Here is a 72,089-nt window from a genome sequence, read left to right as displayed (position 1 = left end):
CTTTTGTTCCCAGTAAAAATAACATTTTCCATGGTGTGGAGTAAGATATAGAAGAATATAGTCAAACATAAACTTTCTATATAGTGTATAGATGTTGGAAGCTGAATCCTACCCGGCTCCCTAGATGAGCAGTGCAGAGAGCTGGACCATCTGACATATGTGAGGACTTACTGTCCTTGTAGAGCAGGGTACCTCCTTCTACATCTGCACAATATACCTCCAATGATGGGATTACCTGCAGATATTCTCACTACAATCTGCATGATATCGATACTATCTGTGAATGGTCGAAATGATAGCACACACATTCTGCATTTCATTTAACCAAATTCAGGCTCCCCATTTTGAGGTCAGGGGTTCTATCAGTGAGCTGTGCCCTTGAGGCCTAGCTCTGATGCAAGGTATGGCACCTAGTCTCAGCAACCTACAGAAACCTCAGAACCCACAAGCAATCTTGGAATAGGAGGTGGTCTGCTAATAGGGTTGTCTTGTTTAGAAAACCTATTTTGAAATTCTGCAGTTAGGGAATTCTGAAAAAAATTGTGTTCCTCTTCTATTTGTAGAAAGTAGCTACAAAGAACTTATCTCAGTTTGGAGGGCTCAACGTATTTATCCATTACACTGATAGTACAATGATTTAAAGGGATTATCCCACAAATTTAAAAAAGTATAAGAAAGTAATGCAGCTCTCCAATATATTTTTCAGCATTTTGGCTTCTTTACTCACCTCTCTGCAACTGTTGTCTCTTCACTTTCTGTGGGCGGCAGCAGATGTACACATGTGACCATCAATCAGCTACATCTCCCAGGAGTGCATTGCATTCAGTTCTTGCTAACCCCTTGTTCTCCTGCATAGAATGTATTCCCTCACATACAGCTCCAGTGAGTCCTCTAATACAGTGTTTCCCAACCAGTGTGCCTCCAGCTGTTACAAAAGTACAACTCCCAGCATGCCCGCACAGCCAAATGCTGTCCGGGCATGCTGGGAGTTGTAGTTTTGCAACAGTTGGAGGCACACTGGTTGGGAAACACTGCTCTAATAAACAGCGCTCCAGCTGTTGTGAAACTACAACTCCCAACTTGCTGAACTGTTCTCTATACTCCCATAGAAGTGAACGAAGCATGCTGGGATCTGTAACTGGACAACAGCTGGAGTAATGGTGGTTGACCCCTGAACTACAGTATACAATACCCTTCCCCCACACAAGCACACAAACAATTACTACACCACTGTCTAGGGAGATTTAAATATATATTTTCTATGAATTCAGGAATGGGGAAGGGAGCAGAGAAGCAAGTTTGTCCACCTATGAATGCAAGAGAAGGTCGACCAGAATTACAGCCATAGGAGAAACATCAGGGGGCACTACCAGAGAGGAAAATGTAATATATGGACAAAAGTATTGAGACACCTACACATTACAACTCCAGAAGTTTTTATGAGTTTTGTGCAGAGGAGCATTTGAGTGGTCAAGCACTGATGTTGCGTGAAAGGGGTTTAAGGTCACTGCTCTGTGCGGGCAGCTTCCACACCAAAGTCACCCAACCATGCCTTTATGGACCTTGCTTTGTGCCCTGGAGCACAGTCATACTGGAAAAGAAAAAAGTGTTTCCTAAACTGTTCCCACAACTTTGGAAGCATACATTTTCCCAAAAATCGATAAAAGGTAGTCAGACGCACAGGGTTTTTGAACCACCAAACGGGGTGCCCGCAGTCGAGTAGTAGCACCCCACTACTCAAATATGTAAAAAAATATATATATAAAAAGGACTGGGCACACCTCAGAATATTGGGCCACTACGTTTAATGGGGTAAAGTACAATAGTAAGACAAACTTAAAATCACATACGTTTAATAAATATTCCCTCTTGTACAGTAATCACTAATGGACAAAAACACCAATAAAGGAAACAAGTAATCAGCTGACAAGTTATAATGTTAGGCGTAAAATAAATAATAAATTAATATATAGCAGCGTGATCCTCTAAAAATAATGAAAGCCGGGTGTAGCAGCAATATTAGCGGTGAAAGCAGCAAAACAGATTCAGGTTCGTAACACAGTCCTATTTAGCAGCAGCAGGTGAGGCGCAAAGTCTGTCTCCCCTGTATATCGCACACTATCTTGGAACAGCAACACTCGATCAGATACGGGGCACAGTGAAACCCGAACCGATGTGCAGCGGCGTCCCGCTAAAGGTAAGTAGGTAAGTTTGTACTAGTCACACCGACCTCAGTGTCGGAACGGTCTTACCCGAAAACTACTACGCCTTTTGTCCAGCCTCCTCTTCACTGTGCCAGCCCTGGGAAGTGAGTGAGAAGTGCAGTGTGCCCCTGAGGAGCCATTGCAGAGGATGGGAGTGGTAGTTTACCTGATGAGGAGTTGTCATGGTGTACTCCCTCAGGCCATTGCTCCCTGAGGATCTGTGCAGTGAAAAGGTGGTTGAAAGAATCAGACCAGAAGTAAAAGAATAAAAGTCTCCCTTTACTTAGTGCAAAATATATATTGTGGTACAGCCAGCAGTATTAAGTACAAAGTGCAGTTTCTGGCACTAGATGAAGAGGTATGGTGGCTGGTTGTGTGGCAATTAAAGGGAACTAGCAGGTACTTGTGGATATAGGAGTCCACTGTGATAGTCAGGCTTGAAGTTAGTGTGGCCTGGTGGTTATTCTAGGTGATGGGTGTCTGACCTGTCTTATCTCACGTATCCGCAGTGCTTGAAAAGCTGTGGTTTTGCTAATTGCTCTGCTGTCTAGCACACTGAAGATTGTTGGATTCTGGAAGCAGTATTCTTGATTCTGGTAATCTCCTGGAAGGATAGTTCATTGGAATAGGAGATCTGGAATGTACTTCCTATCTCCTCTCTGTCTGGACTCCAACTCCCCCTCATGGCAAGAAGTAGGACCAGCCAACTCCTACCAAGAGGGGAGAAACATGGTGGTTAGCCCTGTTTCTGCAAACCATTGCCAAACATACTTCTGCTGGACTGATCGGTATAACATGTACAAAACATATAAAACAATTGCAGAGACCTGCAGGTCTGGGATACTGCAGAAGGACCCAGCCAATGTGAGTACTCTGACAACCTCTACCATCTACTCTATACCACTACCAGTCCCTTCCTCCTCTCTGCACTCCCCCTGGGTTGCTAAAGGACTTCTCCCATGCTGCACCCATTCAGTAAAACTTCCTGCCCTGGACCATCAGACTGGCTCATTACATTCTAAGTTTATGCATGCCTTTGAAACTCATTTCTTCCAGGAGACCTGTGTCACATAACCACAGTCCATTGCCCGTACACAACGTGATCTGGTGACAGATATCTCTCCATGATATGTCCTCAACCAGCTTCCCTTGTGCCGTCTCTCTACACTTTACATCCATGTTGGCTCAGATACTGGCTGGTGAAAGGTCCTTACAGATATACAGTGTGTATGTGTGTATATATATATATTTCATCTATTTCATTTTATGTTTCCGTGTGTCGCAAAAAGATATCAACCGTTTCCCCCATAACAGTGACCTCTACAGTACCTGCCCCTTTAACAATGACCTCCACAGTGCCTGCCCCTTTAACAGTGACCTCCATAGTGGCCGCCCTTTTAACCTTGACCTCCACAGTGCCTGCCCCTTTAACAGTGACCTCCACAGTGCCCACCCCTTTAACAGTGACCTCCACAGTGGCCGCCCCTTTAACATTGACCTCCACAGTGGCCGCCCCTTTAACATTGACCTCCACAGTGCCCGCCTCTTTAATAGTGACCTGCACAGTACCTGCCCCTTTAGCAGTGATCTCCACAGTGCCCGCCCCTTTAAAATTGACCACCCCTTTAACAGTGATGTTCATAGTGGCTGCCCCTTTTACAGTGACCTTCACAGTGCCCGCCCCTTTAGTAGTGACCTCCACAGTGCCCGCCCCTTTAACAGTGACCTCCACAGTGCCCGCCCCTATAGCAGTGACCCCTACAATGGCCGCCCCTTTAACAGTGACCTCCACAGTGCCCGCCCCTTTAACAGTGACCTCCACAGTGTCCGCCCCTTTAACAGTGATCTCCACAGTGTCCGCTTCTTTAACAGTGACCTCAACAGTGTCTGACCCTTTAACAGTGCCCACCCCTTTAACAGTTACCTCCACAGTACCTGCCCATTTAACAGTGACCTCCACAGTGCCCGCCACTTTAACATTGACCACCCCTTTTACAGTGGCGGGTGATCGGAACAAGGTGCCTGCTCAAATCATTGAGCAGGCACCTCGGCTAAATTTGCGGGGGGGTCTCGTGACCCCCCTCTCCCGTGTCGGCGATCGCCGCAAACCGCAGGTCAATTCAGACCTGCGATTTGCGGCTTTTACCTGGTGCGGCAGTGGTGCCATCAGATCCCAATGGGGCTGTGGGGGGGACTCGATGGCATGGAAGGCAGCGCGATGCCTTCCTGAGGCATCTGCGCTGCCTTCCGGTGAAGAGCCTGTGAAATCCAGCCCCCTGGATCTCACAGGCCCCGGAAGCTGTATGAGTCAGGCTACTTTCACACTAGCGTTCATAGGTCCGTTCGTGAGCTCCGTTTGAAGGAGCTCACGAGCGGACCCGAACGCTTCCGTCCAGCCCTGATGCAGTCTGAATGGAGCGGATCCGCTCAGACTGCATCAGTCTGGCGGCGTTCAGCCTCCGCTCCGCTCGCCTCCGCACGGACAGGCGGACAGCTGAACGCTGCTTGCAGCGTTCAGCTGTCCGCCTGGCCGTGCGGAGGCGAGCGGATCCGTTCAGACTTACAATGTAAGTCAATGGGAACGGATCCGCTTGAAGATGTCACCATATGGCTCAATCTTCAAGCGGATCCGTCCCCCATTGACTTTACATTGAAAGTCTGAACGGATCCGCTCAGGCTACTTTCACACTTAGAATTTTTTCTAAGTTATTAATGCAGACGGATCCGTACTGAACGGAGCCTCCGTCTGCATTAATATGATCGGATCCGTTCAGAACGGATTTGATCGAACGCTAGTGTGAAAGTAGCCTAATACACACAGTATTACTCATACAGCCAATGCATTCCAATACAGAAGTATTGGAATGCATTGTAAAGGAATATACCCCCAAAAGTTCAAGTACCAAAGTGGGACAAAAAATAAAGTGAAAAAAAAAAGTTGAAAAAATAAAATTTAAATTTTCAAGTAAAAATAAACAAAAACGTCATTTTCCCCAAATAAAGTTAAAAAAATTGGTAAAAATTGGTAAAAAATAGGGGGAGGGGGGGGGAGTATACATATTCGGTATCGCCGCGTCCGTATCGACCGGCTCTATAAACATATCACATGACCTAACCCCTCAGATGAACACCGTAAAAAATAAAAACTGTGCTAAATAAACAATTTTTTTGTCACCTTACATCACAAAAAGTATTTATTCATATTTGAGACATAACCTGGGTAAGGTTTATCAAATAGTTTATTTACAGATGCCTATGCAGGCGTTGAACCTATCTTGTCCCAGGTGAAAATGTAATACTTCACTTTTATTATTATTTGGGTTAAAATACGTGCTTTATACCTTTATTTAATTTTACTTAATGAACCAAATAATAGAAAAAGATTAAAAATACAGTAAACACTCCACTGCGTGGTCAAATGATGCTCAGTGAGTCAGGAGGGAGAGCACGTGCACTATCTCTCACCCCTGTCACTTATAGGCAGTTAGCTGCCTTCATGTTGCTTGCAGTGACACCTTCATCTAGGCTAAGTTGTGGGAGCTGAACTCACTCTTCCCACTTCTAATACAGCACATGGATGATACCATATGTTAGCTGACCTCTGTCTATCCCTTTGGTGGTGCACACTGCGTACATAACATTCACGGTTTGAATACCGTATCACACTGCTAAACTACTCTAGCTTTGATAAGTAGGCCGGCCGGACTACTGCTAACTAACAGTGGAGTGGATTGCTGATTTAAAAGCTAAATCTGCCCCCCAACATGTTTCACCAGATAACTGGCTTCTTCAGGGGATTTTGGCAGCAAATCTTACATAAATAAACTTAAACTTACATAAATAAATAAAAAGTATACCTATTAGGTATCACCGCATCCGTGACAACCTGGTCTATAAAAATATCACATGATCTAACCTGTCAGATAAATGTTGTAAATAACAAAAAATAAAAACGGTGCCAAAACAGCTATTTCTTGTTATCTTGCCTCAAAAAAAGTGTAATATAGAGCAACTAAAAATCATATGTACCCTAAACTAGTACCAACAATACTGCCACCTTATCCCGTAGTTTCTAAAATGGGGCCACTTTTTTGATGTTTATACTCTAGGGGTGCATCAGGGAGGCTTCAAATGGGACATGGTGTCAAAAAAAAATGTCCAGCAAAACCTGCCTTCCAAAAACCGTATGGCATTCCTTTCCCTCTGCGCCCTGCCGTGTGCCCGTACAGCGGTTTACGACCACATATGGGGTGTTTCTGTAAACTACAGAATCAGGGCCATAAATATTGAGTTTGGTTTGGCTGTTTAACCCTTGTTTTGTAACCAGAAAAAAATTATTAAAATGGAAAATCTGCCAAAAAAGTGAAATTTTGAAATTGTATCTCTATTTTCCATTAATTCTTGTGGAACACCTAAAGAGTTAACAACGTTTTTAAAATCAGTTTTGAATACCTTGAGGGGTGTAGCTTCTTAGATGGGGTCACTTTTATGGAGTTTATACTCTAGGGGTGCATCAGGGGGGCTTCAAATGGGACATGGTGTCAAAAAAAACAGTCCAGCAAAACCTGCCTTCCAAAAACCGTATAGCATTCCTTTCCTTCTGCGCCCTGCCGTGTGCCCGTACAGCGGTTTACGACCACATATGGGGTATTTCTGTAAACTACAGAATCAGGGCCATAAATATTGAGTTTGATTTGGCTGTTAACCCTTGCTTTGTAACTGGAAAAAAATCATTAAAATGGAAAATCTGGCAAAAAAGTTAAATTTTGAAATTTCTATTTTCCATTAATTCTTGTGGAACACCTAAAGGGTTAACAAAGTTTGTAAAATCAGTTTTGAATACCTTGAGGGGTGTAGTTTATAGAATGGGCTCTTTTTAGGGTGGTTTCTATTATGTAAGCCTCGCAAAGTGACTTCAGACCTGAACTGAAAATTGGGTTTTTCTACGCCTTGTAACATCCACAAAAAATTGCATTCCCAAAATGATCCAAACATGAAGTAGACATATGAAGTAGACATATGGGGAATGTAAAGTAATACTACTACACAGTGCTTGCCCCTTTAACAGTGACCTCCACAGTGCCTGCCCCTTTAACAATGTCCACCCCTTTAACAGTGACCTCCACAGTGTCCGCTTCTTTAACAGTGGCCTCAACAGTGCCTGCCCCTTTAACAGTGCCCACCCCTTTAACAGTGACCTCAACAGTGTCCGCCCCTTTAACAGTTACCTCCACAGTACCTGCCCATTTAACAGTGACCTCCACAATGCCCGCCCCTTTAACAGTGACCTCCACAGTGCCCGCCCCTTTAACAGTGACCACATCTTTAATAGTGACCTGCACAGTGCCAACCCCTTTAACAATGACCTCATCTTTAACAATGACCTGCACAGTGCCAACCCCTTTAACAATGACCTTCACAGTGCCCGCCCCTTTAACAGTGCCCGCCGCTTTAACAGTGATCTCAACAGTGCCCACCCCTTTAACAGTGACCTCCACATTGACCGCCCCTTTAACAGTAATTGCCCCTTTAACAGTGACCTTAACAGTGCTCGCCCTTTGAACAGTGACCTCCACAGTGGCCGCCCCTTTAACATTGACTTCCACAGTGCCCTGCCCCTTTAACAGTGACCTCCACAGTGCCTGCGCCTTTAACAGTGACCTCCACAGTGCCCGCCCCTTTAACAGTTAAACGTGAAGGTATAGAAGCAGCACCTTATGGTCTCAAGATAATGCGTTGATCAATGCAGCAGCCTAGCCGTAGGCCCTTGATCCATCAGGCCTTGGAATACATATGTAGAAAGGAAGATGGCTCCGGCAGCATGTAGCAATATCAAAAACTTCTTTATTCGTACCTCCAGACACAAATGGCAACGTTTCGACTGTTCACCAGTCTTTATCAAGCCTAATGACAACAGTGTTGGTAGGCATATAAATACCCCCCCACATTAAAAGACACGCCCCACATTATATCAACATAGCCAATTATTGTAATGGAATGAATCTATGCAAGTTGCTACTTACTGGAGCCGGCATGGCCTCCCTCCTCGTCATGTGCGCCACAGCGTGTTGTCACCTCCACTGCGCAGTCGCGGCTCGCCGGCTTCACATGCCGGAAGTGTCATCAGTCACCATGACTACGGCCGGCACTGACGTCTCCGGCCAATGGGCAGCCAGAAGCACACACTGTCGTCATCGTCTGCGCGACTCTCACGTGACATCCCATATGGTGCGCACAACCGTGCGTCAATCTCATAGGTCACATGGATGGCGCAGCCAATGGAGACACAGTGCAAACACCGGAGCCATGGTAACCGCGACGCCGTGACCAGCGCAACTTAACCTAAAGCGATGTGCATAATCCATATGATAACATGTACCCAATCAATGCACATAGGTGGCTGGATTGATATTGCCAGATCAAGATCACAATAGTGATCGCCACATTCTCACTAGACGATGCACATATCAAACAGAGGTGGAGACCATGTCCAGCACAGTATACCGCAACCATGCAAAATCGTTATGTATAATACATTTTCCAAAATAACACCCATCAGATGCAATAAAAGGCATTATATCATACAAATATAACAATCTCTATGTTAGGGATGTGTTAACACATATAAAAATTAATTATAAAAAATTAATAATGATGTCCCTATACTGAAGAGGACCATCCAGCGACCCACATCAGTCGATGGATGTAACGTTAAACTCCAAGTTTAACCCATAAGGTTGAAGGGATCTGAGGGTATGGATCCACTTGAGCTCCTTTTTCCTCAGAATCGCCTTCCTGTCACCACCCCTTCTCAGATACCCAACGCTGTCAATTACTCGAAATCTTAGTTGATTAATAGCATGTTTACAATCGATAAAGTGTTTGGCAACCGGTTTGTCAATGGCTCCTGTTCTGATAGTGCTCTTATGCCTATTAATTCTTTCCCTCAGTTCCATTGTGGTTTCACCCACATATATTAGGCTACATGGACACTGTATCATGTAAACCACGTCTGTGGATTTGCATGTGAAGTGTCCCTTAATCTTAAACCGTTTACCACTATAAGGATGAGTAAAACCATCACCTCTCATGATGCAACTGCAGTTGCAGCAGGAGAGGCAAGGGAAATTACCATTCTTGAGTGGTGCCAGTCTTTTCTGTTTGTCTAAATCCTTACCCCCTATGTCCGCTTTGACCAATCTGTCGCGTAGATTACGGGTCCGTTTGTATGCCATCATTGGGGGGATAGAGAACTCCTTAACTGTGGGCAGTCCTTTCTGAAGGATCTGTCAATCCTGACGTAGGATGGCAGCAATATTGCGGCTGTCACCCCCAAAGATGGACACAAAAGGGATACGGGCAGATTCTTGTTTCTGTGGTTTCCTCACCAATGTAGACCCACGTTTCATGGATGTAATCCTGTGTTTGGTACGGTTGATCAATTGTTTGGGGTAGCCTCTCTTTGAAAATTTCATACACATCTCATCTATTCTGTAGTCAAACTGGGTGTCATCGGATACGATACGACGTACCCTGAGTAGTTGACTCCACGGAAGAGAGTTCACCATGGTCTGAGGGTGATTGCTATCGTACATTAGTAGGGTATTCCTATCTGTAGGTTTCTGGAATAGATCAGTGCCGATCCTTCCATTGTGCACCTGAACCCGGACATCAAGGAACCGCAGCTCACGGGCAGAGTGCATCACGGTGAACTGCAGGTCCCGGACCCCAGAGTTCAGGTGCACATGGAAATCCTCCAGTTCAGGTATAGTGCCTGTCCAAATCAGGAAAATGTCGTCGATGTAGCGCCACCAGCACAGAACTCTCTCAAAAAATGTGGAGCGATACACTAGCCGATCCTCGACCTCCGCCATGAAGATGTTAGCGTAGGTGGGGGCCACAGTGCCCGCCCCTTTAACAGTGACCTCCACAGTGCCTGCCCCTTTAACAGTCCCTGCCCCTTTAACAGTGACCTCCACAGTGTCCGCCCCTTTAACAGTGACCTCCACAGTGTCAGCCCCTTTAACAGTGACCTCCACAGTGCCCACCCCTTTAACAGTAACCTTCATAGTGGCCGCGCCTTTAACAGTGAACTCCACAGCGCCTATCCGTTTAATAGTGGCCCCTGCCCCCCATGCATGTAGCAGTATAGTTGTGCAGTCATACGTCATATGACTGAATATTTAAGGACCTGCGAACTGCTTAAACCTGTGATCAGTTGTTATGGCAACCTGGAGTAGGACCTGCGAGCTTCTATTGGCTAATAAGGGACATGTGACCGTGTAAATGGCAGTTCGGATTTAAGTGAAAGGCTTGCTGGCTTCTATTGGCTAATGCAGGTCAGTTTTTGGGAATATCTCAGGAACGGTACGTCCTAGAGAGCTAAAACCTTCCCGGACACCTGATGTACCTGTGTGCCAAATTTAGTGAAGATCTGTCCAGTCGTTTGGTCACGCATAAAGAACGTCTAAACAGACAGACCAACTCATTTTTATATATATAAGAGATTATAAGAAGGACCCTGCTTCGCACAGGTATATTTCATGTATTTCATTTTATGTTTCCGTGTGTCGTAAAAAGATATCAACAGTTTCCCCATAACAGTGACCTCTACAGTATCCGCCCCTTTAACATTGGCCTCCACAGTGCCCGCCCCTTTCACAATGACCTCCACAGTGCCCGCCCCTTTAACAGTGACCTCCACAGTGCCCACCCCTATAACAGTGACCACCCCTTTAGCATTGACCACCCCTTTAACAGTGACCTTCATAGTGGCTGCCCCTTTAACTGTGACCTTCACAGTGCCCGCCCCTTTAACAGTGACTTCCACAGTGCCTGCCCCTTTAAAAGTAACTTTCACAATGACCGCCCCTTTAACAGTGATTTTTACAGTCGCTGCCCCTTTAACAGTGACTTTCACAGTGACCATCCCTTTAACAGTGACTTTCACAGTTACCGCCTCTTTAACAGTGACTTTCACAGTGACTGCCCCTTTTAACATTGGCCGCCCCTTTAACAGTGACTTTCACAGTGACCATCCCTTTAACAGTGACTTTCACAGTGACTGCCTCTTTTAACATTGGCCGCCCCTTTAACAGTGACTTTTACAGTAACCACCCCTTTAACAGTGACTTTCACAGTGCCCGCCCCTTTAACAGGGACCTTCATAGCGCCCACCCCTTTAATAACAGTGACCTCCTCAGTGCCCACCCCTTTAACCTCCTCCCGACCGCTGTACGCACCGATGCGTCCTGGAGGTGGTTGATTTATTCCTCCTGGACGCATCGGCGCGTCATCTCGCGAGATTACGTCACAGCCGGCCCGCGCATGCGCATCGCGGGCCGGCATTTCACAGCAGAGTATTTCGTCAGCAGCCTGCCGGCCACGATCATTGGCTGGCAGGCTGCTGATTTTTAAAAAATCCAATCAGCAGCCATTTAACCCCACATATTAGTAAATATGATGGGGTTATATGGCTGCTGTGCTCCTCTGCTCCTTCTTTTGGTCGGTTGGTTCCAGCAGAGGAGCACACATCACTGTGAGTACCCACTATACCACACTTAGCCCCCAGATCACCCCAATTAACCCTTTGATCACCCCTTTGATCGCTCCTGTCAATCACTAGTGAAAGGAAAAAAGTGATCAGTGTAAACTGTCACTTTTTTTTTCCACTGTTATTGACTGTTAGGTTTTAGTATAGTTTAGGCCCCTTGGTTAGGTAGTTTAGCGATCGGTTAGCGCCCAGCCCACCGCACCGCAGTCCGTTATTCGCTGATTAGCGTATCGCTAATCAGCATTTGTACTTTTATAGTATTTGGAAGTGATCAAAACTGATCACGGTCAGATCTATAATTGTACTAGTGTCACTTTAGTTCTCCCTCCACCCAAAACGCAGTGTTTGCCCGATCCGGCCTGATCGCCCACGCCCGCCCCACCGCCTTGACAAAAAAATATTTTTTTTTGGATCGCTGCACATTCACTTTACACGCACTGCGGCGATAAAAAAAATCAGTTTTGATATTTTTTTAGCAACCGCAGCGGCCTCCGGTACTTCGCTAGCCTCCCATTTGTAAGACAGGCTTGCTTTTTTTTTCTTGGGTAGTCTCAGGGAATACCCCTAAATTTAGTTGCCCACATGTCTAACAGGGGGTATTCCTCTGAAGAGGCCTACAGGCTTCTGACCCAGTCGGATGAGGAGTGGGAACCCTCATCTGATGAATCCAGCGGGTCAGAATACGAACCTGTAGAAAGCAGTGGCTCTCTGACCCAAAGTTCGGACGAGGAGGCTGAGGTCCCTGATAGCAGCAGGCGTACCCGGCCCCGTGTCGCTAGACCGCAGGTTGCGCAGGATCCGCTTCAAGAGCAGCAGAGTGGGGCTGGTGCTGTCGGATTACGTGGTGAGGCATACACCAGCAGCCCAGCCCTTCCTGGACCTAGTACCAGCACTGCCGTAGAACATGGTGAAGTAGCGAGCACCAGAAGGGCAGTTGAAGCTGGTACGGTGGCACGTGCAGTAGTGACCCCGTCGCAGCCACCGCAAAGACGTGCCCGTAGAGCCCCTAGAGTCCCTGAGGTGCTGGCAAACCCTGATTGGCAGTCCCCAACTTCAGCCGCACCTGTAGTTTTCCCTTTCACCGCCCAGTCTGGAGTTCGGGTTGAGACAGCTCAGATCGGTTCGGCCCTGGGATTTTTTGAGCTGTTCTTGACTGCGGAGCTCTTAGACTTAGTTGTGGCAGAGACAAACCGGTATGCCACACAATTTATCACCGCTAACCCGGGAACCTTTTATGCCCAGCCTTTCCGGTGGAAACCAGTCCAAGTTTCCGAACTTAAAACTTTTCTGGGCCTCCTCCTCAACATGGGCCTGACAAAAAAGCATGAATTGCGGTCATATTGGTCCACGAACCCGATTCATCACATGCCCATGTTCTCTGCTGCTATGTCCAGGACACGATTTGAGACCATCCTGCGTTTCCTGCACTTTAGTGACAATACCACCTCCCGTCCCAGAGGCCACCCAGCTTTTGACCGGCTCCACAAAATTCGGCCCCTCATAGACCATTTCAACCTGAAATTTGCAGATTTGTATACCCCAGAGCAAAACATCTGCGTAGACGAGTCCCTGATACATTTTACCGGGCGCCTTGGCTTCAAACAATACATCCCAAGCAAGCGCGCCCGGTATGGGGTCAAATTGTATAAGCTCTGTGAAAGGGCCACAGGCTATACCCACAAATTTCGGATCTATGAGGGAAAAGATCAGACCCTGGAGCCGGTCGGTTGCCCTGACTACCTGGGGAGCAGTGGGAAGACAGTTTGGGACTTGGTGTCACCCTTATTCGGCAAGGGGTACCATCTTTATGTGGACAATTTCTACACAAGTGTGGCCCTCTTTAGGCATTTGTTTCTAGAACGGATTGGCGCCTGTGGTACCGCGCGAACTAGTCGCGCGGGCTTCCCCCAACGGCTCGTTAGCACCCGTCTTGCAAGGGGGCAGAGGGCCGCACTGTGTAACGAAGAACTGCTCGCGGTGAAATGGAGAGACAAGCGTGACGTTTACATGCTCTCCTCCATTCACGCAGACACGACAATACAAATTGAGCGAGCAACCCGTGTCATTGAAAAGCCCCTCTCAGTCCACGACTATAACCTTCACATGGGAGGGGTGGACTTCAATGACCAGATGTTGTCTCCGTATTTAGTTTCCCGCAGAACCAGACGCTGGTATAAGAAGGTGTCTGTATATTTGATTCAATTGGCTCTGTACAATAGTTTTGTTCTCTACAGTAAGGCTGGGAGAACTGGATCCTTCCTCAAATTTCAGGAAGAGATCATCGCGAACCTCCTGTATCCAGGAGGTTCCGTGGCCCCATTCACCAGTGTAGTTAGCCGTCTACACGAGCGACATTTCCCCAGTGTCGTTGCTGGTACCTCAAACCGACCGCCACCCCGAAAAAAATGTCGTGTCTGTAGCAGGAGTGGAATAAGGCGTGACACCCGCTATTTCTGTCCTGACTGTCCTGACCACCCTGCCCTATGCTTAGGGGAGTGTTTCCGAAAGTACCACACACAGGTACACCTAGCATAGGGATCATCTCACCAGGATAGGCACACAGGGCTATTAGGGCCCATTCACTCACAGCTGCTGCAAACGTCTCCTTTCACATGGGACAAAGTGCATAACGCACTTCGCCACATCTTTGGGCGATTTGCGCTTTGCACATTGACCCATGGGGAAGGAGAGGTTTGTTCTATAAAGGTAAAAAAAAACAAAAAAAACACCAGTAAGCAAACACGTTAATGTTTAGTTCAAAAAGTTAAAGTTTACATGTTCTGTTCCAAAGTTAATAAAATTATTGCGTTGTGGCCTGGTTTTTTCTTTTTTTTTCTTTTTGTTTTTTTACCTTCCAGGTGGACCAACCGATCTACTAGCTGCAGCACTGATGTGCATTCTGACAGAAGCATTGCGCTGCTGTCAGATTACACGCAAGTCGGTGTATGCGGCGCTGCAAGACGGGATTTTCTCCTCTGCAGTGACAGATACGTTTGCCAAGGCATACGAGCTGAGGAGGAGGCGGCGTTCCTATGCTTTGGCAAACACTTTGTATATATATATATATAAAAAAATAATCCCGGCAATGATTTATTCATCCACATCGATTGATGCGAATGGAGAAATCTGGTTTGCCAGGGCATACGAGCTAAGTGGGTATGGATGTAGGGCGGAGCTCCTATGTCCTGGCAGACGCCTTTCCCCTCCATTTTTTTTTTTTTGGCAGAGATTTTTTCATCCACATTGATCGATGCGAATGAAGAAATCTGTGCCGTTCATTGTTTCTTTCAGCCCAGAGGCTGAACGGAAAAAAAAATCTCATTACCTGTATGCTCAATATAAGGAGAATAGCAGAAACTCCTAATGCTGGCCATACATGTAATGATTGCGGAGACCCTCAAATGCCAGGGCAGTACAAACACCCCACAACTGACCCCATTTTGGAAAGAAGACACCCCAAGGTATTTGCTGAGGGGCATATTGAGTCCATGAAAGATTGAAATTTTTGTCCTAAGTTAGCGGAAAGTGAGACTTTGTGAGAAAAAACAAAAAAAAATCAATTTCCGCTAACTTATGCGAAAAAAAAAAAATTTCTATGAACTTGCCAGGCCCCTCATTGGATACCTTGGGGTGTCTTCTTTCCAAAGTGGGGTCACATGTGGGGTATTTATACTGCCCTGGCTTATTAGGGGCCCTAAAGCGTGAGAAGAAGTCTGGGATCCAAATGTCTAAAAATGCCCTCCTAAAAGGAATTTGGGCACCTTTGCGCATCTAGGCTGCAAAAAAGTGTGACACATCTGGTATCGCCGTACTCAGGAGAAGTTGGGGAATGTGTTTTGGGGTGTCATTTTACATATACCCATGCTGGGTGAGAGAAATATCTTGGTCAAATGCCAACTTTGTATAAAAAAATGGGAAAAGTTGTCTTTTGCCAACATATTTCTCTCACCCAGCATGGGTATATGTAAAATGGCACCCCAAAACACATTCCCCAACTTCTCCTGAGTACGGTGATACCAGATGTGTGACACTTTTTTGATGCCAAGGTGGGCAAAGGGGCACATATTCCAAAGTGCACCTTTCGGATTTTGCAGGCCATTTTTTACACATTTTGATTGCAAAGTACTTCTCACACATATGGGCCCCTAAATTGCCAGGGCAGTATAACTACGCCACAAGTGACCCCATTTTGGAAAGAAGACACCCCAAGGTATTCCGTGAGGGGCATGGCGAGTTCCTAGAATTTTTTATTTTTTGTCGCAAGTTAGTGCAATATGAGACTTTGTAAGAAAAAATAAAATAAAATAAATCATCATCATTTCCCGCCAACTTGTGACAAAAAAAAAAAAATTCTAGGAACTCGCAGTGCCCCTCACGGAATACCTTGGGGTGTCTTCTTTCCAAAATGGGGTCACTTGTGGCGTAGTTATACTGCCCTGGCAATTTAGGGGCCCATATGTGTGAGAAGTACCTTGCAATCAAAATGTGTAAAAAATGGCCTGCGAAACCCGAAAGGTGCACTTTGGAATATGTGCCCCTTTGCCCACCTTGGCAGCAAAAAAGTGTGACACATCTGGTATCGCCGTACTCAGGAGAAGTTGGGGAATGTGTTTTGGGGTGTCATTTTACATATACCCATGCTGGGTGAGAAAAATATCTTGGTCAAATGCCAACTTTGTATAAAAAAATGGGAAAAGTTGTCGTTTGCCAAGATATTTCTCTCACCCAGCATGGGTATATGTAAAATGACACCCCAAAACACATTCCCCAACTTCTCCTGAGTACGGCGATACCAGATGTGTGACACTTTTTTGCTGCCAAGGTGGGCAAAGGGGCACATATTCCAAAGTGCACCTTTCGGATTTCACCGGTCATTTTTTTACACATTTTGATTGCAAAGTTCTTCTCACACATTTGGGCCCCTAAATTGCCAGGGCAGTATAACTACCCCACAAGTGACCCCATTTTGGAAATAAGACACCCCAAGGTATTCCGTGAGGGGCATGGTGAGTTCCTAGAATTTTTTATTTTTTGTCGCAAGTTAGTGCAATATGAGACTTTGTAAGAAAAAAAAAAAAATCATCATCATTTTCCGCTAACTTGTGACAAAAAATAAAAAGTTCTATGAACTCACTATGCCCATGAGCGAATACCTTAGGGTGTCTACTTTCCGAAATGCGGTCATTTGTGGGTTTTTTCTACTGTTTGGGCATTGTAGAACCTCAGGAAACATGACAGGTGCTCAGAAAGTCAGAGCTGTTTAAAAAAGCGGAAATTCACATTTTTGTACCATAGTTTGTAAACGCTATAACTTTTACCCAAACCATTTTTTTTTTTTTTGCCCAAACATTTTTTTTTTTATCAAAGACATGTAGAACTATAAATTTAGCGAAAAATGTATATATGGATGTCGTTTCTTTTTTGCAAAATTTTACAGCTGAAAGTGAAAAATGTCATTTTTTTGCAAAAAAATCGTTACATTTCGATTAATAACAAAAAAAGTAAAAATGTCAGCAGCAATAAAATACCACCAAATGAAAGCTCCATTAGTGAGAAGAAAAGGAGGTAAAATTCATTTGGGTGGTAAGTTGCATGACCGAGCGATAAACAGTGAAAGTAGTGTAGTGCCGAAGTGTAAAAAGTGCTCTGGTCATGAAGGGGGTTTCAGCTAGCGGGGCTGAAGTGGTTAATAACAGTGACCTCCACAGTGCCCGCCCCTTTAGAAACAGTGACCTCCACAGTGCCTGCCTCTTTAAGCAGTATAGAAAAATGGCTGGGTTGTTATGGAATCCTGGAGTAAAACTGTGTTTATGGCAGTTGGGATTTGAAGAGAAAGACTTGGAGGCTTGTATTGTCTAATGTGGGTAATTTTTTGTGAATATCTCAGGAACGGTATGTCCTAGAGAGCTGAGCCCGGTGTAAAACCTTCCTGGACACCTGATGTACTTGTGTGCCAAATTTGGTGAAGATCGGTCCAGTCGTTTGGTCGCGCATAAAGAACGTCTAGACAGACAGACAGAAATTCATTTTTATATATATACTAGCAGAAGGACCCGGCTTCGCATGGGTATATTTCATCTATTTAATTTTATGTTGCCGTGTGTCGTAAAAAGATATCGACAGTTTCCCCCATAACAGTGACCTCTACAGTACCCGCCCCTTTAACATTGACCTCCACAGTGCCCGCCCCTTTAACAATGACCTTTACAGTGCCCGCCCCTTTAACAGTGCCTGCCAATTTAGCATTGACCACCCCTTTAACAGTGACCTTCACAGTGCCCGCCCCGTTAACGGAGACCTCCACAATGCCCGCCCCTTTAAAATTTACTTTCACAGTGACCACCCCTTTAACAGTGACTTTCACAGTGACTGCACCTTTAACAGTGACTTTCACAGTGACCGCCCCTTTAACAGTGACTTTCACAGTGACCGCCCCTTTAACAGTGACTTTCACTGTGACCGCCCCTTTAACAGTGACTTTCACTGTGACCGCCCCTTTAACAGTGACTTTCACTGTGACCGCCCCTTTAACAGTGACTTTCACTGTGACCGCCCCTTTAACCGTGACTTTCACAGTGACCGCCCCTTTAACCGTGACTTTCACAGTGACCACCCCTTTAAGCAGTAAAGAAATATGGCTGGGTTGTTATGGAAACCTGGAGTAAAACTGTGTTTATGGTAGTTGGGATTTGAAGAGAAAATCTTGCAAGCTTGTATTTGGGGGGGGGGGGGGTCATTTTTTGGCAATATCTCATGAACGGTACATCCTAGAGAGCTGAGACACAGTCTAAAACCTTCCTGGACACCTGATATACCTGTGTGCCAAATTTGGCGAAGATCGGTCCAGTCGTTTGGTCGCGCATAAAGAACTTCTAGACAGACAGACAGAAATTCATTTTTATATATATATAAGAGATAAGACTAGCAGAAGGACCCGGCATCGCACGGGTATATTTAATCTATTTCATTTAATGTTTCCGTGTTTAACAATGACTTCCACAGTGCCCACCTCTCTAACACTGACCACATCTTTTACCTGAACAGTGCCTGCCCCTTTAACAGTGACTTCCACAGTGCCCACCCCTTTAACAGTGAACTCCACAGTGCCTGCCCCTTTAATATTGACCTTTAACAGTGACCTTCATAGTGGCCACCCCTTTAACAGTGACTTCCACAGTGCCTGCCCCTTCAACAGTGACCTCCGCAGTGCCTGCCCCTTTAACAGTGAACTCCACAGCGCCTATTCGTTTAATAGTTGCCCCTGCCCCCCATGCATGTAGCAGTGTAGTTGTGCCGTCATACGTCATATGACTGAATATTTAAGGACCTCTGAACTGCTAAAACCTGTGATCAGTTGTTATGGCAACTTGGAGTTGGACTTGCGAGCTTCTATTGGCTAATAAGGGACATGTGACCGTGTAAATGGCAGTTCGGATTTAAGTGAAAGGCTTGCTGGCTTCTATTGGCTAATGCAGGTCAGTTTTGGGGAATATTTCAGAAATGGTACAGTCTAAAACCTTCCCAGACACCTGAAGTACCTGTGTGCCAAATTTGGTGAAGATCGGTCCAGTCGTTTGGTCGCGCATAAAGAACGTCCAGACAGAAACTTATTTTTATATATATGAGATATATATATCTACACACACACAGTATTCATACTCTTTGAACTTTTCAATATTTTTTCACATTACATCCATAAACTTAAATGTATTTTTTTTGGATTTATGTGATAGACCAACACAAAGGAGAAAGTATGTGTGAAGTGAAAAGAAAATGATATATGGTTTTAGTAAATATAGTCCACCTCTGTGTAATTTATTCTCAGTATAACTACAGCTGTTCTGTGAAGGCCACATAGGTTTGTTAGAGAACATTAGTGATCAAAAAGCATCATGAAAACCAAGAACACACCAGACAGGTCATGGATAAAGTTGTAGAGAAGTGTAAAGCAGGGTTAGGTTATAAATTTTTTTATCCCAAGCCCTGAACATCTCACGGAGCACTGTTCAATGCATCATTTGAAAATGGAAGAAGTATGACACAACTGCAAACCTACAGAGACATGGCCGTCCACCTAAACTGACATCCCAGGCAAGGAGACCACTAATTAGAGGAGCGGCCAAGAGGCCTATCGTCACTCTGGAGGAGCTGCAGAGATCCACAGCTCAGAGGGGAGAATCTGTCCACAGGACAACTATTAATCATGTATTCCATTTTGAAAGCAAGCCATAAGAAGTCCAGTTTGCAGTTTGTCCCAAGCCATGTAGGGGACACAGCAAACATGTGGAAGAAGGTGCTCTAATCAGATCAGATCAAAGTTGAACTTTTTGGCCTAAATGCAGAGCGCTCTATGTGGCGGAAAACTAACACTGCACATCACCCTGAATACACTATCTCCAATGTGAAACATGGTGGTGGCAGCATCATGCTGCGGGGATGCTTTTCAGCAGGGACAGGAAAGCTGGTCAGAGTTGATGGGAAGATGGATGGAGCTAAATACAGGGCAATCCTAGTGGACGAGGTAGAGGGTGCAAGACTTGAGACTGGGGCAGAGAGGTTCACCTTCCAGCAGTCCAACTCTAAACATACAGCCAGAGCTACAATGGAATAGTTTAGATCAAAGCATATGCATGTGTTAGCATGGCCCAGTCACAGTCCAGACCTGAATCCTATTGAGAATCTGTGGCAAGACTTGAAAATTGCTGTTCTCCATCCAATCTGGGCAAACATTTCAGCCTCTAGATGTGCAAAGCTGGTAGAGACATACCCCAAAAAGACTTGCAGCTGTAATTACAGCGAAAGGGGGTCCTACGAAGTATTGACTTGGAGGGGCTGAATACAAATGCACGCCACGCTTTGCAGATTTTTATTTATTACAAATTTTGAAAATCCTGTATCATTTTCTTTTCGCTTTACACATACTGTACTTGCTACTTTGTGTTGGTCTGTCATATAAAATCTCAATAAAATACATGTAAGCTTGTGGGTGTAACGTGAAAAAATGTGGAAAAGTTCAATTGGTATGAATACTTTTTCAAGGCACTGTACCTAAAGAATTATTAGGAACACCATACAAAGACCCCCTTTTGCCTTCAGAACTGCCTTAATTCTACGTGGCATTGATTCAACAAGGTGCTGATAGCATTCTTTAGAAATGTTGGCCCATATTGATAGGATAGCATCTTGCAGTTGATGGAGATTTGAGGGATGCACATCCAGGGCATAAAGCTCCCGTTCCACCACATCCCAAAGATGCTCTATTGGGTTGAGATCTGGTGACTGTGGGGGCCATTTTAGTACAGTAAACTCATTGTCATGTCCAAGAAACCAATTTGAAATGATTCGGCTTTGTGACATGGTGCATTATCCTGCTGGAAGTAGCCATCAGAGGATGGGTACATGGTGGTCATGAAGGGATGGACATGGTCAGAAACAATGCTCAGGTAGCCCGTGGCATTTAAACAATGGCCAATTGGCACTAAGGGGCCTAAAGTGTGCCCAGAAAACATCCCCCACACCATTACACCACCACCACCAGCCTGCACAGTGGTAACAAGGCATGATGGATACATGTTCTCATTCTGTTTACACTAAATTCGGACTCTGCCATTTGAATGTCTCAACAGAAATTGAGACTCATCAGACCAGGCAACATTTTTCCAGTCCTCAACAGTCCAATTTTGGTGAGCTCGTGCAGATTGTAGCCTCTTTTTCCTATTTGTAGTGGAGATGAGTGGTACCCGGTGGCGTCTTCTGCTGTTGTAGCCCATCCGCCTCAAGGTTGTGCGTGTTGTGGCTTCACAAATGCTTTGCTGCATACCTCGGTTGTAACGAGTGGTTATTTCAGTCAACGTTGCTCTTCTATCAGCTTGAATCAGTCGGCCCATTCTCCTCTGACCTCTAGCATCAACAAGGCATTTTCGCCCACAGGACTGCCGCATACTGGATGTTTTTCCCTTTTCACACCATTCTTTGTAAACCCTAGAAATCGTTGTGCGTGTGGGGGGCCTGTATACTGTGTGGGGCTGTATACTGTGGGGGGGGGCCTGTATACTGTGTGGTGGGCTGTATACTGTGTGGTGGGCTGTATACTGTGTGGGGCCTGTATAGTGTGTGGGGCCTGTATACTGGGGGGGCGCTGTATAGTGTGTGGGGCCTGTATACTGGGGGGGCGCTGTATAGTGTGTGGGGGGCCTGTATAGTGTGTTGGGGGCCTGTATAGTGTGGGGGCCTGTATACTGTGGGTGCTGTATATTGTGGAGTGCTATACTGCTGTACTGTATACTGTGGGTGATGTATAGTGTGGAGTGCTATACTGTATAGTGTGGGGGGCTGTATAGTGTGGGGTGCTGTATCATGTATAGTTTGGGGTGCTGTATACGGTGAGGTGCTATACTGCTCTACTGTATACTGTTGTATACTGTGGGGTGCTATATACTGTGGGCTACTATACTATATACTGTGGGGTACTGTATAGTGTGGGGTGCTATACTGCATACTGTGGGTTTCTATATACTATAGGGTGCTATACTGCATACTGTGGGTTGCTATATACCAGGGATCAGCAACCTTTGGCACTCCAGCTGTGGTGAAACTACAATTCCCAGCATGCTCCATTCATTTCTATGTGAGTTCTTACAAAAGGAGAGTAAGTATGCATGCTGGGAGTTGTAGTTTCACAACATCTGGAGTGCCGGAGGTTGCCTACCCCTGCTATATACTATAGGGTGCTATACTGCATACTGCGGGGTGCTGGGGTGCACTGTTTTATACTTACCTGCTCCCGGCGCGCCGTCCACTTCCTGGACAGATCTGCGGAGGCAAACGGATCTGTCCAGACTTACAATGGAAGTCAATGGGGACGGATCCGTTTGAAGTTGACACAATATGGCTCAATTTTCAAACGGATCCGTCCCCCATTGACTTTCAATGTAAAGTCTGGACGGATCCGTCTGACTAACTTTCACACTTGGAATTTTTTCTAAACTATAATGCAGACGGATCCGTTCTGAATGGATCCCATCGTCTGCATTATAGGAGCTGATCCGTCTGCAGACACCAGACCGATCCGCTCTGAACGCAAGTGTGAAAGTAGCCTTTACTTGTACATTACACTGCAGAGTGGAAAATACGTGCATAATATGTACCATGGGGGTCATTTATTATGTGACGTACTTTTTGGCATACTTTTGTTGCAGATTTGGTCGCAAAGGGGAATCGCGGCAAAATCTGCGACTTTTCCCCACCACACCATTTTTCCAAGGGAGCTAAGATCTATCCACCTCAGCCCCCCTAGCTTAAACCTTCTTAATGACCTGACCACTTTTTACACTTCTGCACTTTCACGGTTTATTGCTCGGTCATACAACTTACCACCCAAATTAATTTTACCTCCTTTTCTTCTCACTAATAGAGCTTTCATTTGGTGGTATTTCATTGCTGCTGACATTTTTACTTTTTTTGATATTAATCAAAATTGACCAAAATTTTTGCAAAAAAATAAATAAAACTCCATTTCTATATACCTTTCTATATACCCTAAATTTTTCTCTAAATTTATTGTTCTACATGTCTTTGATTTAAAAAAAAAATGCAATAAATGTATATTTATTGGTTTGGGTATCAGTTATAGCGTTTACAAACTATGGTGAAAAAAAATTAATTTAGGCACTTTGACTTTCTGAGCACCTGTCATGGTTCCTGAGGTTCTACAATGCCCAGACAGTAGAAACACCCCACAAATGACCCCATTTCAGAAAGTAGACACCCTAAGGTATTTGCTGATGGGCATAGTGAGTTCATGGAAGTTTTTATTTTTTGTCACAAGTTAGCGGAAATTGATTATTATTTTTTTTTCTTACAAAGTCTCATATTCCACTAACTTGTGACAAAAAATAAAATTTTACATGAACTCGCCATGCCCCTCACGGAATACCTTGGGGTGTCTTCTTTCCAAAATGGGGTCACATGTGGGGTATTTATAATGCCCTGGCATTTTAGGGGCCCTAAAGCATGAGAAGAAGTCTGGAATCCAAATGTCTAAAAATGCCCTCCTAAAAGGTACTCATTGGAATTTGGGCCCCTTTGCGCATCTAGGCTGCAAAAAAGTGTCACACATGTGGTATCGCCGTACTCAGGAGAAGTAGGGCAATGTGTTTTGGGGTGTATTTTTACATATACCCATACTGTGTGTGAGAAATATCTCTGTAAATTAGCAAAAAAAAATTATACAAAGTTGTCAATTTACTGAGATATTTCTCTCACCCAGCATGGGTATATGTAAAATGACACCCCAAAACACATTGCCCTACTTCTCCTGAGTACGGCAATACCACATGTGTGACACTTTTTTGCAGCCAAGATGCGCAAAGAGGCCCAAATTCCAATGAGTACCTTTAGGATTTCACAGGGCATTTTTACGCATTTGGATTCCGTGAGGGGTATGGTGAGTTCATGTAAGATTTTATTTTTTGTAACAAGTTAGTGGAATATGAGACTTTGTAAGAAAAAATAAAAATAAAAAAAATCTATTTCCGCTAACTTGTGGCAAAAAAAAATCTTCTATGCACTCGCCATGCCCCTCAAAAGTGATCTTTATAGCGCCGCAGCTATTTTACGGTGTTTTTGCAGTGATAAAAAAAAAATTATTTCTGTCACTGCGGTGGGGCGGACTGAACGCAAGTGTGCGCACAAGATCAGGCCTGATCGGGCGAACACTGCGTTTTTTGTAGCGCCTATAAAACATGTCCTATTCTTGTCCGCAATTGCGGACAAGAAAAAGCATTTTCTATATAGTTTTGGCAATGTGCGGATCCGCAAAATGCAGAAAGCACATTGCCGGTGTCCGTGTTTTGCGGATCCGCAAAACACATATGGACGTCTGAATGGAGCCTTACAGGGGGGTGATCAGGGAGTCTATATGGGGTGATCAGGGGTTATTAAGGGGTTAATAAATGACGGGGGGTGTAGTGTAGTGTGGTGATTGGAGCTTCTTACAGAGCTGCCTGTGTCCTCTGGTGGTCAATCCAAGCAAAAGGGACCACCAGAGGACCAGGTAGCAGGTATATTAGACGCTGTTAACAAAACAGCGTCTAATATACTTTTTTAAGGTTAAAAAAATCGCATGTACAGCCAGCCAGCGAATGATCACTGCTGGCAGGCTGTAGATTAACTTCTCAGCCGCGCGTCGCTGTGAACATGCACGCGTTCACGTGGAATCTCGGCTCTCGCCGGATGACGCGCCGATGCGTCCATGAGGAATAACCCGGGGGACATTTTCTAGTCTCGGATAACCCCTTTAATGTCAAGAAATCAAGATGAAATCAGTGAAACAAAAAACATCCAGTCATTTACCTGTGACGATTACGATCCGACATTTTTCTGTCACATTGTATCTGCTACAAGTGTTATAAAGCCCCCCTCTGTAATCATATGGCCGGGGGATGGCTGTGCAGGTAATGGTTCAGCATTTGGGTCGTTCCTGTGACTTGTGAGTGACACTTGTAAATGAATGACGCCTTGAGGAGAAGTGATAGGGGGAGGCGTGGAGGATAGGAGATTCAGTCTGGGAGGATGGGAGAAGTGAGAGAGACTGCCAGTGGGCAGCGTGCAAGGAGAGTGTGCAAGGAGACATGAAGGGCTGGACATCACAAATGTGAGAGGAAAGTAACAGAGAGAGTGTGACACAAGGAGGAGAAAGGGAGGAGTAGAGGAAGGACTGCACTTCTCTCATTGGATCTGCCGGGCTCTTTCTTGGCTAACAGTTACTGCTCTCTGTTCTCCAATATCAAACTGTTCAGACCCAGCAAGAAGCTCAACGACCCTCCAGACCATTGTACTGCACCACCTCACAGTCAGCACCATTTACTTCCACAGGGAGCTGCGACTGACTACTCCATTTATTGGGATTCATCAAAAACTTTTACAAACTTTTCCTAGATTTTTGTTTGTATAGGAGGTAGGAAGACCATGTCACCAAAGGGTGGCGTTTGGCCCTTGCTTCTGCTGTGGGTCACACCTGGGCTTCTTTCTCGAGAACCTCAACCAAGTGAGTATGACTACGTAGGATTCCAGCCAGAAATGGTTCGTCACTACCAAACTGGAAGGTTTTATTCCCGAACGCCTCAGTGCGTGGACATTCCCCAGGATTTAGCACTGTGCCATGGAGTGGGGTACCACAAGATGGTACTGCCCAACCTTCTCGACCATGAGACCATGGTAGAGGTGAAGTACCAAGCCAGCAGCTGGGTTCCTCTGTTGAGCAAGAACTGCCACCCGGGCACACAGATCTTCCTGTGCTCCCTCTTTGCCCCGGTCTGCCTGGAGCAGCCTCTCTACCCATGCCGCTGGTTATGTGAAGAGGTCAGAGATGCTTGTGAGCCGGTCATGCAGTACTTTGGCTTCCCCTGGCCAGATATGCTTCGCTGTGATCAGTACCCACGGGAGGACGTTTGCATTGCCTCACCAAATGCCACCCAAGCCCCACGTCCACGAAGTAAGTATCACAAACTATGTCAAAGTCGTTGCCTTTACTTTCATACTTATCCCTTGTACCCTTATTGTTTCACCACACTCTGATCTAAAAATGTAGCAGAGCTGAATGTGTCGATTAACTCTTTGTAAGTTTAATTCACTACATTGTGATACAGATAAGGTTGTAGACTTCAGTGCAGGGCGCCGATCGCCCACTGGAAAAATTGCATTGATATTAATCTAGTGGATATGGGTAGCTCTACGCTATGTATAAATCCCGCCGTACCTCATTTTACTATATAAATGAGGAATTTAGGACTACCTGTTCACAGGCGACGGACTGGGCACTTCCATTCCAATACATATTAGGCGCTATATGACATTTCACTCGCTAGTCTGTAGTAATAAACTCATAAATAGTGTTGAGAGAACTTGTGTTCTCATGTTTGGCATACAAGCTTCGTGTTATCGAAGAATTCCGTTATGGACCATGGTCCGTGGTAGCGGAATCCATAACGGAATTCTTAGATAACCCGAACCTTGTACGCCAAACATGAAAACACAAGTTCTCTCAACACTAGTCATGAATCAAGAAAAATGGTTGTTGCTGAAAGGAGTCATAAAACGCACCATTTTTTAGTGCAAAATACTGGTTATATTATATATGTGCAACCACCCTGAGAAGACAAGTTTGTCTAACATGCCAAGCAAGGTCCGGCAAATGAATCGCCCCATGGGTCCCAATTCAAGCATAGCGTTTTTAGAATGATGATACTTAGGTATGTAGTGTATATTCACATGCTGCAGATTTATTGCAGAAACTTCTACATCTGTCCCATTCATGTAAGTGGGGTTTGCAGGGATCCACGCACATGTTCCTTCCAGATGTATAGAAGGAATTTTCTGCTCGGAGAAATGTCTGCAGCACGTGCGAATATACCTTTGCAGATCATGTGTATTTTTATGAAGTTAGAGAATATCTTAAATGTGACAGGTTTGTGCATTTATCCCCCCCCCCCACACACACATAGATTTCTGTAGCGGAAAAAACATAGGACCCCATAAAATAAAGAAAAAGTTTGGCAAAAAACAGATGCAATACATTGTTGCGTTAGAATGTCCCTACAATCACAGTAGGGACTGCATGTTCTCAGCTGCACCATTATCAGTGTAAGGCCTCTTTCACATTACCGTATGGCTTTTTCAGTGTTTTGCGGTCCATTTTTAACGGATCCGTTGTTCCGTTTTTTGTTTCCGTTTCGGTTCTGTTTTTCCGTATGGCATATACAGTAATTACATAGAACAAATTGGGCTGGGCATAATATTTTCAATAGATAGTTCCGCAAACGGATACGGAAGACATACAGATGCATTTCCGTATGCATTCAGTTTTTTTTGCGGAGCCATTGACTTTAATGGAGCCACGGAACGTGATTAGCGGCCAAATATAGGACATGTTCTATCTTTGCACGGAACGGAGATACGAAAAAAACACGGAAACGGAATGCATACAGAGTACATTCAGTTTTTTTTGCGGACCCATTGAAATGAATGGTTCCATATATACGGAACGCAAAAAATGGCCCGCAAAACAAACGGTAGTGTGAAAGAGGCCTAAGGGTGGCCTCAGATTTAGTGCGGAAAAACCACAGGCAAATCTCGTGTACACCTGCTGTGCAGATTTTGACTCTGCAGCATGGCAATTGTTGCGTTTTTCTCGTGCAGATTTCCACCTTTCCACTGGAAGGGTGAGGATAGGTTCATACATTTTTTTATAAAAAATCTGCGCCAAAAACGTACGCAGAACTTCCCTATTTCTTTTAATGGGAGATCTGCCTGTTAATCCATGCGGCAGTTTAGGAAACCGCACCATGGAAAAAAAGAACTGTCCTGTCCATTCTTGACCCGGATTCCATGCAAAAATCTGCGTCCAGAATTCCACTGAAAATGGCCAGGAGTGAACATCTCTGCTGAAACTGCACTTAAAAAACTGCACTTAAAAAAACACGTCAGGAAAAAAACTGCTTGGAAAAACCTGGTGTGGATTCCGCGGCAGGTTTTTTTCAGTGCTGAAAATACCCTGTGTGAACCTAGCCTGAGATCCGGGGAAAATCGGTTTCAAAACAATGCATAAAAAAAGCACCAAAAATACCCTTTAATTAACAGCTTTACTGACGTTTACCCTCTCGCATGATGAGGCAGTGGTATAGGTTTTACTGACAATTGTCTCCTGTTATGCGGGAATGTGCCGTCCTTGTTACTAGCAGTAGCATACAGATGGCAATATGGCCGTTCACTGACAGTAGGATCCCTTTGTGCTGACGCTTGGGATTCTCCTGCCCGGCTTTCATCTCATTGGGGGCTATTTACCAACGAAGTGCAAATGTGCACCGACCCAGCCATTTATTTCATTGCCTAACCTGCACTCATGAACGCTGATTGTTTCAACGGCTCTTTGTCACTTATGCCCCACTGCCCCCTCATTCAACATACTTGCGATTCTCTGTGCTGTTCATAGACACAGAGGGGGTCAACGTCAGGTACGCCACCACAACTAGCAAAATGGAATGTATACAAAGAGCATAATAATGGATGTTAGCACCATACTGAAAGAGATGCATGAAAACCTGTCCCAGATCAGCATAAATCGCCCCTGTGGTTCATACCCTCTGGGTATCTAGTGCCAAGGCATAGGATGCAGACAAATGCATTTCTGCAGAGGTCCTGTGTTCATCATGACCATACATGCAGTCCTTGCCTGCCATATGCCCTCCAAAAATACAGCCAGTTATTACTCACTTATCACCTAAATTGACAAGATAATGGAGGCCTGTCTAATCTGACAAAATACACGTGTGCCCAACTTGGCTGTAGGGTAAACGCTCATTATTGGTGACCTTTTAACTGGTATCACCAACACACTCTTGAAGTGACCTTGATTGGCAAAGTCCAGGGAAACACACAGGTCTGTGACTGTCAGCTCTCAAGTCTAACATGGACTAATAAACACTAATATGGGACTATTTACAGTTTCATATATTCAATATAGATTTTAGTGATCAAACAAAAGCACTAAATATGGTGTTAGATACATGTTTGGGGTCATGTCAAGGATGGCTAAAGATGGCCATAGAAGTTTTTTGCCTATACATAAAGTAAATGTGGACAGTCCTTACCATTTTACCAACCAGTAGTTCATCCACACTGATTGGATTGACTGGTGGAAACCAGTTGATCAGAACATTTATGGGGCAGGATTTTAGGATCTGTCATTGCTGAAAGGCCCAGGGATCAGAATTATTGCGGAACCTTGAAGCAAGTGTTTAATTCCCCCGCAGCACTATTACAAGGGGAATTAAGGCATTGTACAGTTCTTCCTATAATCAATGGGTTGTAGCTACTGTACTCTCTGCTCTGTGTAAGGGCTCGATACTCAGGGCAGTGATCTGGAAAGAGCTGTTCATCTCCTCATACAGATTCATGGTTTGGCAGCACATTCTCGTTTAGGGCTCATGCACACGAACGTATATTTTTTTTTTCTGTGTCCCTTCAGTTTTTTTTGGCCTGTAATCATTCACTTCAATGGGTCCAAAAAAAACAAACTGAAATGACTCTGTGTGCATTCTGTTTTCGTATGTCTGCATGGCCGTTCTGCAAAAAAGATGGAACATGTCCTATTCTTGTCCGTTTTGCGGACAAGGATAGGCATTGTTACAATAGATCCGGAAAAAAAACGGATGCAATAAGGATGTCACTTGTATAGAAACGATCCGTCCCATTGAAATGAATAAGACGACTTGGGTGTATTTACACCTGCTCACCGCTGCAGAGGCGACGGCGAGAAGGTAAACAGTGAATAGGAGGCAGCGATGGCACGGCGCGTGCCTCCTCTTCAAACAGCTGATCGGCGGGGGTGTCGGGTGTCGGACCCCCGCCGATCTGATATTGATGACCTATCCTGACGATAGGTCATCAATATTAAAAGCCCGGAGAACCCCTTTAATACAGAATGTAAAGTACAATGTCAATTGAGGGTAAAAAAGCCGGGATCCTCTTCTTTGTATTTCTTAAAAGGGTCTGCAAAAGGACCTTCACTGACCTATCTTCATTCAGCAGGACCTGCGCGGACGTCACCGCGCTCACCACATGGTGATGCAATGACGTCAGCGAAGGTCCTTTTGCAGGTCCTTCAAGAAGAACAAAGAAGAGGATCCCGGCTGCGCGATCAAGTGGATGAGGTGAGTAATGTTTTTATTATTTTTTAATCCTTAATTGACATTGGACTATGCATTCTGTATTAAAGAATACTATTATTTTCCCTTATAACCATGTTATAATAGAAAAGAATAAAATCTACAGAACCCCAAACCGGACATCAGTGAAGAAGTCCAGGTTCGGGTCTGGGTACCACATTCAGTTTTTTCTCGCACGTGTGCAAAAAGCATTGCACTTGCACGGAAAAAACTTAACAATGAAGCGCAATTGCGAAACTGACTGAAATTGCGTGTCTACTCTCGCGGGTTTCTCGCAATGCACCCTGAACGCATCCAGCCCTCAGCCGCGACGCCCGTGTGAAAGAGGCCTTATAGTTCCCACATGCTTCAACCGAATCCCCAAATACCACTATACTCCACAAAAAAAATACTCAGTGTTTTTAGTTTGCTCCCAGGGTTCCTATTCACACTTTAGATTATTGACGGCACAACCTTTCATTGGGGCCAGCTATTTGTATGGGTGGCAAGGGCTCCTGATTCTCAGATGATGTCGGCAGGGCCGGTGCAAGGATTTTTGCCAACACAAGCGAAGCTACATTTTGGCGCCCCCCCCAACGCTTCTCCTCTCTGTGGTCCTGGTATCTTCTCTCTGCTTCAGACAATGGCTGGTTTAAGGACCATATTTTTTGCCCTCTAAGACACACCTAGGTTTTAGAGGAGGATAATAAGAAAATAAAAATTTCCATTACACTTCAGGTCAGACCAGCAATCAGACCCCCAATGTTAATCAGACCTCAGATCAGAACCCCATGTCAGACATCATCCCCCAGCCATCAGCCCCCAATGTCAGCCATCAGACCCCCATGTCACATTTCTCCCCCTCCATGTCACATTTTTCCGCCCTCCCCCAGGGTGCGCCCTAAGGCGGCCGCTTGGTCTGCCTTATGGTAGCACCGGCCCTAGATGTCGGGACAAAGAAGGAAAGTTAATTTTCAATGCCTTGTCCTTTACTTCTGCTGGAAGATAAGCTGCCATCCAATGTGTCTGGCAGCATTTGTCCCCTCTTGGGCTCTTGCCATTGAAAATGCATGCTTGGCCAAACCAAGCATGCGTGTGTATGGGGGAGTAAGGAGACCTAGCGGTCGGCTGAACGAGAGTTCAACTGACAGCACCTTTGGGAGCTCCAAGGAAATGGAGGCCCGGTAAATCTGAGTATATATCAGACATTCACAATGGAGATGGGGCCTACTACATTCCATAAAACGCAGAAGTATGCAACACCTAGAAGAAGGCCAAGGGTCTGTCTGCAGAGCTCCCCCCTCTCCTGTGCAAACACATCTTATCTCTATAAGCCCAGCAGGATAAACATTTACATTTAAATGGGAAGGGGAGGGAAGTGTTAGTGCAGAGGTGAGAAGAAGTCCTGACCACATCACAGCTCATATCCTCACTGCTTATACTAACTACTTAGTGGGCTCATTAAGGAGGGGTTATTTTATCACTACCCAACCCACTCTGAGTGACCTTCTCTACTATACTTTGAAACTCCAAATTTAATACAGATAAGAGCCAAGTGGCCAGCCTGTCTGTTTTCTTTCCCTGGCACTCCCTCAGTGACCCTTGGCTTTTTCATACTTTAGGAAATGTGTCTGACCTTCAGTAGTCAGGCTCTAATAAATGTACTCACATGTAATGTTTGTCAAATTGGATAGCACTCGCCCTAGCTTACGGTCTTGCCATGTGTTTCACCCAGCCGAGTAAAGGTTGAAAAAGACGTGAGACTATGTTCAGATCTGCATTCTGGGCTCCTTCAGAGGTGCTGTCACATTTGACTGCAAATATAGAGCCTGTCTTGCCATAAAAGCAATAGAAACCTTTGGTGGAACTCCAACTAACTCCATTATATGTCGAGGCTTCTTCAGTCAGTTGATTGGATAGGATACCATTGAACAGATATAGTCCATCAATATTATAGTCCTGGAAAACGTGTTTAAAATAGGCTGCACTTGGGTGTCACGCTTCAGTGTGGGAGTGAAACACCACACTGAGCATAAGAGGGAAGGGGGGGAACAGGGAATCAGGCCTGAGAACTAGGGAAGGAAGATGGACACCTCCTAGTAAAACCCTAACCAAAATCCTGACTGACAACCAGTGACCCCAGAGGTAGGTGTGTTCATACACAGGAATACCTAGAGTCCTATCTAGCTCTATAGGACCCTGGTACTAATGGCAGGGATGAGACCACCTGTTCCTCCAAAAGGAAGAACGAACAAGAGTCTCCTTCAGGCCTAATACAAACAATAGGGAAATTCCACACACAGAACCCAAACAAAATATAAAAGGGAAAGGAAAAACTTAACTTCAAAGGAGCAATGGAAGCACCAGGAACTCCACCGAGATCCACACACCAGCTATCCACAACTGAAACTTATGCTATAAACCGCACAGCATTGTGGGAAAAGCAACAATAAATAAGGAAGGTTAAATGACCACATTAGCAACACCTGGAGGCAAGGCGTGTGGCCATTACTATAAACAACACAGACGCCTATTGATCCACAAGGAAAACATGTCAGATCAAACCACGTGTTCCCAGTCTCACCGATCTCCTGCCATCTGTTGCGGGAACGTCCGTGACATTGGGTTAAATCAAGCTCTATTCACATTTGTATTTTTTTAGGGTCTTAAGGTCTAAGTAGTCTGTTGTTGGCCAAACCCACCTTTTTTTTGGTGGGACCAGCCGACATTGTAATGTGTATGGGGAGTTTCCGATTTTTCTCCAACAGATAATGTTTAGGGAGAGAAGGATCACACAAGTTGACTTTCCAAGTCCGATCCTTTTGTTCTACTGGGAGATAAGCCGCTAACAGAAGTATCTGGCAGCAGATTTGACCTCACTCCCCATTGAAAACACATAAATGCTTGGCCAAATTAAGCATATGTGTGTATGGTGGAGTCGGTAGACATAGTGGTCAACAGCTTTTAAAGGTGTATAGGCACCTTTAGAGCTAATGCCTTGTTACAATTAGTATCATCGCTTCCTCGGGCAACGGCTTATCTAATGTCTGATTAATTGTTGGCTTCTACCAACTTACATCTAGTGTGTATGGACAACTGTAGTCCCTTGAAGACATTCTCAAGAAAAATGTGCCTTGAATTAGGTGTTCTTCTAAAAGCAGGGCTGCCAATGTGCTGACAAAAGCTTCGTACCAGTCACTCCATTTTCATGCCCATCTCTGTCATCAGATTTCTCTCCAAAACCTCTACAAAAAGCCTCATTCTTGCTGGACAGTGGGGGGCAAATAGTATGTACTATTAAGTGAATGTTGTTCCTTCCCAACAACTGGCTGCTCGTTCAGTGGGGGTGTTCAGCTCTACAGTATGAGAATGAGCGATGACTACAGCTGCATTGTTTCGAGGCAGCAGAATGCCGTTTAAACAGCACAATCTGCTGCTCAGAAATTATAATTTATTTGCTTGCACAAATGACTGTTTGACTGTTTCATCTGAAACAGCTGCATCTTTATTATCGTGAAGGAGCATTTGTAAGAACGTTCGTCCCCGATAATCTGCCCGACAATTTGGCCATGTAAACCCTCCATTAGATTTTGGAATCTGGACCTTGTTTGGTTCTGGCTTGCTTGCTTTAATTTGTTCCTAAAAATAGTCATTCTTCTGTAACATTTAAAACCCTCTGTGCAAGAGTCTGCAACGGGAGAAGAGGGGGTGGTGTTGACATAAGTCAGGGCTTCCATCTATTCTTCAATGTCATTTTGGGAATATATGTGGTACACAAGGAGGTAACACCAATTTGAAAACGAAATGCCAATATTTCTTGGTAGTACAATGTTAAAAGCCATCTTATATCCCATCAGAAGGACTTCATGACATTTTCATTGTGGTTCTGAAAAAACATACCTATATTGCCCATAGAAAAGTGTTTCCCTCATTACAAATATTATGCATCAGGGTCAGACGAGGCTACCAGAGGATCTTCTTCTGGGACCAGACTCTGTCAAAGGTCCAGCAGAAGACAATCCCATTTGGAGCTGCCTTTGGAGTCAATCACTTGTCATTAGGGTCTATTTTTTATCGGCTGATTCACAAATAACCTTTTACATCTTACTGAATATATATGTCATGTATGTGCAATGATAACAAAGATGGCAATGAAATACTTGTTCCATAGATGGAGGGTGGACAGTGCTGAACTGGGGTTCCTTAGGGTGACTAAAAGAAATTATTTTGGTGTCCCACCCTCCAATTTTACAGAATATGTTTACTCTTTATCGTAAACTTTGTTGCTAACATTAAAGAGGTTGATCCATGAACAACATTTATCAACATTTATGAACTATCCAAGGGGCTTGAATGAAGTGGTGGTGTGCATATATACTGCTTCATTCACTGGCTATAGGACTGATGAGAACAGCGGTTGGCTATCTCTGTCAGTCCCACAGAAGTAAAGAGAGTGGTGGTCTTGATTGTGCTCTTAACACTTCATTCACACAAGGGTCCTGGGAACCCTCGTTCTTATGATTGATGATGGTGTCAGAGGTTGGATCCCCAGCAATACGTTTATTGCCCACCCTATGATGTACTGTATATTGTTTGTAGGCAAGCCCCTTTAAACACATGGGACATAGCATCAGTTACATGTAGGTGTAAATAGCTCAATATAGGACTAAAATACCTTGGATCCACTAAATAAAATAAGTTTTAAAGACCAGTAAACATCTATACAAATCAAGTGCATGCCCACTTTTAATTGTATTGTATACTATACTGTTATCATTGTACACATCAACACTAAGGGTTTATAAGCTGATTGTTCATTAACACTCTAGAAGATTTTATACTCCCTCCTTCTGTAGAAAACCATTATAATGATGTCAGAGCCTGGGCCCACCAAATAATTTTTTGACCTTAGGGAGGCCAGTCCAACCTTTAATAGGTTATTTGTAAATCAACTCATGAGAAATAGACTGCACTAGAAAGTGTGTCCACATTCAGTTCCAAATAGGGTTGCCTACTGTTAAAGCTTTGCCCCTTCTGAAGATCCTATGGTTCTATGGTGGACCAGTCCAGTCTAAAAGTAGACCCTTATAGAATAATTTCCTCTAGTCAAACGAATAAACCCCAGTATTATACCACCCTCCATTGTTTTAACATTGACATTCTTAGAAAGAGGATATACAAAATATGATTGTAGACTTCAGAATTACTAATGGAGAAACATTTTTAAGTGTGTCCAAAATACCCAATGGTTACTATATCCAAGGAAAAGCACCAAACAAAAGTCCCTCCTCCACATCATGCCTGCTGTCGAACTCTACTTGGCTTTCACCATTTTCTACTGAGTTACTAATTAATATCTCTTTGCCCATCCTGAAATGGTAAGACGTGAAAATAACATGTTGTGGAGGGTCAAGGTACATCAATCTATCCTTACGCTAGACCTTAAAGGGGTTGTCTCATCTGATACAATGGGGGCATATCAAATATGCCCCCATTGTCTGATAGGTGCGGGTCTCGCCGCTGGGCAAAGTGGTGGCTGAAGGACTCCGGTCTGGCCACCACCAAGCGCTCTCTGCATAGAAGTGAATGGGAGTGCACCGCACACGACCAGTCACCGCTCCCATTCACTTCTATGGGCCTGACGGAAATAGCCGAGCCAGCGCTCTTCTATTTTCGGTGGCCCCAAAGAAATTAATACAGAGCGGCTGCCCATGCACAGCGCTCTCTCCAGCACTTTCAGAGCTCCGTTTAGGGACCCGCACCTATGACATTGTCTCAGATGAGACAAACCTTTTAACCTTAAAATTTTAACATTTTATCTGCCAGTTAAAAACCAGATAGCATCACATATCCTTTCTTTCCTGTTTTTATTTTCTGATTGCAGATTTATTTATTATATTTTCTGATTATTGGGGCTGCCATCTTGCCTTAGTTGTGCCTTTTTTGTGGATTTTTTTTCAAAAATTTGCTTTCCCTTGTTAAAATGGAAGCCAACATGAACCCTGCACAGAAAAGGAATAGGAGATGAGTAGTACAAAGGTCAATATGGTCACCTATTATAACAGGAGTATGCGCCACACCCCACACCTGGTGATGTGACCACATTGCTCTGGCCCGGCAGTAGGTATAGCAGTATTCTAAATTTAAACCTGGATGAGCTATGAGGCTGTAGATCAGCAGGGGGTAACTGACCAAGATAGCAGGGGGCCAATTGTACCCCAGCAGCTGAAGTTTTAATGATTAGACCCACCAGGGCAGTTGTCAGTCACAAAGGCCAATGCAGTAAAGCTGCAGCTGCCATAGGATTACCTTGAAAACTAGGTTGTCCATTAATTGCTGACTTTCATTATGACTTTGGATAGAATAGATTGTTTCTAAATTAAAAAAAAAGTGAAGATATATGATTTCCACTGACCTGCAACCTAAACCTAATGAGTTAGGATGCATGGCCAAGGTATAACCATTGGCGGAGCCATTACTTGGCCAGTAGTCATCAGCAGCATTTTTCCAATGACATACAATAGATATGCATTACATACATATTACCGTATTTAAAAAAAATCTCAAGGAAGTTTCTAGTAATGTAATTATACAAGTATGATCCTGTTTGTTGACTCCATGTTACTCCTCATTAGACATTTTGACAGATCTACAGACATTTTATTGACAAAAAGACTAATGGACAACTCTACAGGGACAATAGCCTATTTTCATTCTATTTGGTGGCCCAGTGGTGGGAACCTCTACCATTGCAGTATTGGGACTGTGGGTTCAGAATTAACCATGGCACCAACAAAAGGGGTGGCAAGTTCTTTTATGGTTTATGTGGTATTCTCCTTGGTATTCTTATCTAAGACATCTTCTAAAAGTGACCACAAAGTGTTTGTGATGGAAAAAGGTAAATTAGCGATGAAGAGCATGTGCTACATATAGAGGAAAAAAGGTTTCGCCATCGTCATAGAGAAGGAATCTTTTCTGTAAGGGCAGTGAGATCATGGAACTTGTGGCCACATAAGGTTCTGATGGTTGCTTTATTAAATGAGTTGAAGAGGGGCCTGGATGTTTTTCTTTCAAATAATAATATCACAAGTCATATAAAGTAGATTTCTGGAGATGGGACATTGATTTGGGGATTGTTTTTGGCTTCCTCTGGATCAACATGACCAAAATCTAAGATAGATTCAATGGACCTGTGTCTTCTTCCAACTTTACCAGCTATGTAACTATGATCATATCTCATCAACGTCATCATTTTTGGTTTTCAGCGTTGAAAGAGAATAATGTTAACTTAATATAGTGATACCACCAGTGCCAGTGTTCTCCTACTTTGACTAATGGCTGCCATGCTGTTTGAGTGACTTTGGCATATTTATGAAGGACAGGCTGGGTGGGCTAATATTTATGTCATCAAATTTGTTGTACCCACTTGAAAGACAGCTGTGCTGTATGTGTTAGGGATTGCAACATGGAGCAGGAAGGATGAGTGAAATCCATTTACACATCAGAGCCTGATAAAGAAGTCAAAGGGAGACAGTCAATTAAATGCGTCACTCAGAGTGTGAGTGTGACACCTTACACCACAACACAGAGAAGGGAGTTAAAATCATATAAAGAAGGGTGCTAATTCACACAACCTATAGGTGAATTTCCATAGCATAATAAGAAGGGTGAATTTTTTATTTTTTGTTAGGACACCCAGATATGTAGCTGAAGCTCCACGTCTCTAATACAAAACTTGTACCAGGAACCTCACAACCATCATGTTCTGGTGCCCTCCTATGTCACCAGGATCTGAGTACAACTGCAACCCCCGCCCACTCTACAATTAGCCCCCAATGTCACATGTGCATCAATAACGTCCACCAGGAATATATTTTTTTTTCAAAGGACCTTTATATTTGAGACTTTGAGGAAGAGAAACCCCTGAAAAGTACCAGTGGGTTATGGACACATTATTGAGGTCATTGGACTCTTTATCACTAAAGGTCCCAGCTCATAGACCCCCAATATAATCTTCTCACATATCTCAATGGCACATGAGAAGCTTGTTAATTAAAAGGTATGCTTAGTTGGCTTTATTTTGGAAGATAATTGAACAGATTGGGCATCTTTCTCTGTTATAGTAATGGTAACTCCCACTCTGCCAGCAGCAATCTAATCTGTATGAAGTAGTTTATTTTCTCATCTACATACGTTTTAGAGTTGTAGCCACATACCAATAACCAATATTAATGTTGTACTTGGAAGGATATCCGCTGACATCCAGTACTAAGTACTGCGCTCATTATAGTAAAATCTAAATTCAGTTAAGAAAACAGCTCACCACATTCCCTCCACATATAGAAAATAGCATATAATAGCCCCAAGCTATGTTATCACTCTGCCAAGCCAAGTGTGCATGTGTATCAGGAGCAACTTTAAAAAAAAAACACTAAACACAAAAAATGCACAAAAGAATAAAAAAAAAAAAATTGCATGTGTCCCTTCATCCCCTCCTTCCCCTTTATTTTATTTGGTTACATAATTTAAAACTAAAAACTATATAAAGCGATCTCTCTGTGTTTTAGGAGATGAGCCATGCTTCCCTCCTCCTCCTCCTGACTGTCCTGTGTCTGGCTGTAAGACAAGTGGCTGAAGCAGGAGCCTCACTCCTCTGCTCTATCTGCAGTAGATTGTTAAGTCCTTTGCCAAGCCCCACCCTTCAGATGACCACCCGCCAATAGTCCCTGTGTTCTGTGAAAGATTTCTACGGGACTGTTTGTGTCAGGATCATGCAGAAAACGCTGCAGACTGACAACAGTGAGGACAGCTATAGGAGTCATTTTCGGACAGATATACACCACATCTGCGACTTCTTCCCCCCTCTTACCCGGTCTAAAAATGGGGCGTGGGCGGTGAAGGGGACGGGTCAGTAGGCTCATCTCATTCATCATTTTCTATGCCTGGTATAGGCCAGCGCCTCTACACAACTTCGGTGATCCACCGCCAGTGCAGGGGCTTATTAAGAACGGCATCTAAAACGCCAGTCTTAATAAGCCCTTGCACTGGTGTGGAGTGTAGCACTCGCCTTGCACTGGAGCTGCTCAATAGTGAAAGAATGAAAGGAAAGAGAAGTAAGGAAGGCCTAGCATTTTGCTCAGATAGGACAGCATAAAACTAGTGAGTAATGTAAAAAATAAAATATAAATAAGATATCATATAGTCCATGACAATCTCTTTCTAACACAGCTAGAACCAGCCCTGTACCTCACATGGATCCAGAGATCTCCACATTCATTGCTGCTTTTTATTCCATTCTGCTCTGCTAGATTTATTTCAAGCTGGCAGCTCGGGGGTGTGTCCTTTCTCAGGGTGTGTGTCTTTTCTTTTGCAGCTGGTGGCAGTTGGATAGAACTGAGCATGTGTGTCCACCTCAGTGAGCTGGACAGAGAATTTAGAAAAAGGGCAAATAGCATGTGGTGCTATAAAGATAGATTTCAGTGAATAACTCAGTGGCTATACTACATTTTTCATTACATGCAATTACAAAAGTATTCAGATCCAGGTGTTGTTTTGAAAAATATAAAATTGCTTTTAATGGGACAACCCCTTTAAGCAAATCTGAGCTATCCCATTGTGTTTAAAAAAGATGCTAGACTGCCTGGCCTAAAGTCCTCTTACATAGGTTGATGATTGGGAATAGGAAAACACTCGTCTGTTGGCTGATCTTCTTCATCATCATCATTTGTTGGCAGCACGTCTCCTCATGTAAACAGGGGATGTGCTGCACAAAATATGCAACTGTTCATATCCCCAGTCAGTTTGCATTTGTCAGCAGAACATTCCCTGTTTACATGGGAAAATGTGCTGCCAAAAAGCAAGTTTTTTTTTTTACTGTATAAAAGATGTCATCTGCTGACAAAACGGCTTACCACTGGGATTTTTACATGGAGCAATGATCAGGAATGGATTTTCACAGGAACGTTAGTTCGGCCAATCATCAGTCCATGTAAAAGGGTCTTTAAAGGGGTCGGTCCACGAAAAATATTCTACAGTTTTCAAACCAGCACCTGGATCCGAATACTTTTGTAATTGCATTTAATTAAAAATGTTGTATAGCCACTGAGTTAGTCAATAAAATGTATCTGTATAGCACCACCTGCTGTTAGTTTTTTTCATATGTATTTTACCTGCTCACTGAGAAGGCCGCACATGCTCAGTTTCATCCTTCAGATGCCTCCTGAGCTGTGATAGGGAGAACATGGACACGCCTCCTCAGCTGTGATAGGGAGATCTGAGATACGCCTCCTGAGCTGTGATAGGGAGACCATAGACATCCCCCCTGAGCTACAGCAGAAAAGACACTCCCCTTGAGCTGTCAGCTTGATAAATCTAGCAGAGCAATCAATGTGGAGATCTCTGGATCTATGTGAGGTACAGCACTGGCTAGCTTTGTTAGAAAGAGACTGTCATGGACAAATTTTTTTTTTTTTTAATGAGTCATGGGATAGCCCTTTTAAGATAAAAACAAGCCACAGAAAATCATGTGAAGGCTAGTGACTAATACAGTTAGGAATCCTAGATTATCAAGACTAGAATGGTATAATCGTGGAATAACATCTAAAAAGAATGAGTTTATGAGAAAAAAACCAACAAATAGAATTAGGAAGAAGTTATAGTGTCCAATGTGCTATCCTTCTAGAAGGAGATCAAGGTGATGCCTTCACCAGGTTTGAGCTGAACAAAATGGACCACTTCAACCAAAATGATCATTCATCGGGTGAAATTTAACAACAAATGAGTGTTTTTTAGCCGAACATTGACAGACCATGGAAATTTTTGTCCGATAGTCTAGATGAAAGATCTTTAGTTTAAAGAACGATCGTTCAAGGATGAAAGATCTTTCTTGAAAATAATGTTTTTAAAAAGATAATTTCTAAATGCATGGTTTCACTGAACACCTACAACTACAGTAGTTTGACCAACCGTAATGGCCAATATGGACTAAAATGTATGGCCATGTCTGCAAAATAGTCGTTCACCAGATGATCGTTTGTTCAAATGCTATTCAACTTTTGACTAAATTCTACCTAATGTGCATGGCCATTTTTAGGCCAAATTCTACTAGGTAGTGGAGTCTAAAGATTTTTATTCTTGAGCCAGGGTGAGCAAATAGTCTGAAAGGCTGAGTGCTACCTTACAAGGGCCGAAGTAGTTTAGCCAATGAAGAAGGACGAGCAAACATGCGGCCATCAGCAAGGGGGCTGATTGTGTTTTGAAGGGACAAAATATTAGGGAAGGTTCCTTTTGTGAATGAATATTAGTTTTATAGATGGCGTTAATGCCCTTCTGAAATAGTTTCCAAAAGGAGGAAATAAAAAAAATATATTTTTTTTTTAACCAAGATGCTAATAAATGAAAGCGAGGCAGCCATGTTTTTCTAATCCTGTACAACCCCTTTAAGTGTCAATTAGTAGGTTCACAAATGGTTTTAAGAAACAAATGTCCATTTTGATGCATGAGCTCCAGGTGAATGTAGACAATCCCATCCTAAATATCTTCATGCATGTCTTAATGTATGTTTTTGTATCTTATGCAGAGTCGGAGGTGTGTCCACAGTGCGACAGCGAGATAAAAGCCGATTCTCTCTATGAACACATGTGCGCCAGTGAATTTGGTAAGAGAGCACCTTACAGTACCAGACCATAGCAGGCTCTTTTGCCGTAATGCAGATCCATACAACACAGATCTGCAGTACGGAGATGTGCCTGAGGCTTTAATATGAGTTTTCGATTTAAAATGAACATACTGGTTATGTTCCTTGTATCTAGTGGATGGACTGTAATGTCACTTTAAGTCTCAGCAGACGCACAGGAAGATCTCACACCTGGCCCTTTGCTGTTCCAGCTGCTTGTAGGCTGGATTCATACTGCTGGGACATACTGTGTGATCTGCCTTAAAGTTAATTATGAGACCCCCACTGCAAGTGTGTACACAGACCTTAGCTGCAGTATCATGGGCCCTTTCCTGGAACTCTCAGCAGTCGCAGCCCAGGCTAAACGACGGGCGAGGACAGCTGTAGAAAGTCCCAGTCATTCGTTCCTCTATCTATTTTTCCTAAAGGCCCACTGCACTGGTAGATTTATCAGATGATTGTCGGGAGAGAAGCGTTTCTTCCTGATACGTGCCTGCTCCTCAGTGGGGGAGACCCCTGCATTTACATGCAGTGATCTCCCCCACAGTACGGGGAGGAGCGAACGCGAATGCCATCACTCGTCCCCATACAGAATCATTGTTTGTCGGGAGCAAAGCCTGTTTAGATACCACAATCTGCTGCCGCAAACTATGGTTTTGGTGATAGTACAAATGATCATATTATATTCGTTCATCGGGTAATCGGCGGCACCTATACACCGCCAGATAATCTCTAATGAGCGTTCATATGGCTACTGTAAAGGGGCATAAAAATACAGGCACTCTTCACAGCTTCATATACAATGGGGAATATTTACTAATCCTATAGATGGCGTACACTTAGACAGGCGGTCTAGACCTGCACCAGATTTATCTAAGGGGCTCAGGCTGGACGATGAGTCTGGTGCAGGGACAGGCACTTTTCTCTGACTCTATATCATCTATTGGTTGGCTTAGTATGAGACAGAATTTTACACCAGAATTGTGGTACAATTTTGGGATAAATGTAGCCATTTACAGTTTATATTACCCACATATTCTACAGTGTATAGCACCACATAGTCTACTGTATATATTACTCACATTACTACCATGTATAGTATCCACATACTCTACAGTGTTTAGTACCCACATTTTCTACCGTATACAGTACCCACATATTTTACTGCATATACCCACATATATTACCATGTATAGTAACTAAGATAAGATAGATAAGATAAGATGCCTTTATTGTCACTGTACAATACAATGTAATACAATGTACAATACAATGAAATGTTGTTTAGAGCAATCCTAGATGCCATGGACAGAGGAACAAGAACTGACATTTAAACTAAAGCATTACACTAGAAAAAAACAAAAAACAAAAACATTACCTGCATATTTTACCATGTTTAGTACCCACATATTCTACAGTGTATAGTGCTCACACATTCTACATTGTATAGTACCCAATTATTCTAACATATACAGTACCCCCATATTCTACCTAGATATGTTATTGTACAATACCCACATATTCTGCAGCACATAGTACGCACATATTGTACCATATACAGTACCCACATATTTTACAATATATATCATCCACATGTTTTACTGGGTATAGTATTCAAATATTCTACCGTATATAGTACCCACCTATGTTATAGTCTATAGTACTCACATATTTTAGCATATATAGTACCTACCTATTGTACTGTATATAGTATCCAAATATTGTACCGTATATAGTACCCACATATTCTACAGTGTACAGGTGAAACTCCAAAAATCTGAATATTGTGCAAAAGTCCATTTATTTCAGTAATGCAAATTAAAAGGAATTGCATTAATGCAGCTTAAAATTAGAGTTTTGTGAAAAGGTTCAATATTCTAGACTCAAAGTGTCAGACTCTAGTCAGCTAATTAATCCATGCCCGCTGAGCAAAGGGGACCTGAGATTGTGACTTTGGGGTTTCATAAGCTATAAGCCATAATCATCCAAATTATAACAAATAAAGGCTTGAAATATCTCGCTTTGCATGTAATGAGTCTCATATGTTAGTTTCACCTTTTAAGTTGCATTACTGAAATAAATGAACTTTGCACGATATTCAAATTTTTCTGTGTAAGAATATACACATATTCTTCTGTGTATAGTACTCACATATTCTAGCGTACAGTATATAATACCCGCCTATTTAACAGTGTATAGTACCCACATAGTGTACAGTTTTTGTGTGTGAAAACAATTAATAGGAATTAAAGGGGTTCTGCAGTTTGTTTAAACTGATGATCTATCCTCTGGATAGATCATCAGCATCTGATCGGCGGGGGTCCGACACCCGGGACCCCCGCCGATCAGCTGTTTGAGAAGGCAGCGGTGCTCCTGGAGCACCGTTTCCTTCTCACTGTTTACCGCAGGCCCAGTGATGTCACAACTTGTATCAACGGGCCTAGGCAGGGCTAAGCTCCATTCAAGTGAACAGAGCTTAGCCACGCCTAGGCCAGTTGATACAAGTCGTGACGTCACTGGGCCAGCGGTAAACAGTGAGAAGGCCGTGGCGCTCCTGGAGCGCCGCTGCCTTCTCAAAAAGCTGATCGTCGGGGGTCCCGTGTGTCGGACCCTCGCCGATCAGATGCTGATGATCTATCCAGAGGATAGATCATCAGTTTGAACAAACTGCAGAACCCCTTTAAAAGACCAAATCAGAAATAATGTGTCGTCATATGATGCATTGAAAGGTCTTCCATGAAGCACTGTATCCAAAGTAAAAGGACATAAGGGGTACTAGTAAATAGCCGAATAAAAAATATTATGAAGAGAACATATTCTTATGTCCTTTTCCTGTTTTAGCCCTGAAAGTTTCCATCCGGGAGGTCAAGAAGGACAATGGAGACCGCAAGCTGCTCCTACGTAAGAAGAAAGCACTGAAGAAAGGTCCTATCCAGAAGAAGGATTGGGGAGAGCTTGTCCTCTTCTTGAAGAATGGAGCTAATTGTCCATGTCCTCAGCTGGAGCAGTTGAGTGGTCAGTTCTTGGTCCTTGGTCGGAAAGTGAAGAACCAGCACATTCTCACTGCCATCCACAAATGGGACAAAAGCAACCGAGAGTTTAACCGATTCATGCGTAAAGTGAAAAAGAGCAAGTGTCCAAAACCTCACTCTGTCTTCATGTGAGGATCCTTCCTCTTTAAAGACACAACAAGGTCTGAGGGGGCTGGGACTCTGCAGCAGATCAGAGTGATGAGATGGCGCTGAGAGGGGAAGAAAAAATTCACCCTCTCTCTAAATCTTACGGACATTGGGGAGGGGGCATCTAATGATAAGACTCTGGGACTGCCCAAAAACCACGGTAATAATTGTCATTCACGAAAAGGAAAATGAATTGTGAATTTCCAAGTCATCCAGTGACAAATCACCCCAGTCTAGTCTTAGAATTATCTATTAACAAGGCTTCTATCTCTTTTTACATTAAAGATCTTTCTTTAGTCCCTAATTCTATAATAATTACAGGAGACACATTCATTCACTTATCCATTTGATCTGGGTTGAAGTTTTCCCCACTGGCCATATGATCATGAAATATAGACGATATATATTCTACCAGCAAAGGGGTTGTCCATAAACGGCACCACTCTTGGTAATGTACTGTGTTTGGTATTGCAGCTCAGGTTGTAGACCAAAGGATCACCAGACTTAAAGGGGCATTCCCACTTTAGACAGCATGCTTGGCTCTTCCTGTGAATGGGTTAGCAGCGGACATGCATGGCCATTTCATTCTCACTTGGATGCAGGGCCTGCCTCCCAGGGGTGTAGCTATAGGGGGTGCAGAGGTAGCAGTGGCTACCGGGCCCAGGAGCCTGATGGGGCCCAAAGACCCTTGTGCCTCATAAGAAGACACCGGTATTATAGAAAGTGCATGCTGGTCAAGTTACACCTGGCTGGAGGGAAGGGGTTAGGTCAAGAATGTGACATAAGGGATATCTGCTTTCCTGCCTCTGGCCACAAACCACTGAGGGAAGGGGGGCCCAAGCTGAGCTCTTACACCAGGGCCCATGAGCCTTTAGCCCTTGCTGCCTCAGCAGATGGGACAGGGGTCAGGGGACTCCTGTTCTGGAGATAGTTGTGGGACATGCATCTTTGAGACATTTATGGCATATCCAATGGTTATGTCATAGATGTCTAAGGCGGTAATATAACTTTATAGTAAGGATCTGCTAATAGGGCATGCAGACCATAGATGGGGACTCTTGGATAGAGGGTTCCCAGTCCTTCTTGGACCCATCCCTTTTGCTTTTCAGTCAGATTACCTTCTACAGAGTTAGTTAGCAAACAAGATGGGGGAATTGGCCCAGGGGTCACGGAAAGGCAATTGGAGGGGGAAGCAAACACCAGGGCCCTGTGTTCTGGGTGGTAGAATCATCCATTTGGGGGTCTCTTTTTGATCTATGCTGTGGCGCCGCTTTCCTATATATGCGCCACTTCACACAAATATGTAAAACTACCCATACACATTCAGTAAGACAGCTATCTCTCCCAACTCTCTCTCGGCTTTCCCAGACACATACACGACATGTATGCGTATTCTTCTGGTGGCGGCTTATCTCCCAGGAGAACAAAATTTATTTCACCTGATCCATGTCTCCTCCGACATCATCTGTTGGGGGAGAGTAGGGAGCTTCCCACACATTAGTACATCATCCAAACCCGCCGTTCTCAGAAGGTTCTGTTGACAAAAGCCTAATGTGTATGATCCGCTTAAGTGTTTCTGAGATAGGTGAGTGATGATGATGTTCTGAAATCTGGAATTCCTGTCAATCATCGCCTTGAGGAAAACTCTCTCGCGTCTGAAATAGCTGCTTAGACAATTACGTGTGCAATTAGTGTATTTTATGGTTAGTGGCCCTTTAAGAACATTTTAAATGCGCTCGCACAGGCTTATTTTTAAATAGCGTTTCTGCTCCATTAACTTGCGAGTGGATTTGTAATTCATGAGGACAGATTACGGAGCGGTATTGCAAAACTTATATTTTTCATTATGTTAGTAATATCCTGGCCGCGGGTGCTCTCTAATAAATGGACTACTGTATTCAGTAATCTCAGACATTGCAACATGACCCATTTTCCCCAGGACAAAATGTTCCGCTTCCTGTTTTCCTGCTGATTTTCCAAATGATTTACCCCGTCCTGGTTAAAATAATTGATGTTAGAGAGGGAAGCCGGAAGACATTTTTATATCATGTTACGTTCATAGAAAAAGAGCCGTGCCGTTAGGCTGTTCTTATGGATAGCGGGTGATGGCTCATCATTGTTGTATAGTAATTAATGGGAATGCATGGACAAAGCCTAGAGTAAAGCTGATCATGGGGGGCTGCTGCTCGGACCCCACTTCCCGCTATCGGCTGTTAATGCCAGAGGAGAATTAATCATTACCCCATGCTCATTGAAATTCAATGGCCATTTATGGTTTTTAATGGGCACTGGCAGTCATCCAGGAAAGAGCTGTTCTTGATATGGCTCTTACTGTGATGCTGGGGGTGTACGCTCACCTAAACATTTCCAGATAGGAGCACAGACCACTCATTTAAAAGGAACCTGTCACATTGAATATGGTGCCTGATCTGTAGGCAGCAGGTTATAGAGCAGAAGGAGCGGAGCAGATTGATATATGGTTTTGTTGAGAATGATTTAGCAAAACTTGTAATTTATTCATTGAAATCCCTGCTCTGTCTATGCTTAGGAGTCCAGGGGGCGGTCCTATTTAATGGCTGACACTTGACGGCATGCACACTGATATAGGGAAGACTGTCATTGAGTTGGACCACCCCCTGGACTATTAAAGGGGTTTTCCCATCTCAGACAGCGGGGGCATATCACTAGGTTATGCCCCCATTGTCTGATAGGCGTGGATCCCACCTCTGGGGTCGCACCTACACTGAGAACGGAGCCCTAAAAGTTATGGAGGGCGCACTGCGCATGCGCAGCCGCCCTCTATTTATTTCTAAGGGACTGTCGAAAATTTGCTGAGCGATGGCTCGGGTATTTCCGTCGGCCCTATAGAAATGAATGGGAGGGGTGGCCACTCAAGCGCGGTATGCTCCCATTCACTACTATGGGGAGAGCGCTTGGTGGTGGTTCGGACCTTGGAAAACCCAGGGTCCTCCGGACACCACCTTCCCCGCTCCATTCTTGGTGTAGTTGCGGGTCCTAGCGATATGCCCCCATTGTCTGAGATAGGACAACCCCTTTAAGTACAGAAACAACAGTGAATAAATGAGAAATGATGCTGAATCTTCCCCACAAAACTATATATCAATCGGCTCAGCTCCTGCTGCTCTATAACTACTGCCTGCAGATCATGCATCATGTTCCATGTGACAAGTCTCCGTTAAACAGTGGCATACCTACATTAGACAGATTGCACTACATGGCACTGAACTGCTGCCATAGGTGACAGTAGATACCTGTAACTCCTGTAGGGGGAGCTCATTGCATACATGTGGACCCACCTTTTTCCTTGAGACTACACCCCTTCCATGCATTCCCCTCCCATTCCGTGACCCATCACAAGCCTTTTCATGATGCGTCCCACCCTTACGGAGCACATATGGGCGCCGAGATGCTGTACATACAGTTAGCACTCATGGAAGGATGCTCTCCAGGAGAAAACTGCCTTCCATGCACTGTGTAGGATATTTGCCTTCTCCGGGTGTCTGGCCAGTCTCCCCTTTTTCTGGAAGCCTCCTGGATGATCTGGAAGAGCTGGCGAGTAAGATGTAAATGGACTTAAAGGGATTCTGTCACCTCCCCTCAGCCAAAAAACGATTTAAAAGCAGCCATGCAGCACAGCTTACCTGGATTAGGCTGTGCTGTTTTATCTTGAAATCCGTCCAGCAGTTACTTCAAAAAACGACTTTGATCAATAAGGAAATGCGTCCTGAAGGTGCCCAGAGGGGCGTTTTTTTCTTCCTAGTGAGCCCAGTACCGCCCCTCTTTCAGTGCCCAGCTCGCCTTCCTTGTATTTTCTAACCGCCGCCCCCAGCCTGCCACAGCCTCCCCTCCCTCTCCTCCCCCTCCCTCACGCCGAACGAAGTCTCGCACAGGCGCAGTACCCACTGAGGGCTGCGCCTGTGCGATCATCAGGAGACTGAGGGCGGCAGCTTCATCTTCGTCACTGGGCATGCGCCGAGCCCAGTGACGTCCGATGCTCGCTCTTCCCTGCTGACTGAGGGAAGAGCGAGCATCGGACGTCACTGGGCTCGGCGCATGCCCAGTGACGAAGATGAAGCTGCCGCCCTCAGTCTCCTGATGATCGCACAGGCGCAGCCCTCAGTGGGTACTGCGCCTGTGCGAGACTTCGTTCGGCGTGAGGGAGGGGGAGGAGAGGGAGGGGAGGCTGTGGCAGGCTGGGGGCGGCGGTTAGAAAATACAAGGAAGGCGGGCTGGGCACTGAAAGAGGGGCGGTACTGGGCTCACTAGGAAGAAAAAAACGCCCCTCTGGGCACCTTCAGGACGCATTTCCTTATTGATCAAAGTCGTTTTTTGAAGTAACTGCTGGACGGATTTCAAGATAAAACAGCACAGCCTAATCCAGGTAAGCTGTGCTGCATGGCTGCTTTTAAATCGTTTTTTGGCTGAGGGGAGGTGACAGAATCCCTTTAAACAAGCACAAATCAACTTCCTTGTTAATCATCACTTGTGGCTGGCCAAAAATCTGCCTGTATTAATTGATATGCACTTAGCTCCCCCTAGTGGTAGCTGCCTGCAGCCAGAATTCTATAATTTATAAGTCAGAAAAAAGGCTTATCTGTACAAATATATCATAAAATTAACTGGCAATTTTTTTTGGAACAGAACAGTGGACATTAACTTGAATAAAGGTGCAGTACATTTGGTAAAGCTGGTAGTGGGGCTCCACATTAGCTTTGCTGTGAAGCTCTATGATTTCTGTGGATATTACCATTATATCACCACCATTTGTTAAGTATGTTGGTTTGTTTAAAACCATGTCTATATTGCAAGTCTATGCATGCAGTATGCGCGCTGTACCTGCTGTATGCATCTTAAGGTACCCATACACAACCAAAAGCTATCTCTCCAGACTTCTCCATACACATACATGTTCAGCTGAGACAAGCATGTATGTCTTGCCTGCCGGACACCTATGGCAAGAGGATTGGACATTGAAATTCCACATGCCTGATCCTTTTGTCCCCTGACATCATCTGTTGGGGAACAGTTTGGAGCATCCATTACCATGTGGTCCCACCGGGTTAGGCTACTTTCACACTAGCGTTTCTATTTTCCGGTATTGAGATCCGTCATAGGCTCTCAGTACCGTAAACAAACGCTTCTGTTTTGTCCCTATTTATTGTCAATGGGGACAAAACGTAACTGAACAGAATTGAGTGCTCCAAAATGCATTCCGTTCCGTTTGGTTGTGTTCCCATACCGGAGAGCGAACCGCAGCATGTTGCAGTTTTCTTTCTGTCCTGGGATGTGGAGCAAGACGGATCCGTCATGACCCACAATGCAAGTCAATAGGGACGGATCCATTTTCACTGACACAATAGAAAACTGATCCGTCCCCCATTGACTTACAATAGAGTTGATGACGGATCCGTCTTGGCTATGTTAAAGATAATACAACCGGATCCGTTCATAACTGATGCAGGCGGTTGTATTATCAGTAACCGAAGCGTTTTTGCTGAACCCTGCCAGATTCAGCCAAAAATGCTATTGTGAAAGTAGCCTTAGGCTGACAATAGTCATTCTGTTGATGTGACTGCTGTGGCCAGTGATTGGCTGCAGCGATCACACGACCTTCGTCAACAGGCTGTTGATTCTGAGACACCTGGGACCTGAGGAGGCAGCCATGGAACTGGAACCCAGAGGCGGGCACCAGGTAAGTATGATCACCACTGCGGGTCCGGCCACTCTGAAGGGGTATGTTAAAAAAATGTTACGTTGCATAACCCCTTTAGTATGTATGGGAGGGTCTGTACAATCTATGTATGTGCAGGTGTCAATAAACATGTGCCCCTCCATACAATGCATTCCCCTTAGGTTTTATGCACAAGAACGTATTTTGTTTCTGTGTCCGTTCCGTTATTTTTGCAGATAGGATGCGGACCCATTCATGTCCGCACCAGTATGTCCGTTCCGTAGCCCCGCAAAAAAAAAATAGAACATGTCCTATTCTTGTCCACTTTAGACATTGTTACAATGGATCCGCAAAAAAAAAATGATGGCATACAGATGTCATCCGTTTTTTTTGCGGACCGCAAAACACATACGGTCGTGTGCATGTAGGCCTAAAGTTATAAAATTATTTCTTGCCGTTTTGGATTTGTGCCCAAACTCTTTATGTGACCATAAATATAATGACTTTTTTGTCTGACCAATGAGTCTACATAATAACCGCGCCTATGTAAAGTGACTAGATTGCCGTGAATAGTTACATCTATGGCCGACTTTACAGGATGAAGATGTAAGTCGGGAAAAATCATAAAAAAAAAAAATACAATCACACCATACAATCACACCATGTGGAGATTGCAATTATCCAAGAGGAATCGGATGCCAGGGTCAGGCCAATGTAGTCTATAGACACAGCTACAACAGTGACATCTACAGGCTGGATGTAGGTACTGTAATGCATTACTTGTATATACTGAAAATCAAGAGAAGAAGAATCTGATTTTTAAAATGTTTAGTTGTTTAATTATTGAATAAATTCCTCCTTTCAATAACCGTTCAGTATTCAGAAATTATTTTGTACACATAGCATAACGATGTCTCTATATAACAGTTCTCTAACTTACAAAATAGAACTGACTGTGTTGAACTTGGTGAGAGGGGGCCCAATCCTGATTCGTCTTATATAGGGATGAGCGAACTTGTGTTTCAAGTTTGGCGTACAAGGTTCAGGTTCGGGTTATCTAACAAATCCGTTATGGATTCTGCTACCATGGACCATAAGTTATCCATAACGGAATTCTTAGATATCCCGAACCTTTTACTCCGAACTTGAAACACAAGTTCGCTCAACACTAGTCTTATCCCCTTTGCTCCTGGAGGCAAGTCTGCAGCGGAATGCTCTGATAAAAGGAAGCATACTGTTAGGAAACAAAGGGGCCTGGTATTATCACTAACTGAAGCGTTAGTAGATATTCTACCTGAGAAAGGCATACAGAGGAAAATACAGTCCTGATCAAAAGTTTAAGACCACTTGAAAAATGGCAAAAAATCATATTTAGCATGGCTGGATCTTAACAAGGTTCCAAGTAGAGCTTTAACGTGCAACAAGAAGAAATAGGGGTGAGACAAAACATTTTTTGAGCATTCAATTTAATGAAAACAACTAATAAACTGAAACAGGCTGTTTTCCAAACATGAACTCAGTAATGAGTAGCTCCGCCGTTATTGTTGATCACTTCAAAAATTTTGTTTTGGCATGCTTGATGCAAGCGTTTCCACGAGGTCAGTGGGAACATTTCTCCAAGTGGTGAAGACGGCCGCACGAAGGCCATCTACTGTCTGGAACTGTTGTCCATTTTTGTAAACTTCCCTTGCCATCCATCCCCAAAGGTTCGCAATTGGATTTAGATCAGGGGAACACGCAGGATGGGCCAAAAGAGTGATGTTATTCTCCTGGAAGAAGTCCCTTGTCCTGCGGGCATTGTGTACTGTAGCGTTGTCCTGTTGAAAAACCCAGTCGTTACCACACAGACGAGGGCCCTCAGTCATGAGGAATGCTCTCTGCAACATCTGGACATAGCCAGCGGCCACTTGATGCCCCTGCACTTCCTGAAGCTCTATTGTTCCACTGAAGGAAAAAGCACCCCAGACCATTATGGCGCCCCCTCCACTGTGGAGCGTAGGAAACATCTCAGGTGGGATCTTCTTGTTATGCCAGTAACGTCTCTCATCAGAGAATAAAACTTTCTTCCACCTTTGAATGTCCCATGTTTGGTGCTCTCTTGCAAAGTCCAAACGAGCAGTTCTGTGGCGTTCAAGGAGACGAGGTCTTTGAAGACGTTTTCTGTTTTTGAAGCCCTTCAGTCTCAGATGCCGTCAGATGGTTATGGGGCTGCAGTCAGCACTAGTAAGGGCCTTAATTTGGGTTGAGGATCGTCCAGTGTCTTAACGGACAGCCAATTGGATCCTCCGGCTCAGTGCTGATGAAATTTTTTTGGGGTCTTCCACTTTTTTCCATAACCCTCAGGATCATTTAAGAAATTCCAAATGACTGTCTTACTGCGTCCCACCTCGGCAGCGATGGCGCGCTGTGAGACCCTGCTTATGCAGTTCAACAACCCGACCACGTTCAAAAAGGGAGAGTTTTTTTGCCTTTGCCATCACAACGTGTGACTACCTGACAAAAAAGGACAATGAATCCACATCTTTGCACAGATTTGGCCTTTTAAAGGCATGTGGTCCTAAACTTTTGATCAGCTGAAAAACAGCCTGTTTCAGTTTATTCGTTGTTTTCAGTAAATTGAATGCTCAAAAAATGTTCTGTCTCACTCCCATTTCTTCTTGTTGCACGTTGAAGCTCTACTTGGAACCTTGTTAAGATCCAGCCATGCTAAATAAGATTTTTTTGCCATTTTTCAAGTGGTCTTAAACTTTTGATCAGAACTGTACCAGGCCTTTGGATTTTAGGTAGATATATATGGTTAGTGTACCAGGTGTGCTAACATTTTACGATATCACTGAGTCATTAGATTCTAGAGCCTCTATTCACACGTGCCTTAGTAATTAATATATAACTTTTATTACAAAACTGCTTAAAATTAACTATACATATACGTGAGACTGTTTAAAAATCTCAGCAGTTGGCAGGCTAAAGCTCCACATTATAGCTAGTACCTAAAGGGTTATTCAGCTGCTATATTCTTAATTGATGCTGTATACATGATGATAAATAGATACATAATTAGCACTGATATATACATAATAATATATAAAAGGTAGTTCCCGTCCCCTCAAACATATCTGCCTGATCCCCTGAAGACGCCGGTTTTCCGGCAAAACATGTGTTTTAAGTACAGCAGCTAGGCAGGCATAGCCCAGTACAATGAATCAATGTTTAGGGAAAGGAAAGAAATAAGAAAGAATGTTGCCAGTGAGGGGCGAACTGGCTACAATGTGTTACATCCAATAAGCTGAAGAATATAGCAGCTGAATAACCCTTTAGGTACTAGCTATAATGTGGAGCTTTAGCCTGCCAACTGCTATAGATTTTTAAACAGTCTCACGTATATGTATAGTTAATTTTAAGCAGTTTTGTAATAAAAGTTATATATTAATTACTGAGGCAAGTGTGAATAGAGCCTCTAGTCTAATGACTCAGTGAAATGGATACAATGATGTTATAAACGCCACACACAGTGCCTATTGGTCCTTTTGTTTGTAATTAACATTTTATGATGACACACAATGCTATATTTCATCTACATTAACAGAGAGAACTACTAATAAATGGGACATACGGACACTATAAGAAAAGGGATCTACTCAAATGTTGCAGCAATGTGACACTTTAAACCTATAAAAAAAAATTCAAAAATTAAAGCCAATAAAATGATATTTTCCTTGTCCTGAAAATGATGACATATGTAACGCACATATGCTTAATGTGACACATGGGGGGAAACGCCACCGCTGCGGCCAGTCATTGGTTGCAGTAGCACACATGACTATCATCAAACCAGAGGAGTCAGAACCCAGTAATGGGAAACGGGTAAGTATGCCTCACTCTTCAGGTCCAGTGATGTGTGTCCTGACGAAGCCGTTGAGGTGAAACGCGCGTTGAGGTCTTGCGCTTAGGGTCCGACATCCTTCCAGTCACCATGTCTTCAGGTACGTCCTGTGTTTAGCATAGCATGGCATCCCCTTGGCACTTCTATATACATCCATAGTGGGTCCTAGATATCTCAGGATTACCACTGTTACTCTTTTTCTGGATACCAATGAAATTTAAGGATTTTCCTTTTATATTTATTAGTCGTGCTGTATATGAATTTTGGGATGTGAGGGATAGCCCATGGACACCAAGGTATGAAATTTCTGCATTGACAGCATATAACCCTATTGTGGTAACTATTTTTTATGCTATGCAGTATTGGTTGTCCCTGAGCTTGAGTCCCTCTCCTTTAAATTGCTATACCATCCTGTGTCTTATCGATACATAGGCAGATAGGTGCATGTTATGGTGTTGTATGGCCCTTTGCTTTTCTGTACACTGTATACCATCCTGTCTTTTCCCCATACTATATATTTTATAATAAATTGATATTTTGATACATTATTTCCACTTGTTTGTTTTAGCCAGTGATGTGGGGGGTCAGGACAAAAGGCCCATGAACTTGAACAACTCCTTTTAATAAATTCTTAATTTACTCTAAAGGTCCTTACGGTGATGTCCACTAACCTGAAAATTACAAATCGTGAAATTTAGGAATCCACTTGTTCACATAAAATGTTATGGTCGGTAATAAAAAGAAGTGTTTCTAAGGATCTCCACTTACTCTCTGTCAGACCAGCAGTCAGACCAGGGAGAAGTGAGCGGTGTTGACTGAAGTAGAGCATGGTACCTCCTTTGTGCTATGTCAGCAGTGCTTATACTAATCATGACAAAAGAACAGCACAAGGGGCAATCCATCATGTATTACCCAAGAGAAGGGCATAAGGCACATAAGCAAATATTATCACTAGAGACGGTTGTGCGAAGGCAGGCACAACTCACCTAATCAGCGCATATCGGTAGGTTAATTATCAGCAGATGTACCTGCTGCTCCCTCTCACAAACAGGGCTTCTTGATGACATCAGAACACAAACAATTATGGATATAAAAAAAGTAAAAAGTAGGATATAAGTGTGCTGCTAGTATTAAAAAATCACTCATGTTTGGGACCCAAACCCTAACTTCTTCACAGAAGTTCGAGCTTGGGATCGGTGTTCTGTAGATTGTATTATTTTCCCTTATAACATGGTTATAAGGGATAATAATAGCATTCTGAATACAGAATGCATAGTACAATAGCGCTGGAGGGTTAAAAAAAATAAAAATTTAACTCACCTTAATCCACTTGATCGCGAAGCCGGCTTCTCCTTCTGTCTTCATCTTAGCTGTGTGCAGTAACAGGACCTGTGGTGACGTCACTCCGGTCATCACATGATCTTTTACCATGGGGATGGATCATGTAATGACCGGAGTGACGTCACCACAGGTCCTGTTCCTCCACACAGCACAGAATAAGACAGAAGGAGATGCCGGCTGCGCGATCAAGTGGATTAAGGTGAGTTAAATTATTTTTATTTTTAACCCCTCCAGCGCTATTGTACTATGCATTCTGTATTCAGAATGCTATTATTTTCCCTTATAACCATGTTATAAGGGAAAATAATAATGATCGGGTCTCCATCCCGATCGTCTCCTAGCAACCCTGCGTGAAAATCGCACCGCATCCGCACTTGCTTGCGGATGCTTGCAATTTTCACGCAACCCCATTCATTTCTATGGGGCCTGCGTTGCGTGAAAAACGCACAAAATAGAGCATGCTGCGATTTTCACGCAACGCATAAGTGATGCGTGAAAATCACTGCTCATGTGAACAGCCCCATAGAAATGAATGGGTCGGGATTCAGTGTGGGTGCAATGCGTTCAACTCACGCATTGCATCCGCGCGGAATACTAGCCCGTGTGACAGGGGCCTTAGGGTCACTGGTTGTGGAATCAACCGGTTTGACTTTGGGCTAGATCTAATGGTGTTATCCGCGCGGTATTCACCCTTTAACCCCTATGCAGTGATCTGGACTTCGCTGCAGAAGGAGCCACCAGGCTGCTACCTGTTGGAATAGTCCTGGTAGTTGCCTGTTGATCCAAGGGGATCAGATACACTGATGCGTTGCACCGAGAGAACAGACAATGTAGCCAGGAAACAAGCAGACATCAGGGCTGACAGAGTTCATGAGAATCCTTGAAACAATCCAAAAATCAGGGCAGACAGCCAGTGGCGACTCTAGGAACAATATATAGGGGGGGCACAAAGATACCACAGTCAAAAATGGGGGGGCAAAAACAAAATAAGTATATAGAAATAAGATTACAAAATACTAGAGAGTTGCGGTATGCAGGGATACATTTATAATAAAACAATTTACTTACAAAATAAGCTATTCAGTCGTCTGCTGTGCCGTCCTCTGCTTGCTTCCGCGGATTCTTTCCCCTTCTTTCTGTCTCTCGTCAGTGCACAGGCGCACTGTTATGGTGGATCTGTGGAAGACACACTGTTATGGGGGCATCTGTGGATGACACATTATGCCTCTCATTAGCCCTCATTATGCCTCTCATTAGCCCCCATATCAGCCCTTATGCCTCATTAGCCCCCATTATTCTTCATATTAGCCCCATTATGCCTCATTAGCCCACATTATGCCTCATTAGCCCACATTATGCCTCTAATTAGCCCCCATTATGCCTCTTATTAGCCCCCATATGCCTTCAATTAGCCCCCATATGCCTCCTATTAGCCCCCATATGCCTCCTATTAGCCCCCATATGCCTCCTATTAGCCCCCAATTAGCCCCCATATGCCTCCAATTAACCCCATATGCCTCCAATTAGCCCCATAGACCCCATATGCCTCCAATTAGCCCCCATATGGCTCCAATTAGCCCCCATATGCCTCCAATTAGCCCCCAATTAGCCCCCATATGCCTCCTATTAGCCCCCAATTAGCCCCTATATGCCTCCAATTAGCCCCTATATGCCTCCAATTAGCCCCCATATGCCTCCAATTAGCCCCCATATGCCTCCAATTAACCCCCATATGCCTCCAATTAGCCCCATAGACCCCATATGCCTCCAATTAGCCCCCATATGCCTCCAATTAGCCACCAATTAGCCCCCATATGCCTCCTATTAGCCCCCAATTAGCCCCTATATGCCTCCAATTAGCCCCTATATGCCTCAAATTAGCCCCCATATGCCTCCAATTAGCCCCATAGACCCCATATGCCTCCAATTAGCCCCCATATGCCTCCTATTAGCCCCCATATGCCTCCTATTAGCCCCATATGCCTCCTTTTAGCCCCCAAATATGCCTCCTATTAGCCCCCAAATATGCCTCTAATTAGCCCCCAAATATGCCTCCAAATGCCCCCATATGCCTCCAATTAGCCCCCAAATATGCTTCCAATTAGCCCCCAAATATGCCTCCAATTAGCCCCATATGCGTCTAAATGCCCCCATATGCCTCCTATTAGCCCCATATGCCTCCTATTAGCCCCCAGCAGCCACATTTTTTATAAAATAAAATAAAAAAACACTTACCTCTCCTGCTCCTGGACGGACGCCGCCTGCCATTTTCTCCCTCCTCAGTCGACTGTGCTCTAAACTGGCGCGCACAGCGTGAGGTCACAGAGCGACCTCACGCTGTGCGCAGCCCTGCACAGCCGACAGCCGAGGACCAGGAAGTGGTGAGTACAGAGCGTTCACCACTTCCTGGTTCTTCGGTACTAATGAGCGCTTCCATAATGGAAGCGCTTATTAGTATTCACTCAGGGGAATCAGCGGGGGGGGGCACCCGGGGGGGCAAGGAACAACATAGGGGGGGCAATTGCCCCCCCTCGCCCCCCTCTAGCGACGCCACTACAGACAGCACAGGATAAGTACGGTAAACAGGCACAGGTCAGGAACCAGCAATCAGGAAGACAAATGGATAATAGCTCTTTCATAGACTCTAGGTAGCTAAACATAGACCTAATAAAATTATTGCACTTAAGCTGCCAGATATATATAGCAGCAGATGATAAGCAATTGGACACAAGCAACTATGCCTGTCAGATCTGTGACTGCCCATATGTCAAGAGACTATTCCTCTGAGCATATTGGCAAGATATTAATGCAATGTGAGTGAGAGAGACGAGTTGCACCCCTTGGTTAAATTGGGAAGATTGTGAAGACTATATATAAAGAAAGTTAAAGGGAACTTCTGTTAGGGCCCCTGTGCTCCAAATGTAACACCCCAGAGTTGTGTTACTACACGCCTCTACCCCGCTACTATCTTCTAAGAGAATTTATATTGTCATCTGATGTAATATATATTATGTCTTCACAAATGTGCATCTAAAAACATGTTAAACACAATTGTTCCTGTAATTTTCCAGGTTCACCAGCAGGAGGCAGCAACACTTTTGGCAAGGTACTAGTCCCAGTTTAGTGTATCTAGGCTGGAATGGATTATTCCAGCTTAGCTTCCCCTCTGTGAGCGAAGTGGGCTGTTCCCACATCCTGCAGCATGGGTGGAGAAGGAAGTTAGAGTGTAGCCAATCTACTGCTAGGGGTAGGGTGTGTGTGTGAGAGGAGTTTCCCTGCATAGGGAAGACAGCAAGGATCTTGTCTCAGCTGAGACTTGATCATATACCCAGTCTGAGCACCTTTAGCAGAAAACTAACTACAACCTCCAGAGTTCCAGGAAGAATGCATCCCCTGATAATCTGTCTGTGAGTTAAGTCCAGAGACCTAGGAGAAGCCATTCCTCCTCAGCTAGTGTGTCCCCACACAGCAGAAGTTGCAGAAAAGTGTAGAAGATTAATTCCTGCCACAGTTACAGAGCTACCAAGCAGATGACCTATCCTGCAAGCTCCAGGTTTAAAGCAAAAGTATTTATTCTTGCCAATGATTGCTAAAACCTGCTGGGACCAGAGACCAAAGCTGAATACTGCTTGGATACAAGTTATGTCAAGTAAAGCAACGTTTGAACTTCATCTCAAGGTTTGGACACCATTTATTCTGCAAAATTCCTCTATTACTCCTACTATCACTACACTTAAATTTATTGCAAGTGAGCCAGGAGTCCAGCCGTACCCAGGTAGGAGACACCGTTGACACAATTATCACTACCCTATAGAGACATTATAGGCCTTTACACCCCTCTGGCATTCCTAATCTGGGACGTGCGTTATAACACCTTGGAAGGGCCCTGGGATAGTACCCTGCGCACGCTGCAATTGGCGTCACGACAAATACAGAACTTAACCCGTATCCTGGCCATTGCACATACACAGCCTGGGGAAACTGTATATGACAATTGTGAAGATTGCACTTAATGTATTCAGTGACTGTGTGACACTCCTGCTGAATTGGTGCACTAAAGTACACTCAACCTGTTGCACTATAACCTGTCTCATCACTGCCTCCCATGACCGCTTCAACAAACCTGTGCCTTGCACCCCAAACCTCACTAACACCATTACACATCCACTATTACCAGGCAGATGGCCTCAGAACCAGAGTGTGCCCCGAGGGAAAGTATGTTTGCACCTCTCCCATCACTGCATGGCCCAGGAAGTGTCAGAATGAGAACCGCCACTGTCAGTATGACTACTCCCATCAGTTCCACTGCCGCTGCAGCCCATTGCAACTGCAAAGGGGTTAAATTGTGTATTTAGGGTTTTTTATAGTTTTTCGTCATGAAAGCTGCATATGGGTTAACACTTAACAGTCAATGGTGATAGCTGTTCCACCCTCCCCCTCTAGAGGCGCTGCTGTTCAGTTTAGGGGGAACGGAACTAGATGCCAACCCCTGAGGGAAAGAGAAGAACAGATATTCCTAAGCAGCCATCACAAGGGAGTGTGCTGGATATAAGGCTTCTTTCACACTGGCGTTAGGCTTGTCCTATAGTGAATGGGGCCAGGGCGGACTTCCGGCAGAACACGTGTGCAAATGTTAGTACGGATCTGGCAGGCTGTTCCCCTGTGGGAACAGCCTGTCGGACAGGTCTAAGCCCAGTGTGAAACAAGCCTAAAACTGTGAAGATAACACATGTTTAAGGCTTTTTGGCTTCACAGCATTTGTCTGGCCTAGAGGTTTCCAGCTTCCAGGAACACCTAAGAGGCAGACTGCTTGCCTGCTAAAGGACTACACGGCACTTCTGGGCATTGTAGTACCACATATTGGGATAAAGAGAAAGAAAAGCACCCCTTGACTGGATTAGAGAGAAAAACAAAGAATGTCAGTACTGTTACCCTATATATTCAGCCTCATGAACTTTGAGAAACTGTTGGAGTAACATTTAAGTATTGTGCCTACATATAAATATAAATTTGCCGCTATCCTTAGTAAAGGACTGTTTACTTGTTGCAACAACACCAGCCTGATCATTGCCTCCTCTGCCAGCCCTATCTCCTTGCACCCCGAAATACAAAGACACCCAACCACCACCAGGCAGGTGATCTCAAACCAGGATGTGCCCCTCCACACAAGTGTGCTCAGCCCAGGGAGCCTCTCAGAAGGACCAACTTCGTCGTGAGTAATACTGTCTTCGCACAAGTACTACCCCTCCCATCCAGCTTCTCCTGTGAGGGCAGTTACACATTCATAACTGCTGGAAAAAATAATAAAGGAACGGCACACCATAGAATCATAAGAATAGATGCTCCAAAAATGTTATTACAAGGAAGATACAAGTTGTTTCTAAAACAGACATTTCCGGAGAGGTTGCAGGCCCTGTGTAAGAGTGAACCTTCCTAACCCTTCTAACCCTTATTCTATGCCATACCCAGCGTACCCATAGCCTATGGATAGTAGCATACTGCAGTAAACAGAACTATAGGAGTCAACTAAGCAGTGGACATCGTTTACGACCATGAAAGACATCGTTTACGACCATGAAACTGCCCTTCTGTAAGCCGTGTACCGGGGTGGGCTCCCCAGGAGACAGTGAAGTCACCAGCTTTTACAGAATTTTACTTAAATGTGGCAATAAACACAACCACACATGCTGAGAACATACAATAAATGTGCATACACCCAGCCTGAAGGCTGAGACCCTTGTGCTGCACAGCGCGGCGCCCTCCGATGGATGAAGGAGAAAAGTGAAGTAATGTACCTGCTGGCGGGCACAACTAAACTGCCACACCTTACCTGTTATTACCCTAAAAACAAGAACCACTGTATGGGTGTGTGTTACGGGCTATCCTGCGGTGCAGCACAACAGCTTACAATCTTAACCAGTTCTACAGTATCCCCCCTCCCATGACTGGTCCTGTAACACATGCCTGAGTATTCCTCCTGAGCAAGAAAACGCCAGCCTGGCTTGAGTTTGTGACAATTTTATCTGCTTCCCAATGTGAAATGTCGCTTTAAGTTATGAAGTCCTTGAAATGAACAGTAGCAACACTTGTGGCCTGACACAAACAGAAACCCTAACTAACTAACTACAGGCCTGGTCTCAGTCTCTAGACGCCAACACTGTAATGAGGTGCGTGCACGATCTTACCGACCCGGCTCTGCTCTGCATCCGCTGGTGACTCTGAACAGAACAAACATCTCTCCAACAAGCATGTGGAACCGCAGTATATGTAGCTTTGTTCCTCTGCTATCATCAGAGTTCCTGCCCGCAATCTTCCTTCCTCTGGACAGGATCAGGGTCTTGAACACAATCAGCTTCACTTCGCTGCAGCTCTAGTCACTGAGGGATGCTCTCACACCTGGATGCTGTCGGACTCTCTGCTCACACTGTTCCTCAGTGTCTCTCACAGCCTCACTCTAAGATGGCTGCTGCTCTGTCTTTCTCTTCCTCTCCAGACCTTGTGTAATCCCCGCCTCACTCATGAATATGAAGATATATGTGCAGTCTGTAGTTGTGTTAGGAAACAGCGGCATCTTGTGGCCAAACAGCAAAATATCAGTCCAGGACATTTAATTTAATGACACAAACAGTGTTCAGACAAGGAAAGCTCTTTCCCCATCTCACACTCCTGCTTTCCCATTGCTCCATGTTAGCACTTTCTCCACATCTGCAGAGGATTAGCAGATTACAGGGTTTCATTGTTTCGCTGTCTGCTGCTCCTCTGAATTCTCAGGAGGAATACATTAAGAAATTATGACAGGGTTTTGCAATTTTTTATACGTGTTGCACTATAGCCGGTCTGTCATTTCTTCTAATAGCTTTAATTTTCGGATTTTGCAATATGGTAGGCTGTGCATCTTAACATGGTTTTTATTTACTTTAATATGGTCCTGGCTCGGTATCTTAACATGTGTCAGATTAGCATAGTGCAGATCCGAAATAAATATTACATACGAAGATCGGTGGTAGAAATGTGATGCTTACGGGTGAATGCAGTCGTTCAGGATCTATGTGCGGACAATCCGCACTGAAATCCGCAGGTGTTCGCAGGGAACTCCGTGTGGACAATCCGCATCAATTGGTGCAGATTTACATGTGGATTTAATGCAGATTTTCCTCTCCCCATTGAAGTGAATAAAGAAAATCCAGTCAGGAAAAATAAAATAAATTCACATGCTGCAGATTTTGAAATCCTTACTATAGGTAAAAATCTGCATCGTCTACATGAGAATTATAATTTCTCATAGAATACAATGTGCATGACCTACGGTGCGGATTTTCCGCATGCAAATCCGTGCGGAAAATCCACAAGTAATCCTTTAGCCTAAAGTGTCCCTGTACTTTGAAAAAACCTTTTATACGTCATAGTGACATATCAAAAGTTTTGACTGGTGGGGGTCCAAGTGCTGAGATCCCCGCCAGTTTCTAGAGGGAGAACAGAGAAGCACTCTCATATCGCTATCTTTCTTTTCACTGCAGGAGACGGATGCTAGACGGACTCAATAGAAAGTCTGTGGGTCTGTCTCACTTATGTCTCCTGTAGCGAGGAGACAGCCTATGTGAGCCTTTCTGTCTCCACGTTCTAGCAATCCTCTTGGTGCTCAGACCTGCGCCGATCAAAACTTTTGATGTGTCACAAATTTGCCCAAAGAACAGTGCCACTTTAAATTGTACCTAAATTATTACACATTTTTAAAACTGTTATAAATGGCCTAAAAATATTTTTGGGATAGTTTTGTTTTACTAGTAAAGTAGGCCCTCGAAGTTCAGGCCTGTCTGTAGCACTTACACTTAGGCGCATACAGAAACTGTACATAGAATCCATGCAATGCATTCAGAATGTCATCAGACCCTTTCCCTTTTTTTTCACATGTTGTTATGTTTTGGCCTTGTGCTAAAATAAAATAAAAAAATCTAAATCTAGTTTTCCCCATCAATCTGCATTCACATTTGACCACAGCATCTGAAGGGTTAAATGTCTGTGATCGGCATTTTAGCCAGTTGTAGACATTACCCCCAGGTTTGTGCTTCTCTCTGAAGCAGGCGCCATCTTTAAAGACCCAACATGTGACGTACTAATATGGTGGTAAAGGGTTAAGGTTTAAATATCTGACACTCTCATACACGTACATGTTTGGTTCGGTGAAGCCAGTCTAATATGTATGGGAGCCTTTACATTTGGATTTCTGCCTCGGATATGCAGTTTGAGGTGTGATGGATCTGCTCCAGCGTTAGCCCCATTCAGTACTAATAATTAATTAGTTAAAAAACATTAAGACTACCTATACCACATGTGTTGCTTGCACATAATCTGCACAAAAGAACCACACGAAGAATTGACGTGCTGCAGATTTCAAAATCCGCATGGAACGAAAAAGCAAAATGTACATGAGATTTGTCTGATCTCATCCATTTTGCTGGTGCTGTTTTACGCTGCAGTTTTTCCACGAGGGAATCCGCACAGAAAAAAACCATCCAAAACTAGCAACATGTGCAGGTAGCCTAAAAGCTCAGCCATTGAAATATATAAAACAGTCATTCAGGTTGGCTGACCACTGTAGGCTGCATCCACGCGACATCTGCACTGTGCACTATTGCTATTTTTATTTTTGTAGATTACATTGTCGATTAGGCTTTCATCTAGAAATTTATGGAGAAATTGGGCTTCATAAAATCAGCAACACTTCTAATACTCCATAGGAATAAATGGGAAACTTTTTGGGATATGAATTTATCCACAAATACAGTATTTTTCGCCCTATAAGACACGACTGCCCATAAGACGCACCTAGGTTTTTGAATAGGAAAATAAGAAAAAAAATAATTTGAACCAAATGGTGTGCTTTTGGTGGGTTTTGAACTAATGGTGGTCTGTGGATGGCACTGTTATGGGGGTATCTGTGGATGGCACTGTTATGGGGGATCTGTGGATGGCACTGTTATGGGGGCATCTGTGGATGGTACTGTTATGGGGGATCTGTGGATGGCACTGTTATGGGGGCATCTGTGTATGACACTGTTATGGGGGCATCTGTGGATGACACTATTATGGGGGATCTTTGGATGGCACTGTTATAGGGGATCTGTGGATGGCACTGTTATGGGGGCATCTGTGTATGACACTGTTATGGGGGCATCTGTGGATGGCACTGTTATGGGGAATCTGTGGATGGCACTGTTATGGGGGCATCTGTATATGACACTGTTATGGGGGGGATCTGTAGATGACACATATATAGTATCTTATGCTATATATGTGTCCTCCAAAGATCCTTCTCCCTCATAACTGGGTCCCTGTGTAAATAGTGACCCCAATACAGGGGGTGGAAGCCGGCAACTGGTGTTGAAATCGCAGCGGAACCCGTTGCAGTCTCTGTACTCTATTACACCGGGCCCCGCACACAGCAGTATTCATATGTAAAGTGTAGGCAATCCATATGTAAAATATAGCAATCCATGTAGTACTCACTATGAAACGTACAGGCAGGCTGGCCGGTCACTCACTTCGTCACGCACATGCTTCTCCCACTTTATTAATGAAGAAGGCGAAGCATGCGCGTGAGGAAGTGAGTGACCGGCCAGCCTGCAGTGCCCGCTAGTACGGGAGTTTCATAGTGAGTACTACGTGGATTGCGTTACCGCAGAGGATTGCTATACTTTACATATGAATACTGCTGTGTGCAGGGCTCAGTGTAATAGAGTACAGTGACTGCACCGGGCCCCGCCACGATTCCAACAGCAGTTGCCGGCCTCCAGCCCTTCCTCCCTCCCCGCTGATACCTCGCAGTCCGCGCTGTGCAGCATCGCGGGCCGCGATGTATCAGTGTTAGCAGAGTAAAAATGGCAGCATTCGCCCCGTAAGACGCTCTGCCACTTTTGGGGGGGAAAAAGTGCGTCTTATGGGGTGAAAAATACAGTACATTATGCTATGTGCGAAGACGCCCTTAATTAATAAATACCACATTCCTTAATACTAATCATGCTACATATGAATCTAGTCTATGGCAACTTGTTGTCTTTAGATCAGTCATCACTAACGTGATTAGGTCACCCGTACCATCCTGCAGGTTTTGGGATCCGGTGAATGCGATCCACTGTAAGGTCAAGGTCTGTGAGAAAAGGCAAGACAGTTTTCATAACATCTTTCAAAAATGCCTCCAAAGTATCTTGAGCAACAGTCTCGGGAACCCCACGATTTCCCACATTGTTTTGTCTTTTGCGGTCCCGTGCATGAGGCCTAAGAATGGAAATCTGGAATCTAACATGACTTTAGTAGTGAGAAGTTCAGAACATGTTGTCATTGGAGGTGGAGTGGTATTAACATAAACGGATACAAAACTATCAATAAAAACAGATGATAGAAAATAAATGCAAACACTGATGCAAAATGGCCATCAAAAACTGACAGTGTATCCATTTTAACTAACTTTTTCGCATGTCATGTGAGTGTACCCCTACCATGGGTCCAGAGCATGCTGCATCAATGATAGTTGGTGCATCACACTGCTTAGATAAGATGTCTCTAACTTGAGCCTAAAACATAGGGGGCAGAAGGAACCGATCTGTACAGGTGTCCCTATAAAAGGTTCTCAAATAGATAGTTGTGTAAACTTCACAAAAAAATAAAAAAAACTAGACACCACGCACAGCCAATCAATCCAAACACCCCCTCCTGCTAATTTTCTCAGATCCAGTAATGGCGATAGGTATCTCCACTTAATGCTCAAGATTATCTTGATTTGGATACTGTCACAGAACTTCTCACTGTCCGAGGGGCAGGTCCCGTCATACGAGGCGCAGATCTTTCTTTTCACAGTTCTCGTGCGCAGGCGGTCTCTGCAGATGTAAGGCTGCTAACTGGGAGTTCGCCCGGCCGGTGGCAAAAAATCTGCTAACCTATTGTTCACGCTCATAGAGGAGCGGGTGACGTCACCACTAAGAGCTACAAGTCGTCAGTAGCACCAAAAAAAGTCCAACGCGTTTCGAGCAAATTACAATGCTCTTCGTCAGGGAATCACTTGAATGCTACTACTGATTTCTTTATATACAGTACAGACCAAAAGTTAGGACACACCTTCTCATTCAAAGAGTTTTCTTTATTTTCATGACTATGAAAATTGTAGATTCACACTGAAGGCTTCAAAACTATGAATTAACACATGTGGAATTATATACATAACAAAAAAGTGTGAAACAACTGAAAATATGTCATATTCTAGGTTCTTCAAAGTAGCCACCTTTTGCTTTGATTACTGCATTGCACACTCTTGGCATTCTCTTGATGAGCTTCAAGAGGTAGTCACCTGAAATGGTTTTCCAACAGTCTTGAAGGAGTTCCCAGAGATGCTTAGCACTTGTTGGCCCTTTTGCCTTCACTCTGCGGTCCAGCTCACCCCAAACCATCTTGATTGGGTTCAGGTCCGGTGACTGTGGAGGCCAGGTCATCTGGCGCAGCACCCCATCACTCTCCTTCATGGTCAAATAACCCTTACACAGCCTGGAGGTGTGTTTGGGGTCATTGTCCTGTTGAAAAATAAATGATGGTCCAACTAAACGCAAACCAGATGGAATAGCATGCCGCTGCAAGATGCTGTGGTAGCCATGCTGGTTCACAGTATGCCTCCAATAATTTTTTTATTTTTATTTGAAAAGAAGCAAGAAAAAAAAAGATAGAAAAAACAGAAAACATAAAAACAATGCCATATAACCCTCACCCTCCCCTCCACCCTCGGTTGTCTTGGGAGTATCCATAAGGTGGTTTATTTCCATTAATCTCTTTTCAGGGCTTTGTATCCCTTCAATTTTGAATAAATCTCCAACAGTGTCACCAGCAAAGCACCCCCACACCATCACACCTCCTCCTCCATGCTTCACCGTGGGAGCCAGGCATGTAGAGTCCATCCGTTAACCTTTTCTGCGTCGCACAAAGACACAGTGGTTGGAACCAAAGATCTCAAATTTGGACTCATCAGACCAAAGCACAGATTTCCACTGGTCTAATGTCCATTCCTTGTGTTCTTTAGCCCAAACAAGTCTCTTCTGCTTGTTGCCTGTCCTTAGCAGTGGTTTCCTAGCAGATATTCTACCATGAAGGCCTGATTCACACAGTCTCCTCTTAACAGTTGTTCTAGAGATGTGTTTGCCGTGTATCACTGAGTAATTATCCTACTTAAAACTTAACTTTTAGTCATTATTAGTTAAAAATAAGTCCCACAAGAATAATGTGTATATTAATGATAACTGCATAGGTCAGATACTATGGACTTAAGTACAGTAAGACACAGGGTAAATAAGCAGTCTCATATGCTCGGATTTGGACCAGGGGTCCCCTATAACCCTCACCCTCCCCTCCACCCTCGGTTGTCTTGGGAGTATCCATAAGGTGGTTTATTTCCATTAATCTCTTTTCAGGGCTTTGTATCCCTTCAATTTTGAATAAATCCCCAACAGTGTCACCAGCAAAGCACCCCCACACCATCACACCTCCTCCTCCATGCTTCACCGTGGGAGCCAGGCATGTAGAGTCCATCCGTTCACCTTTTCTGCGTCGCACAAAGACACAGTGGTTGGAACCAATGTCCATTCCTTGTGTTCTTTAGCCCAAACAAGTCTCTTCTGCTTGTTGCCTGTCCTTAGCAGTGGTTTCCTAGCAGATATTCTACCATGAAGGCCTGATTCACACAGTCTCCTCTTAACAGTTGTTCTAGAGATGTGTCTGCCGCTAGAACTCTGTGTGGCATTGACCTGGTCTCTAATCTGAGCTGCTGTTAACCTGCGATTTCTGAGGCTGGTGACTCGGATGAACTTATCCTCCGCAGCAGAGGTGACTCTTGGTCTTCCTTTCCTGGGGCGGTCCGCATGTGAGCCAGTTTCTTTGTAGCGCTTGATGGTTTTTGTGACTGCACTTGGGGACACTTTTCCCAATTTTTCTGACTGACTGACCTTCATTTCTTAAAGTAATGATGGCCACTAGTTTTTCATTACTTAGCTGCTTTTTTCTTGCCATAATACAAATTCTAACAGTCTATTCAGTAGGACTATCAGCTGTGTATCCACCTGACTTCTCCACAACGCAACTGATGGTCCCAACCCCATTTATAAGGCAAGAAATCCCACTTATTAAACCTGACAGGGCACACCTGTGAAGTGAAAACCATTTCAGGTGACTACCTCTTGAAGCTCATCAAGAGAATGCCAAGAGTGTGCAAAGCAGTAATCAAAGCAAAAGGTGGCTACTTTGAAGAACCTAGAATATGACATATTTTCAGTTGTTTCACACTTTTTTGTTATGTATATAATTCCACATGTGTTAATTCATAGTTTTGATGCCTTCAGTGTGAATCTACAATTTTCATAGTCATGAAAATAAAGAAAACTCTTTGAATGAGAAGGTGTGTCCAAACTTTTGGTCTGTACTGTAGACACCGCTTCTCTGCATACACCCTTGTAGAGCCACGAGTCCAATGGCGCCTCATTCGAAACCAAATAACTTGATTTCAGAATTAAGGCCCTTGGGTATCAGTGTGTCCATGTTAAAAATCCATTGGGTTTCTTTCCTTGATAGATTTTTAATAAAATCACCTCCTCTTGCCTCCTTTACCACTTCTTCTAGCCCAACAAGTGACGATCCCTCAAAACTCCCATCATGTTTTTCTTTAAAATGCTTTGAGAGAGGGTGCCCCTCAGATTTTTTCTTTATATTATATATATGTTCACTTATTCGCTTTTTCAATTGTCTTTTTGTTCGCCCAATGTATAACTTTTCACAGGGACATCTTATAGCATAAATCACTCCTTGGGTATTACATATTATATGATCTCTGATACTGTATTCATATGTGCCTTCTTTATTTCTTATCTGGGTTTGTTTAATAGTATCTTTCAATGTTTTTCCACACCCCATACATTTCCTACATGGGAAAAAACCCTTCGGTAGATTTTTATAGATTTTAATTTTCTCCCATTGGTTATGGCGGCGCATTTTTTCGTTGGTGCAATTATGTTGCCTGTTTTTTTATATACAGAAAAATGGGACTGTAGGTATCATGTTCCCTATTATTTTATCTTCTTTTAGGATGTCCCAAGATTTATTTACAATATTTCTCAGGATATGTGTCTGTGCATTATATAGAATAATTCTAGGTGGAATTTTTTCATTTTCTCTCTGTGTGCTCTTCAAAGGTTTTTTCCATTTTTTCTACTGCATCATCCAACTGTTTTTTCCTCTCAATCTGTCTGATCTCATCTTTTTGTTCACTGAGTTTATCCACGTTATAACCCTTGGATTCAAACGTATTCTGTAATATTTCTGCCTCCCTCTCATATTCAGTCACCTCCGTGCAATTTCTTCTAATACGCAGAAATTCACTTCTGGGTATGTTATCCAGCCACCGGGGTGAGTGGCAGCTTCCCCTGGCAATGTAGCTATTAGAATCTGTGGGCTTCTCATACGTTTTTGTGCATATATTTTCCCCAGTTGCATAGATGGTAAGATCCAAGAAATGTATTTCTTTAGTGCTGTAGATTGGGGTAAAATCTAAATAAAACTCATTTTTTTTTATTTCTATTAAAAAGTTTTTCAAAGCTATTTCACCCCCCTCCCAAATAAAAATCACATCATCGATAAAACGCTGCCAGAGGACGAGGCCCGCCCGGAGTGCTCCGTTTGGGTGTATGAATTCTTGTTCCCACCACCCAACGTATATATTAGCGAACCCCGGTGCGAACCTCGTCCCCATCGCGGTCCCCCACGTTTGTAGGTAAAAATTCTCTTTATATTTAAAAAAGTTTTTTTGCAAAATAAATAAAATGCACTCCCCTATAAATTCTATTTGTGCACCTTTTTGGAAAAGGAAGTGTTTCCCTGCTGCACAACCCTTTTTGTTCTTAATCACCGTATATAGTGATTTTACGTCCAACGTACCCATAATGTAACCTTCTTTCTACTTGATATTATTTAAAATCTGAAGTACATGTTTAGTGTCTTTCTAATAGGTCGGCAACGCCTGATTTATTTGCATACTTATGGATTTTTGGATTCTGATAGAAGATGGCTGTTTTCGCATTTATATGAGTATTTTGCGGCAGTGGTTCAGTTTATCTAGTTGTGTAAACTTACTGAACATAGATACCTGTTTTGGTGCCACAATGGCCTCCATTAAGGTCAGGGACTGCAGACTCCACATGCTTCCTGCATTCCCTGAATTTAATGGAGGCCACTGTGACACCAAAAGAGGTTTAATATAGTGTGGGCTCAGCATGAATGTGGAACCTGCATTCCCTGAATTTAATAGAGGCTAGCATGGCACCACTGGAGATAGTATTTAGTGTAGGTTCCCATCCTAAAAGAGACCGCCTTGTCGTTGGTGGACAGGCACTAATAATTTTGATCAAAATGTATTTGCCAAGAATATCACATTTATAACGTAGCATTAGTACATTTGCTATAGTGAGTATGGCATTATTGTATTTACTTTATTATTTGTGTTTGCAGTGCTGTTGCATTGTTTATTTTTGCTTTTGCGCTTTCAGCCATGGTGACGTGCACCTGCGCACTGGGATGTGCTGACTAATTTCTTTCTTTGCAGCTTTCCTGTTAGACAGTTTTAATAAGTGGGGACAATTTCTCTCACTGACTGTCGCCATAAACCATTGTTTTCAATTAGTTTTACAAAACAAACCAGTATGAGAAACCGCAGCAAACTGGGCTCCTTCCTAGGGCTGCTCGGTCCAGGGGCAGCACTGAAATAGCCGTAGGGGATGGATTTTTCTTGGCTTTGTAAGTTATTTTCTTCTCCATAGGAGCTCATCCAATTCTAACT

General features: G+C 44.0%; 1 protein-coding gene across 1 annotated transcript; it reads left to right on the top strand.

The window, feature by feature from the left end:
- The first annotated feature begins 25,364 nt into the window (after nt 1-25,364).
- SFRP1 (secreted frizzled related protein 1) lies at nt 25,365-47,367 on the top strand. Its single transcript, XM_044279200.1, has 3 exons — nt 25,365-26,251; nt 42,040-42,117; nt 44,977-47,367. The coding sequence occupies exons 1-3, from the start codon at nt 25,726-25,728 to the stop codon at nt 45,297-45,299; spliced, it is 927 nt and encodes a 308-aa protein (XP_044135135.1). The 5' UTR covers nt 25,365-25,725; the 3' UTR covers nt 45,300-47,367.
- The last annotated feature ends 24,722 nt before the right edge of the window (nt 47,368-72,089 follow it).

Source organism: Bufo gargarizans, chromosome 2 (genome assembly GCF_014858855.1).
Source record: "Bufo gargarizans isolate SCDJY-AF-19 chromosome 2, ASM1485885v1, whole genome shotgun sequence".
Classification (NCBI taxonomy): Eukaryota; Metazoa; Chordata; class Amphibia; order Anura; family Bufonidae; genus Bufo; species Bufo gargarizans.
This window is presented reverse-complemented; position numbering and strand designations above follow the sequence as displayed.

What these genes read in the sequence shown, in the direction of transcription:
- SFRP1 (XM_044279200.1), top strand. Translation starts at nt 25,726, where the DNA reads ATGTCACCAAAGGGTGGCGTTTGGCCCTTGCTTCTGCTGTGGGTCACA. An exon ending in CCAAGCCCCACGTCCACGAA is followed by an intron (nt 26,252 to 42,039) that starts GTAAGTATCACA and finishes TATCTTATGCAG; the next exon opens with AGTCGGAGGTGTGTCCACAG. An exon ending in CATGTGCGCCAGTGAATTTG is followed by an intron (nt 42,118 to 44,976) that starts GTAAGAGAGCAC and finishes TTCCTGTTTTAG; the next exon opens with CCCTGAAAGTTTCCATCCGG.